The sequence below is a fragment of the Tachypleus tridentatus genome, chromosome 6 (genome assembly GCF_004210375.1).
Source record: "Tachypleus tridentatus isolate NWPU-2018 chromosome 6, ASM421037v1, whole genome shotgun sequence".
NCBI lineage: Eukaryota > Metazoa > Arthropoda > Merostomata > Xiphosura > Limulidae > Tachypleus > Tachypleus tridentatus.
In genome coordinates, this window is record NC_134830.1 from 137,745,930 (window position 1) to 137,818,018 (window position 72,089).

A 72,089-nucleotide genomic window follows, 5' to 3' on the forward strand; every position below is an offset into this window, starting at 1 on the left:
TCTTGGCGTAGTTTAGCTAGGATGCACTGGCTCGGGAATATTTAGTCACAATATCCAGTACTGGATCTGAAGATATGTGATTTAATACTAAAAAGTTCCCATCATCTGCATGACTGACATATTTGATGTACACCCCACCGGGCAAAGAAATATCACGCACCGAAACAGTGTGAAACAGATTGGAGAGCAGGCACTCTATCACCAGCGTGTACAAAGGTTGTGTTAGTGGATGTCCTTAACGAACATCATAATTTATGTGAAAGTGAAGCCGTCAAAAATCTATTCATTTAAAGCCTGTTAGAAGACGTATAGAAGGTTGTTAAATAACGCACAAAGACTGGAGGAAAACCATACCTCTCCAAAACATATCGCAAGAACTTGTGATGAACCCGGTCAAAAACCTTACTCTAATCGAGTGATACAAAAATCGCCGGGATGTCTGTCTGTGATACACTAGAACAGGAAACGCAGAAGCATCAAATGTTGTTGGATACTTTTACCCAGTACTCCACACGTCCGAGTGCTTTGAACAAGATTAGGCAAAACAGCACTCAAACGCGTACAAAAGTTTGAACACAATTTTCGCACCTACGTTTAGGGGAAATATGGAACGCAAGTGGTATTTCTGTTCTGGAACCCACGAGTGCATTCATCACATTACTCTGAAGAACAGAAACGAAACGAAACCTTGGCAGGGGTTTAGTTTAGAGAGAGAAAAGTCTGAGGAATTATCTCCCCAACACGGAAACATTGTAGTTCCTCTTCATCCCTGCTCGTGGAAGATTATTTATCTGTACTTGGGAGTTTTCCTTATTTTAATTTGGCTTGTTTGAGCCTTTAAAGTGAGGTGGTTAATATGAAAATGTCGAGTGACAATGCTGAGCGAGACCAAGGCGGCAAAAATGAAGTGGGCAAATCCGGAGTCTGCCGGCATAAAAGAAACAAGTAGCAGACCAAGACCGCAATAATCAGAGAAACGTCCCGTGATCAGGGCCACGAAGTGCCTGGGATCTATAAATCCAAGAGCCTCAGAATTTTTTTATGGGGAGAAACGGTAGTGCCCCGAAAAAACCCACTGTCACAGGACAGGCGCCGAATATTTTACCTATCCTGTACCCAGAGCTGAAAAACAAACCCAACAAAACATAAACATACATACACCTTATTTATACTGAGAACAGTATGACTGCTTGTACTTTTATAGCCATTATTCTGGTGTGGTGCTGTCTGATGGGCATAATAACAGCCAATCACCGTCTACTCCTGTGCATATTACTTTCATGTTATTGAGGAAGCATTCTCTTTTTGATTATATTTTATACCCATTTTAGTCACTGCTTCCATTATTATTCCCACTAATCTACATAAAAATTAAAACGTTCCAGTGTAAAATACTTTCATGTGAATAAAAAAGTATCTCGTGACATTTTTGTTCAAAGATGAACATGACTTAATGGTTGTCGTATCGGGCTGCGTATCGTGAGGTGCATAACATGACAGTCAATCGCGGTATTTGGTTAAAATTCAGTAGGGTTGGGGGGGTGTTGCTGATTGATTGTGTCTCATTTTTTTCAGCAGTTCGAAATTATAGACAACTATATCTGAAACTTGGCAGATTAGTTCATATGTCGTACGAGGAGCTGGATACGTGTCCACTGTATCGGTACAAGTAATTAACACAGCAGCACGTTTTGTTTTGTTGTTTCGTTTGTTGTTAAGTGTAAAGTTACACGATGAGCTATCTTTACTCTACCTTCTCTCAGTAGGATAGCAGTTAAGACAACGCTAAAATCAGGGGTTCACCTGCCCATTGGAGGTATCAAAACCGAGTTTTGGCCCTCAGACTTATAGTTGGGGCATCGGGAAAGAGGGGAACAGAAATATGTGTTGTAAAAATGTAAATAGCCAGAATGTAGAGGTGTAATCCTTAAAAAAATGTAACGCTTAAATAATATCCACAAAACTGAAATAAACTATTATTATAACACTGAGTAAAGAATATTACAAACTCTGACAACTGTAATAATAATAATATACATTCACTATACACACTTTTCAGAGCATTTTACAAATTTGGCATAACCTCGCCAACAACGTTTGGTTTGAATTTCGCGCAAAGCTACACGATGACTATCTGCGCTAGCCGTCCCTAATTTAGTAGTGTAAGACTAGAGGGAAGGCAGCTAGTCATCATCACCCACCGCCATGTCACTAAGGTTCGTTTGTCGCTACACGATAGGTTTCAACTTAATCCTTAACTCTTCCCCATCTAGAGTTCTAAGGCGGTGATATTCGCTTAACCACGTGGCCATGCCAAGCTCCACCAACAACGTATTCTTTTAATGGGTAAAACTGACAACTCCGGTTTTTTGTTTGTTTTTCTGTCTTCCATCCGGAGCAAATGATCGTTGATTACAAAGTGATTAAATTATTTCACAACGTGATACGTCATCTGGGAAGGGGTGCGTCTCCGACGCAAAACGCGTTCTGCACGTTGGTGCTTTACTACTTCTAATAGTACGTTTAAATCCCACAGTTCGATCAGAGAAAACTAGCTTAACATTTGGCAATGGATGCTTTTCACCGGCTACCTTCCATCTTAACTATCAAATCAGAATTAGGGACATCTATACGCAAGTTGTTCTCTGTTTGTCTTTCTTCGTAAGAAATTCCGGAAAAACAAACAAACTGTAAGAAATAAATAAAAATGTTCCATAGATATATATTTGTTATTGTTCCATTAATCTTTATCTGTCTCTAGAGAGATCTGTAACCCCACACACACACACACACACATTGCGAAAAGAAATCCATCGTAAACAACTTCCTTTTTTTTTGTTAAATTTTTATGCGGCATGGAAAAAAGAAAATTCACATAAATAAACTATTTTATTCACGTGGTGCCGCGCGCTATACAATCGTAACTTCTCTCGAGCTTTTTCATCGTGTCTAATAAAAACGTAAAAACGTTCTTAGAAACCGTGTTTGGATAACTTTCAATCACTTGCCTCTAATGTCAAACTGAAATATAAACAAATAACACAGTGACAATTGATACTGAAAAACCGTAGTTAAAGTTACAATAAGAAATGATATTTTTGAATTAAAGCAAGTAGACAAACAAAAGTAACTTCACTGAACGAAGTAAACAATGTTAGATTCCTACGATAACCGACCAATAACAGTAATATTATCTAAGGATCTTTCGTAACGGTAGTTTACGAGAAGACAATTATCTTACTTTCGTAAGATGCGTATTAATGCCAAAGGGTTGTTTATCTTAGAGATATCAAGCACGTTCGTAAATAATTTGAAATAATCCGTTGTTTCTCGTTTTCATGCTGTGTAGATGTTATAAGAATGTTTCGTCTTGTTTTTTAATTTCGCGCAAAGCTACACAAAGACTATCTGCGCTAGCTGTCCCTAATTTTTCAGTGTAATACTAGAGGGAAGACAACTAGTCATCACCACCTACCGCCAACTTTTAGGCTACTCTTTTACCAACGAATAGTGGGATTGACCGTAACATTATAACGCCCCCACGCCTGAAAGAGCAAGCATATTTGGTGTAAAAGGGATTAGAACTCGCGACTCTCGGATTACGAGTCGAGGGCCTTAACCACCTGGCCATGCCGGGCCAGATGTTATAAGAGTGACAGTCAAATTTTACTATTTGGACTGACAAAGAAAAACTCAAAATTTGAGGGTGGGCGGTTTGCTTTGGTTTATTTTGGATTTCACGAAAAGCTACACGGGCTATCTATGCTAGCCGACCATAATTTAGCAGTGTAAGATTAGAGGAAGACAGCTAGAGTAAAGAGAAGATTAAATAAAACGTAAGTTATGACTTGCCCGTAATTAATAACTTTTTTTGGTAAACTTCATTTATTAAATTTGTCTAATCTAAATTTTGTTTGAATTTCGCGCAAAACTACACGAAGGCTATCTGCGCTAGCCGCCCCTAATTTCGCAGTATAATACTAGATAGAAGGAAAGCAGCTAGTCATCACCTCCCACTATCGCGGGTTCGAATCCCCGTCACACCAAACATGCTCACCCTTTCAGTCGTGAGGACGTTATAATGTGTCAATCAATTCCACTATTCGCTGATAAAAGAATAACCCAACAGCTCTCTGTGGGTGGTGATGACTAGCTGCCTTCCCTCTAGTCTTACACTGCGAAACTAGGGACGGCTAGCGCAGATAGCTCTCGAGTAGCTCTGCGCGAAATTCAAAACAAACCAAACTTGTGTAAGTTTTCTGTCTCAGACGGTTTAAGAATTAAATGTCGGATCGTTAAACATTGGGTTGAATTTTAAGACAAATTGATGATACCAGCGCAAAGATTTTACATACGAAGAAGATTTCTTGGAAAAAACAAGAACTATTATTTTGTAAATACAAAAAGAGCGCCGTCTTTCGTCCGCAAATTGCTACCCCGATTCCTGCACCAGACGTCAGATATAAAACAAATGTTGGTCGTAATATTTCTAAAGGGTCATCTCGCAGTAACAGATGAGCAATCAGGTTCGTTGTTGCTATGGTAACACAAAATGGAATGTGCACAGGATTTGCTTCCGCTGTGACTAATATTCTGTCAGTTGCATTCACTTTACTTTGGTCACAGTCTCGAAATAATAATAATAAAAAATAAAGAACACAATAGCGTTATAAGAGAGTTTCAAATAACGACGCTCATTCTTTAAGGCAAGTATAGGTTGTCAAATCTCAATTGCATCCATAACAAATCCATATTGGAGTGGCTCTCGGTATTATAGAATCGTAGTTTCGTTTTTATTCAATCAAAGCACCTTACAGATTAGACCCGCTTGCCATATTAACTTTTTATTTCGCTTTTAAAGTGCTGTCCTCTCCTAGAACATAAATGTCAAAAATATTAGTAAAACTTTAAAAAACGCTTCTCTCATGAGTATTTGGATTGGAGACTCTAACTATTTGCTAAAAGGACAGATGACGCTATCTTACAGTATGAGTTTCTTTTATGAAATTTATCGGAATGAACGTTTTTAACCAAATTTCTCTGCAATATGAACCTGTAAAAAGAAAAGAAAAAACGTGTGTGAAGTTAACCCTGAAAAACTATGAACTACTCCAATTAATAGTCCTTATATAAAACATTTAAATGACTTAATCGTGAAATCGCAGATGGGGCTGTTGCTTCCTAATAGAGGTCTGCCACTTCTCAAAACCATTCAGATGGACATAATAAATCTAACCTTCACAAAAGGGTTCACGTGTAACCGCGCTTTAAATATTGGACCCAAAGATTATTACCAAACTTAGGTTCTACTATTTGATAATTTGTAAAAAAAAGTTTGATAATCTAATATGCCAGAATTATTCGGATACAATAAATTTCGAGGCAATTTCTGATGTCACAATAAGTCACATATTGTAGTAATAATGTTGTTTTATTTGTAACAAAACGATGCTTTTCGGAACGTATGTGTGTCACCCTCAGAAATGTTTAAACAGTCTCGTAAAAAAAAAAGGCTAGATTCTTGCCCTAAGTGGATGGAGAAAAAAGAGGTACAACGTTTGAAGACTTTAAACAATATCTCCTATCCAGAGGCTCAGAAATGATTGTCCCCCACTCCATCTCGGATATATGCTGCTGCACTCCATTCTACTGTTACAGTGGGAGTGCAGACAGATCTCTCTGTGCCTCCAACAGCGTCATTTTTAAATCACCTAAAGAGTTTTTGCCCTCCATGATTAAGAGAGTTGATGAGTCAATGTCTACTCCCATATCTCTGCATCACTCTTTCCAGTGGCTCCCTGAACCCACTTCTTTTGGCTCCGAGTTCTCGCGCTTCCTCGGGTCCATCTTCTCTGGCCCCGAGATACCGAACGATTATTTGTTCTCGCTCTCAGTCGCTGGAATCTTCTTCCAACGATAAAGAGCTGACCACTCGACCCAGGACAAGATCCATGGAGGTTGACAGACCTCCTTCTAATAAAAAGAATGAAGAAAAAAAGACGTGATCGAAAACAGAAGAGCTTGTTTGTTTGTTTGTTTGTGTGTTGGTTTGTTTGTTTTGAATTTCGCACAAAGCTACTCGAGGGCTATCTGTGCTAGTCGTCTGTAATTTAGCAATGTAAGACTAGAGGGAAGGCAGCTAGTCATCACCACCCACCGCCAACTATTGGGCTACTCTTTTACCAACGAATAGTGGGATTGACCGTAACATTATAACGCTCCCACAGCTGAAAGGGCGAGCATGTTTGGCGCGACGGGGATGCAAACCCGTGACCCTCAGATTACGAGTCGCACGCCTTAACACGCTTGGCCATGCCGGGCCCAACAGAAGAGCTTTCCACGCAATTTGCCTATACATAAATAAAAATGGCCACTTTGATAAAGTGGAACTGTCGAGGTTTGTGTTATAATCTGGATGGCATCAAAGCGCTGGTTGATTCTTGCCATCCTGTGTGTCTTTCCTTACAAGAAACATTTCTGAATCCTGCCAATACAGGTACCTTTCAGCAGTTTTCTTTGTACAGAAATTACAGGTTGTGTGATGGACAAATGCGGGAATTCACGTAACATCAAACATGCTTGCCTTTTTAGCGGTGGGGCGTTACAAGTTACGGTCAATCCCATTATTTTTTGGTGCTATGACTCGCTGCTAAATTAGGGACGGTTAGTGCAGATAACTCTTGTGTAGGTTTGTGGGAAATTCAAAAGAAACCAAACCAATTATAACTTAAGAGAAACCTGTTGGTCATATTTCACCTCCTAAAGTTTTGCACTAGGATCTATCAAATGTGATTTAATAAATTAGGAATAATTGGGGATGTGTCAGGAAAAAGTAATTTTTATTTTATAATGCATACATTTCACAGCTGACAATAATGTTGACCAGTCATGGGGGCACTAGTGATATTGATAGGAGTTTTTTTTTCCCTGTTTCATTACGTGTGTTGTGTATAATAATCTGTGAATATTTGTGGCACATAAATGCTGTTTTATTGTTTTGAAACTTTTTCTTTTATGATAAAAATTAAACAAATGGGTTGTACTAGCAGTGAAACAAAGAAAATGCTTGAAGTTTATCTATAAAAAATAAAAAGTATTTGAATAAAATATTCTAGCTTCTGGCCTTGTTTTAGGACTGCAAGTTATTTTCAAGTATATTTCCAGGATTTTTACGCACAGCGCTAAGATTTAAGGAAAATAAAAAATTGCCAATGGAAACAGAAAATAGTGCATTGAAGAATATTTTCGAATAGTGATACAATGAAGTTTGTAAGGGATAAGATAACGTGTATTTGAGTAACCGTTGGCTGAAAACAGCTAAAGTATAACAACAAAAAAGTAAAATATTGGCGGTTTTAATTTGAATAACGATAGCCAGTCGTATTCTATTTCTAGAATATCTTATAAATTAGTAAAAGTGTGTTAGAACAACCAATACTAAACTAGCCATAGTGTAATACATTACTAAAGCAACGTTTTTTTTTCCTTTCATTCTATTTAGTCGTCAACAGGTACTGTTTTAGTGTAATAATACTACGAATAAGTTTTTCCAGAATACGCTAAAAAAAGAACTCAGAGAAATTGATGATAGAGTCGTAATATAAACCTACTTTCAATTCTATTTCAAAATGCATGCTGATGTAGGCCTAACATTTTAAATTAGTGTTTGAATCTTAGAAAAGCGGTAAAGCTTTAACAAACCTATGGTACTTTTGTTACTGTTAATGCAGAAATTGCGTAACATGTTTAATATTATAGAGTCCCCGGGGTAAATTTAAAATAAAGAGGTTCTTCCCACAAAGGCGAAATTGCAACTAAGTACCACCTTATTGAATGCCAATTGTCAAAAAATTAAAAAATACATATTTAAGATTTTTGAGGACCGTATCTTACACCCACTGTCTCTTGCATTGTTATTAGCTTTCCTTGTTCCTGGTACCAGTGTAAAATAGTCACTGTTATTATTATTTTTGTACTATTACCTAGTAATTTTTAAAAAATTGTCTCATGTATTTTGATCTTATAATAATAACAACAAACATTTGCATAAACAGTAGTTATTAGTGCAAGTTTGAAATAAAAACAGTCGAGGTAGTTACTGTCTGCTTGTCCAAAATTGTGTATCACCACTCTTTGCTGTGTGTGGTTCATTAGAGATTTGAAGTTACAAAGTTGCTTTTGATCCAAGAGAACTGTTGGAACGTGCTTGCAAATATAAAGTGTCAATCATTATACATATTTATGCGAGTGTGTGATTTTAAATTGAAAACATTTGAGTGTGTATCTAGGTTTCATTTGTTTCAGATATTGTTTTGCAGAAATATGTATGAAAAAGTAAATTTTAAGAATCAATTTGGTGCAGAAGTACATATTCTTCTGTACATTTTTCTTCTACCCCCAATGAGGGCTTCTTTAATTCGCCTTTGATGTTTCACTTTGTCTTGTGCCATTAGCTTTAATGACAAAACCCAGTAACTAATATTTAATTTCTTTTATATTATTTTCTTTCATTCTCTTACATGATTTTTCATGTGAAAAATGAATGCTTTAAGAAGCTTCAAATCTTGCAGACAGTTATTCACGAGAATATTTACCCTTGGTATAGTGCAGGTTTTTAAATGTAATCACATTATGGGGATACTGAGTAATCAAACTGAATGTTATCATTATTCATATAAACTAAGTGACATTGTGGCTTACTTTAGGTGATGTTCTATATTTTAAGCACCTTCAAATGGTGAGTGTAAAAAAAGTTGTAAGTTTTTTTAAAAACATAAAATGCAAAGTGATGGAAGACCTTTAAGTCTATTAACATTAATTTGAAGTTTCTAATCCACAAAAAAATAAAAATAAATTTGACTATATACCTTCATATTTATAAAAATCGTACAAAATCTAAAAAATTCCAAAAAGCTGTACATATCGTATCATAAAGAAAACTGTTCTACAGATTTCTTAATACCCACAAAGTAAACAACAATGACTTAAAAAAAAACCTGTCTGCTTCCAAAGCTTACATTTATCATTTCTATGTTAATTATGTTTACTTTTTAATATAATTTGTAAATTATAGGACTTCAAATATACATGAAATTTAAAATCAAAAATATTTTAAGAGAACAAAGACAATAATTCTAAATAAAACAAAATAACAAAGTGGGTGTTTGTAACTGACAATTTACACTTGTTTTCTTAATAGTGGAAATAGGTGATATAGAAATGTGTTCAATAAAGAGTTAGTCACTTATAAAGCAAATTATACAAATCTGTATATGTGAAATTAATGATATTTGAACTTTGTCAAGACAAGAAACAAAGTAATAAATTATGTATTAGGAGCTATTAATTTCTTCAGATTCATGAAAAGTTGAAACTAAAAATCAGTATTGAGATGTGTTGTGGTAAGATGTAATTTATGGTTATGTAAAAATATAATATACATTACATTTTGGAATCCATGACAAATTTTTGTCAAAATAAAACGTTAACCTAGTGCATAATGAAATAAAAGATTTAATGACAATTTCATTTTTAAAATAGTTTAAATTTGGAACAGGTTCATGTCCCCATCAGCTGCATCTCTTACACATTATCTAAGTATAGCCAAAGGTTATCTGACATTTCCAAATACAACTGCTTATTGTAGCTTGTACTGTTATGGCTTTGTTTATGTTCTGGCTATTCAGAAATATTTGGCTGTTAATCACCTGTAGTGTGCTTTACATTCTAAAATATTGTACTTATAAATGTTTTTATACAGTTAAAGGTTTTTCTACAACATTTGTTGTTTAAGATTGTTAGTTAGAGATGATGTAGAAATACTGTACTTTAAAACATTAACAAGGTGTCAGTTTTTTTCTTTTAAACTGTCTTAAGATAAATGCTTTCATAACCAGAATTTTTGCCTACCCAGCACTTTCCAGGCCCAAGAGATGCCAGATGGTAAAGTTGCTAATATGTTATATATATTTCCTCAGCACCTTGTTAAAATGACCATTTAAATTACATAACTACATGAATGGTGATGGTTTGGTTTTCCAGGGATGTGATATGTCAGTCTCAGATACTGAAGAGTAACCATTTTTGTACATGTGTGAGTGGGCAACTGTTCTTGTGAGGTTTCTCTGTGTGCTACAATCTTTAACAATGCTTAGAAAGTTCAGGTTAGTAAAATAAAAAAAACTACTGATATTTATTTATTTAAAATACTATTTTATTTATATATTAATCTTGAAGACTGAAAGTTAATATTAATCTGTAGTTCATAAGACTAGTTTCTGTCATTTGTATTTGTTGTCACCCCTTTATGAGTATCTAGCCTTTCCTATGATCATCATTTCCTTGCAATTAGGATAAAATAGCTAGAAATAAACTATTTTAATACTCCATATAATTATAAGAGAGAACTAATGTTTTGCCTTTGTGGTTTCTTTAACTGACAACTGACCTGCCTATAAAGAAACTCTAAAACAGTTTTAGTCGTATAGAAGTCACAAAGGCAAGACATCAGTTGAAAAAAAAAGTTCTCTTATATTTGTGAAGTATAAGGCAATTGTTTTCTAAATTTATTATAAAAATATCTCAATCTCTCCAGTATCTAGTCCAAATTTTGAAATGCAACAAATAAGTGAAGACCTTTCATGATAATGTAACATACTAACTATTTATAAATATAGCTATTGCTGAATTTAAGCTAGTAATTAACATTTCAAAAGTTATTGATTAAAAAGATGTTAAGACAGTGGTTCTCATATCTCTGTTTTTCTTGAGGGACCATTTTACAAATGTCTACATTGACTTCTGATCCTGTATGAGTTAATTAAATGTTTAAATTAAAGTAGTAGTGTCATTTGTTTTTCTTAAACTAGAATACAGAAGTGTGACTTATTGTTGTGGACCCTTTTAGATCTTCAGACAAAGATTGAGAACCATGGTTGTAAGAAAACTAAATTACACCTTCATCTTGTTCTCATTAATGTATCTGCCTTTATTGGCTGTTTTACAATTCCTGCTGTTTTGCTATTTTACTTTATAAATTCTCTATTTTATAACTGTTTCTGTTTGTTGTAGAGTTTATTTGTTAACATGGAATGTTGTTGGACGGCCTCCAATTGAAGACCTTCGGCCTGCACTAGGATTGTTGGATCCCGTTGATCCTTTAAAACTACCAGATTTGTATGCTATTGGGTTAGCAATTTTCTTATGTTTTTCTTGTATAATAACTGTGTGTGTGTGTGTGTGTGTGTGTGTGTGTGTGTGTGTGAATTACCTGCAAGTCAAATATAGTGGGTTTTAGTCTTTCCAAAATCTGGGACCATTCACCCTCCCATCAAAAATCAACAGTGAATTTTCCTGTAAAGGACTGATTATTTTCATTCAGCTGTCTTAAAACATGAAAAATTAGCTGTCTTTGGAGGATGTATTCATAAGCATTGAAAGTTTGGAATTGGTTTTGAATGTTGTTATGGTTAAAAGAACTATTATATAGGTATGTGATTATGCTATATATTTTTTTAAATCTAAAGGCAATGTGAATTTTATATTTCATGTTATGATTAGGTAAACTGTTCTTCAACCCTCAAATCTCAAAGATTATTTTTGGAATTTCTAAAATCTAAATGTATTTCAAACATTTGTTTTCAGCAAGACTTATGTTTTATTTTCTGTACCCTAACTGTGTAGGATTTATCACTTGACCAACCTTGTACCCATCATAAATAAATTAGTAAATAAATATAAGTTATGTTTCTTTTATGCTAGAATGACTACATATTATAACATGAAAATACAAATGTTTAGTCTAAGTAACTTAAGTTTTGTAATGCTATATATTTATTATTTTTTATTATATTAACCATTCAGTCATGCCAAGCTAACATTACAGAACTTCCATTGACACAGTGCACATGCACTCATGTTATGTATCCAATATTATAAAATTGACCTTTAGTGTTTTCTGTCTTGGCTGTGTTTTAGTGAACTAGTACTGTGTAACATACAGTCTCATATTAATTATTATACATTATATATGTATATATATTAGTATTTAGAAATAAATGATTAAACTTTTTTTTTTAAATATAGAACAATAAATCAAGAAATAAAGGAAAAAATTATCTCTTCTTGCTGCGACCTTTGTACTCAGTTGCTGCTGGACATAGGTTGCAAAAAAAAAGGTTTCAGGTCTTTATGTATACAGTTGAATAACCAAAAGATCATAAATAACTATACTGATACAATAGAATTCCATTATAATTTATTAATACTTAAGATCTATTTATATTTTAAAAAATATTGAGCAGACTAAGGACACAATCTACTTGATTGAAATCTTCCTTTGAAAGAATGAAATGGAGTTCTAACACACAAAAATGATTGAGAAAGCCACAAGGAAGAAATTTTGAATTACTGATTGGTTATTTGAATGTTATATACACAAGTAAGTGTATACAAGGGACCATTTCTAAAAATGGAAAGTGGTGAATGGGACCACTATGCTTTAGTATGTGAATGATATCTCAGCAGATAGAAAAGATGGGAGGTTTTATTTTACATTCTAGTTTGTTAATATTAATAATTTTAGTTACTAATTTGTACATAATTGTAGACTTTGTATTTTGACATCATAAACACCTAACTTAAACTAGTGTTGCATTCAACATACCATGTGATACACATATTTTAAATTAAAAAGTTGAATAATGTATACAATTTGAATTATAATTTACAGTTTGATACCAAACATACTGTCATAAATTTATAAAATAGTAGTTCAATAAAAGTTTGAATGCGAGTCAACAAACACAATGATGTGACCTTTGACCCTGAACTCATACCAATAGGGTCTAGCTTTTAAGTTTAAAAAGTTGTCTACCTTGTATTTCTCCTATCCTTGAGGGCCAATACTTGTATTAAATAACTGAATAACATGTACTGTTCCAAGCAGATAATACCCATTTTGATCATTATAACAAATAAAATTAGTATTCCAAAAATTGTTTAATTTCGAGGTCTAATTTCAAAAATGTAAAGTTTAATCCACCTTTGATAAGTATGTGTTATTAAGTTATACTAGTTTTGAAGAATTCCATTTCTTATCGGTAACCTTGAATACTTTATCAATCATTACATAATGGTACCTTCTTATTGTGTAAATTTCACCTTCTCGTATCACAAGAGTTACATACAAATATTTAGTCTAGAGCAACTACATATTAATAGGTTGAGATATTACTGTTGTCTTTCTATTGTATTGATTTCAGTTGCTTGAAGTTTAACCAAGAAAAATATGAATTAAGTGGTTTAAAAGTTAATGTTTCTGTTGGTTTAACAGAATATCTCTCTGTTTACTCATTTAACTAAAGATAATGTATATTTCTGTTGGTTTAACAGAATATTTCTCTGTTTACTCATCTGACTAAAAATAATGTATATTCTTTTCATTCATTTATGCTTGAATGGGAAGCACATCTTGATTTGTTTGGACATGTAATTTCAGTCAGGGTTTGTTGTTCTTGTTGATCCAGTTTCAGTTGTATTTTATCACGTGATATAGCAGCCTGTCAGTGTACATGTTGTTCAGAGGAATTTCTTAACGATAGCCAAAAACAAGAGGAACTAAAATTGCATCAAAGTTGATCACATGTGTAACTGAAAAAGGGAAAAGTGTCAATGCAACTAACCATATCACTGCTGTTCTCTTGTGTGTATTTAGCACAAAATTTACATTCACAATTATTTGTGTAGATGATAAGTGTAATTTAAATTTATGACTTGTTGTGAAGGTTTGGCGAGTATTTATTGGGTATTTTTTTACATCCACATCCTTTATACCATAAAATGACACATTGTTAAAATGTTTGTTGCAGTCTTCAAGAAGTGAGTGCCAAACCACAAGATCGTCTCCTGGACATCTTGTTTGATGACCCTTGGATAAATGCAGCAAAACAGGTTCTCAGTAGATGGGACTATGTAAAGGTAACACATTACTGCAAGAATCTTAATGTATTCTATTTACAGTATCATTACTTGAGTTTCAAGAAGTGTAAGTGAGCTCAGTGTTATTAAATTACAAAATTAAACAACAACAAAAAAAAAACAATTCTGAGTAAATCTAGAATTACTTCACCCTCAAAGTAATTAGAACTTTTAGAACACAGTAAAATATAGAAGTTCAGTGATAAGGCTTAATTGTTTACTTTTAAATATTGAGAATGACTGAAGATGTGTGTTATCACTCTTTATACATTTCTGAATTGTGCATTTTGAAAAGTAGCTGGATGAATGAATCTGCATCTTAAAATGACAGATAATCTACAGGTCTTTCTCTTCACTTTCTAATACATGTGTAAATTAGTACTTGGCCTTCTAAAATTGGGTATATTTCTTAGTTGTGTGGGTCAAATTTTCTAAAAACTTTGAGACAGGTACCTGAGGATTAAATCTTGTCAAAATGTCATACAGTTCTAATAAAGTTTTTTCATAACTCAGTCAAACCATCTCAAAGCTTCTATTTTCTTAAAAATGGATTCCTTGTTATCAATGTCAACGTATTGTATATTATACGTTTTTGTTTTCTTGGTATATCTTTGCCTACAAAATACCGTGAGATTCCTCTTCTTTTTTTCCTTGTACACATGTAGATTATAACTTTACGCTTATGTATGGCATTCATATAATTCTGTCACTTCCATATAATTATCCATTTTAATCTCCTTAATCCCTTAAATGCAGCAACAGTGTTTATTCCATATGAAAATTTTTGGGGTGGGAGATAATTTTGTTATACTGTTGCAGTTTTGTTCTCTACATAGTTTCAAAACAACTTATTCTTTTAAGCATGCCTGTCATCACAGAGCAATCACATAATCAGTTTGAATTTCCTACTAGCAATGAGAATCAAGAATATAAAATCAATAGGCAAAACTTAACCTGCACATATAATGGTCTTAGCTGCTGATTAATATCAAACATGGTATATCTTGTTATTTGAAGCATCAATAACCTTTGCATTTGAAAACTGTTTAATTTTTATCAAAACCAGACCCAAAATGACATCATATTTCTTCCCTTGAATTTTTGCAAGCTGTCATTGATTTTTACTTGGACCCTGAATTAGCTAATGATGATTTTGAGCATGATATGATTAAAATAAATTAATACCTATAGAGTTAAGTAAATTGTTTTTGCTTTCACAGTTGAATCTTTTGTCTCTTAACAATTAAAAGTTTTGTGAAAAATAACCTTTAACCCTGACAAAGTTGCAAAAGTGAAACGTTGGTTCATATTAAAAGTTATTTTATAATTATCTAGATTTTAATCAAAATGAGTGTAAATTCCTCCAATGGGCACTATAACTTTTATTTGTTTAAAACTCATACCATAGGTGAATTATACATGGTCTTTTCTCTCCATTAAAATTCTTTTACTTGCAGGCTTAACTGAGAGAAAAGTACAGGTACAAATTGGCATTCAACTTTTTTTCTTGATGTCTTTCATTCATTCATCTTTTAGTACAATTCAAAAATCACTTCTTTAACCATGACATTTTTAAACTTAATGTTCTCATGTAAATAATTAGATTTATTCATCTTGGTAGACACGCACATAGTCCAGACTTCAACAAACTTCCAGTATTCAAAATTTATTAGAATAATTCTTTGGGGCTTCTCTGACAATCATTACGTTGGTTTTACTGGGCTGGGAGAAAAGGAAGCCTTTCATGTGAGTCAAAGCATAGTTGATCCTATTTGTTTTACCACTTTCAGGTTTATAGTTGCTGAACAGTAATCAAGAATCACAAAAGCAAAACAGTGAAAGTCAGAGAAGCCTCAGAATGTATTACAACATTTCTGTGAAAATATCTTGATAGTAAAATAACTTTTTTCGTGTGATATACATAACACATAAACATTATGAAACATGGGGATTTGCCTTGTGTGCATTAGGTGTATAGCCAAGACAACTATGTATTTACAGAGATACAAGGAATAAAACTTGATATATGTTCTGTATGTTTTGCAGTACAACTTACTCACATATTGCACACTGCATTTGGTCATTTGAGGTAAATAATACACCACTTTCAGCTTAATTGTCAGGATGTAAGTCCCTTCTTTATGTCTGATCTGTTAAAATTTACAAATCCATTCTATTTGTTTTATATATTGTGCAAGTTAACAAAGTGTCTGATGTTCTGCCTTCTACTCTTGAATGTAAACAAAATATCTGTTGTGTTTTTCCTTTGCTCTGTTGTTGCATGTTAACAAAACCTTCACAATTTTCTGCCTGTTCTCTAATGTTATTACAGCCACCATGCTTTTCCTGTCATCTTTTTCTTCTGCTACATGTTAACAAAATAATTTTCTACTTGTTCTCTACCACTGAACATTATCACATTCTCTGTGATTTTTTTTACATTTTTTCCATTTGTTCTGTGTTCACTTGGTTCATAGATGAAAGTGCATTCACAAACTTTTAAGATTTTCATTTTTGAAAACTAAAATTGATGTTGTTATAAAAATTATTTTTATCAGTATCCAGTAAGTTAATTTGAATGAGTAGTTTTGATTCTATTAAGAAACTAAGACTAATTATGACAACAGAGATAAAAACAAAAGACAAGCAAACTAAGGTCAGAGGTTGGTAAGGTAAATAATACACCAGAAATAGAAACCTGGTCTGTGTACTAAATACACTTATTGTGGTTAAAGTAGTAAGTACTGCTATTAGGGCTATTGCACTAATTTCTCTCAAGCTTTAAACTATAAATTCAGGTCAGAGTTTGGTCATTTAAGGTAAATAATACACTAGAAATAAAAACCTAGCCAGTGTACTAAATAAACTTATTGTAATTAATGTGGTAAGTACTACTATCAAACATGTCAGCATTCAAAATTATTCTTTTTATTTTTAGCTTAAAAACTTTCTTTTATTTTACTCATGTTTTGTCAGCTCAAGCAAGTTCGTCTTCAAGGAATCATTTCAGTTATTTTCTGCAAACGAACTCACCTCATTCACATAAGGGGGATCCAAACAAGGTACACTAGAACAGGACTTGGAGGAATATGGGTAAGATTTAAGGAACATTTTAAAGTAAGTTTTGTAGCCTGAGAGTATGTATTATTTTAGAAGGGCAGGGATATAAAAATACACTAGCCTGACATCTAGAGGCTACCAAATATGGAGTTTAGACTACTTCAGATTTCACATGTACATACTGACCTAGATTTAGTGAGATTCTGCTTGTATGAAATATGTACGTGTTTGGAGAATCCAGCAATATCCAAATATTAAAATATACGTAAATGCTACATGTTGTAATATTTTCTTGCACTTTGTTAAATATCTACTGTTATGTTAACAATAGACTAATTCATTTGTAAGTTTAATAAATAATCTTGTATGAGTGACTCAGTTACTGCCTTTTAAATTAAAATATACAACTGTTTGGTTTCATATTTATAACACTTTCTAATCCACTTGATTCTTTATCTCTAGGCTTAGAATAGTTATTTTAATGCAACATTTTATTGACACACGATGAAACAGTACAACAGTACATGTTGAACAGTGGTATAGATATTTTGATTCTTATATACACGTAGTCCTGATAACTTACCAGGAAATTATACACTTGTGTATATTCTGTATTAAATCGTTATTTTAAATACATTGATTTACCTACTCATATATTTTCATCTCCATCATGTGAATTGTAAAAAATGGCATAGTTTTTAATTTTGTAATAATCTGGCTCTTATACTGGGGTAAAAAGATGCTCAGACTGAGTCATTTATTGTGCCCACTTTCTGGGGCTAGTTAATCAAAGTAAGGAGAATAGGATTAAAACTATTGCAGGCCTGTGGTATTTATTTATTGTCTCAATTTTTACATGTCCTAGAGTAGTTCCTGTATGCTGAATTTGAAAATATCCATTTTTCTCCATCATGTACAGATTTATCACAAAACATCATGTATACTTTTACTTAAGTGAACCATTTACATTGCAATTGGGTCAAATTTTTGTATGCTTAAAAACACTGACAGCCGTTGGCTGTAGATTTTTCTAGACCAATCACAATGTGGAGTTTTATCAATCTTTCTAGAACCCACGAGAAATGACGTATATATGTTTAACAGACTTCGTGTTTTATCATTTCTTGATATTGTTTGTTTGTGTGTGCACTTTGACATAAAAGATGTTCTCCTTTGTAACATATATTCATATGTTCTTGTTGTTCATTTGGCTCACTGAAAATAATTGTACGAAAATCTTAAACTTCTTTTTTAATAAGGTCATATATAAAGAACATGATTGGCTACTTTGTGGAGATTTAAAAGTCCTTTGTATGTTGTTGGGTCAACAATCTGGTTATACAAAGTTTTAATGTTTTTTGTGTGAATGGGACAGTAGAGCAGTAAATCAGCACTGGATGAAAAAGCAATGGCTGTACACAGTTAGCCTGGTACCAGGATTGAAAAACATTGAACATTAAAGTTTGGTTGACACAAAGAATGTTGTATTACTTCCACTTCACATAAAACTGACACAGATGGTGACTGTTTCAAGTATCTATGTGGACAATTCCAAGCTATTTCAGAAGTAAAACTTGAAGGGTTTTTGTTGGGCTCCAGGTTAGGAAGTTGACTTCAGATGAACAGTTTGTAAGGACAATGAAGAAAGGTGAAAAAGAAGAGTGGATTACTTTTAATGATGCTATTGAAATTATTAGGAAACAACAAGGACTCAAATTATGAAAATATAGTCAGTAACGTGCGAGATAAATTCAAAGAGTTGGGTTGTAATATGAGTTTGAAAGTTCATTTCTCACACACTGACCACTTCCTTGAAAATTGTGGTGCCATCAGGAAAGAACAAGAGGAAAGATTTCATTAAGACATCAGAGGAATGGAGATGAGGTGTCAGGGAACATTGAACATTAGCATGATGGGTGACTACTGCTGGCCATTAAAATTAGATGCTTCAGACATAATACATAAAAGAAAAACCGTGACACAGTTTAGAGACTAAAAGGTACATGTTTCACAAAAAATCAGGATGTATGGAGATGGATAATCTTTTTGGCATCAGTGTTCTTCCCTTTTCTTCAGTTTGTTTGTATTTTTGATAACAAACATAACAATAAAAAATGTTCATTGTGGTAAACATAATAATAATTTGATCCAAGTAAGAGTTTTCTTCCCAAGTTGTAAACAAATTCTTACGTGATTGAAAAAAAAAATTATTTTCAAAACCTGTGTGGCTAAAATCTGGGAAATCTGTTATTAAAACCTAAACAATTTTTTTGAAATTTAAATTTGCAGGTCTGTGTACTTCATGCTACAATTAATATTAGGACACTAACTTAGTTTTCATATTAACTTTGAGAGAATTAACCTGTAATCAGTAATATACTTCACTTCTAAAACTATATATCTAGTGAAATAACAAGAATGACACATATAACAAGGTGAGTTTTTGGTTTTTAGCTTTTATTTTATATATTTATGTTGAAAAATTATATTATTATAATTTGTTCTTTAGACTTAACAGTTTACATAAAAATTTGATTCTCTACTGTATATCTCTTAATTGTTATTTTTATAACATTTTGTATTTTTTAGGTTCATAACATGTAGAATTAAACTTTTATTTTCGTAGGGTAATAAAGGTGGGGTGAGCGTACGATTTAATGCATACGGTTGCTCCTTGTGCATCGTCAACAGTCATCTTGCAGCTCATGATGAAGACCTTGACCAAAGAATCTATGTAAGTTCGTTTTATTGTTGCAACTTGAGGTACTCAAAGGGAAGAAATAAGAAGACCAGATCCAAACATCTCTGTAGTAATTGTTGCAAAGATAGGGGCTGAGAGTACACAGTCATATATGAATTATCTGAAGTTTATTAGGAATATAATAGCTAGAAATTTTGAAACTATAAAATAACACTATTAATGAAATGTGATAAAATTAATAATTTCAGAAATTTGCTGTCAAAACAGAGGTGTGAGCTCAAACTTCTATGGTTGCATTGTTGAAATGCCAGTGGTGTAGGATCTTCCATTGGAACATATTATTTTGTACACTTGGTGCAGGAACAAATTAAAAAATAATCTTCTTATATGTTTAGATTTTGTGTACATCTTTCTATATGATACTGCTATTGCATGGTAATATTTTAGAAATAAAAACAAGTGGTTTTAAATGTGTTATACTTTTATATCTTTTTCATAATGTTGAGTATATTTTACCAAAACATTAATACCTCACATTTGTACAAAATAAAAGCAGATTATATTTCTAACATATTTAAAAAGAAAAAGATTAAATCATTTATATTTAAAATCGATATTTTTATTTAACATTTTGTAAACAAAAAACCAGAAAGGAATTAATTTAACAACCATGTTTAAGTGTCAAAGTGATAGTTACATCATTTGTTAATCTTATTATGGTTATATCTTTTATTACTGTCCTCACAGTTACTTCTCTTGAGCAGTCAGGTTGTAATATTTTTTCTAATAAAGCTGGATACTTTTGAATACATATGCTGTGTTGTCAGGTTAGATAGTAATAACAGAAGTGATATGTGTGATCCACCCTCGGTTCTAGCTTGTATCTGATACAGCTACAATATCAGAAATTATGGTATTCAGTTAATATTAGGTTTCTTAGTTTCAAAAGTAATTAGAGATAGAAAAAATAATGTAAATGCACACACATAAACCTTAATAATTACCCATGTTAATGTCATAAAATTATTGCAAAATCATGTAAAAAGTCATGGGATCCATTTATAATGGATAATAAAATACAGTTTCAAGGTAATAGGCATGTGAAAGCAACAATCAATCAGTTGTTGTAGGCACTTTGTTAGGTTTTGATAAATTAATTGAAAGAAATGACTTTTTTTTTCCTGGTTTAATATTATGTGTATGTGTATTATACTAAGAGGAAAAACCAGATCACTGTAGCAAGGAGTTTGGAAAGACTAGCATGATTTAAGTAACAAAAGTAAAAAATAAATCATTATTTATATGTAAAGCTGCAAACTTCAAAGAACACTGCACATACTTACATTGAATGATAAACAGCTTGTTAAACCATTAAGTTGAACCTGCTGAACTACGATCACGCAGTATTTAAAGAATGAATGTTATGAATATTTATTTTTCTAATACAAATGTTGAATTTTTTAATTGTAAGACCAACATCTGCATGTTATTACCTGAATACTCTTTTAAGATCAGTAAGATTGTTGTGTATGTAAGTATTTTCATGAAAAGTTTATTTATTTGCATGTTCGTGTGCAGTATGCCATGGCTTGTTTGGTTAATATCCTATTTGTTATGGTAGGCACTTGTGCTGTTATTATTTGTATGAGTGCTATTCTCCTACGTAGTATTCATTAAAGTCTTGTGTATAAATATGTTGAAAACAAGTTTTTCTTTGCAGGAATACAACAATATTGTCGACACTCAAAATTTTGTGGATTCCCAGAGTAAGAACATCTTAACACATGAGTAAGTTTTTCTTGTTCTTTCTTCAGAAAAATGGGTAGATAAATAAATACGTATCTCAGAATGGCTAGTATAGGTATTAACACTTTTACTAATAAAGCAGACAACAACGTTTCAACCTTCTTAGGTCAAAATGTTGTTCTCCACTTTATTAGTAAAAGTGTTAATACCCATACCAACTCTCTTGAGATACATTTTTACTTCGAGTGAGTTTCTTATCATCATGAGATAAATAAATAGTCCCAAGCATCAATTGGAAGATCTGATAAAGAATTCTAAGTTTGTTCTATCATTCACACAAACAGCAGTATCTCAAGTGTATAACATGGAATACAGAAAATAAAAGTTACAATTTTATTATCTTTTTTATATTTTTTATTTCAGCTATGTTTTCTGGATGGGAGATTTAAACTTTCGGATCAATGATTTCTCAAATGAAGAAGTGAAGTTATTAATTGAAAAGGAAAATTATACACCCTTGCTAGCCAAAGATCAGGTGAGTAGATACTGTTTGCCACCTGAGTCATGGCAAAACTTTATAAATTAGGTTGAAAGCATAACAAAATATGTTAGGAACAGCTACTAGAATAGAAACGACTATTCAGTATTTCTGTTATTGTTCCATTTCCACATTTTAAAGTTGTCAGCATTGTTTGTTGCAAAGTAAAAAGTTATGCAATTCACCTATCTGTTTGTCTACCACAGGTATCAAAATCCAATTTATAATGATACAAGTCTTCAGAGTTGCTACTGAGTCAATCACCATTTGAAGTAATGAACTCCAAATTCTCCCAGCAATAAGGTTTAAAGATGTAACATTAAGCACTTTAAGAAAGTGTCATAAAAGATTTGTCCTACTTTGTATTATTTATAGTAACAGAAAATGCTTGTAGCTGTCAGTCGATTGGGTGACAGAAAATTCACGTACTGCTATCATAATATTTGTAAGTTCTGTCCTTCATGTAATTTTTAAAAATCGTGTTTGTGTTTTGATAACTGTCTTCTTTTAGAATAATAGATTTGGATGTCATTAAACTTGCAAGAACAAGTAATAATGGTCCTGCTGCAAGATTTAGAAGCATTATGGTAAAGTTTTGAATCCTCCTGGTTGTTAACTGTGCACTTAATCATAGTAAAATGTTCAAGCATTACCTGGTAAAATCTGTGTTTGAACCGAACATCAACTTGTAATGTCTTATTTCAAGTTATAAATCTGTTATTTGGATTTGAATGATGATGTTGTTCTTTTCATAGTAAAGTGTTAAACAATACAACAGTTCAACAGTGATGTTATTGAAATATTACTCCTGTTGCCTCAGATTTTTATCATTCCTTCTTATTTGGTTTTCATGCACATCTCTGATTAAGACTGAAGGTGGACGGCCGCTATCGTTTATTCAACGTTTTGTAATTACTTTAGTGCATGTACACATGTACCATGCCCATTTTTTTTCAGATCATTCTTTTGTATAAGTTATCATGTTGTTGTAATGAAAACTCTCCTCTGGACTCGGTAAATATGCAACTTTATATTATAACTACCATTTTTGTAGATGTACATGTTTGTCACAAGGATTCTGCTTTGACATCTTAAATTTGAACCAGATATGATTTTGATTAATATAAATCCTTCTTCTGTTAATGGTATCAACTTGGCTATTTTGTTTCAACATTCTTTTATATCGAAGTTATTTTAGAGAAGTGGTAATCCTCAAGTGAAATCATAACAGATTTTTTAAAATAAGAAATCTGTATTTTCTATAATGTTAAGAATTGTATGATAACAAAGTTCATAATACAATTAATAATAAAAAGAAAACAAGGTAAAGATAATCTATGTTAGTAAAGCTTCTCAGAGAATATATATAACACACTGCTGAACAAAGAAATGTACAGACCGGCCTTTTATTGTACAAACGATCTAGACAAAATGTTGAGTAACAGTACAAATAAAATTAATGTTTCAATACTGCAATAGTGTACACACAAGCCAAACAGGATGTCCCATAGAAATAAGAATTAAAGAACATTCTAGAAGCTGGAAATTAAGAAAATTGTATTCAACCTTCCCATCCCACCTTATTGAAATTAAACACAGATTTGATCATGGGAAAAAAAGAAAAATGCAGAGTTTTATATACCTGTGAAAACTAAATAGTGTGGAAATTTTAGAAACAAACAGATCTAGAAAAAAAATGTAAACAACCAAAACAACTTGAGCTCCACTGGCCTGAAGGTAATGTCAAGGCTACTTCAGTTTTTTTTGTTTGAACTGTCTATAAACCTGTTTACAAATGATTTCAGTTAGTATATGATGATGAATGTACTGGTCAAAACCATAGTGGCCATAAATAAGTGAGGTTTTTGTGTAATGTACAGTTGTCTTTTTTTGCTTTTTTCTTCAAATCTATAATAAGGTAGAAACATAATTTGAATTTGCACAGCTACTTCAGGTAATGAAGACAGGAGAGGCCTTCAGTGAATTCACAGAAAAGTCTCCAACATTTGCACCCACGTACCGATTTGTTATTGACTCTGAAAATTACGACTATTTGTAAGTGTCGCTCATAAATATTTCTAAATTCTTAATTATAAAAATTGATTTATCTGGTGGTTACTTTAATGGTACAGATTGGACTGTTGGAATAAGCTATTTCAGCACTACTGGGACAAGTGCTTAGTGTCTAAGAAAGTTCAGTATCTCAAAAATTGCATGTTATATCTTAATTTTGATAATCATAGGTGAATTATTAAGAACACTGATACCTTATCTCCCTTGCTATAAAAAACATTATTTGTTGAGGTTGTAATTTGATGGAATATTAAGGATATTTTGTTTTAATGTTTATTTTATCTTACAATAATAAGATAATTGTCATCTCTATGAAAACTAGTATTTAAAATAATTAAACTTTTTTTTTGGCATTAAAACTTAAATATGTACAAAGAAACATTATTTTTATGATGTGCCAGAAATCGGAAACCGGCATGGACAGACAGAATTTTGTATCGCTTCACTCAAAATGCCTACGAACAGGTCTTGTTAAACTTAAAACAGCATCATTACAAGACGCACCCTCTTTACCTTCAGAGTGATCACAAACCCGTGTCATCTATGTTTTCTGTAAAGGTAACAAGTTGCTGGTGTTTATTTACTTATTAGCTATGTATAATAATGGTTAGGAAGTAATGTGTTTACTGATATTTGATATTTACCAACAAGGTATGTTATTCAAATCTTTATAATTCTGTGTATTTTTATCATTATCATCATTAAGGTTTTGTGTTTGATCCATGTTTCAGATTTGTTTAAGTTTTCATTATTTCATTTATTTATTTATGATCTTTTAATATTAAAAGTCAATGCAATCTTTTTTATCATTGTAAGAGTATTTGATCATGAACCTTAGAGCAAATCTCTAAAACCGTTTATTATCAAAGATTCGTACAAACACCACATAGTTAGAAACTACTTATGATTTCAGGTGTTTGCTGAACCTCAGGAAGATCTGGTTACTTTTCTTCCACTTCGAAACTGGAAAACAAACTCGGATGGAACTGCTTACTATAGAACAGCTGCTGGGACACAGCTGAAATCTTGGGACTGGATTGGATTGTATCGAGTAATTTATAAACATTTTCTCTTTCAAGTTTCAGTTTTGACCACTGATAGATGATAAAGAACACTAATAAAGTAATTTTACACTTCTGTGATTTGAAAGTTGTGGTGGACGAGTTAATAGGAATAGGAAGAATGCCAGATTTTGTACTGAGGTCACTACTGAGGTCATCAAACTCTAAAACTGTAGAAACAGGGCAGTTAGTTAACTTACAAAACTCTATAAACAGACACAGCAGCTAATTCAAAATTCTATAAATAGACAGGGCATTTCATTAAATCCTGAACTTTATAAACAGACAAAGTAGTTCATTAAAGCCAAAACTCTAATATAGTTTGACAGTTTTTAGAATTGATTCATCTATCATGATGGATTAAAGATTTAGCCATAATGTAATAAAATCCAAAATTTGTAATAATCTGTTTGCTTCACATTAAAGTCTGATCAACTGTACGTTGCCATAACTTCTACAACTACTTAGCTTAAATATAGGTGGCGCCACTTGTGATCGTGGCTAATCAACTTGAATTGGTAAAAGTATAAAAGTTATTAAATCACTGTTAGATTTAGAGTTAAAAGAACAACATGTATCTGGAACAAGCATCTACTGATGCCCAACTAAGTTCAGGATTATTGTGGGTTATCTGAGATATAGGGCTGAGAATTACAGTAGCTTTAACATGCCTTATTTTGTCAAATGATTTTTATTTATTTATTTAAATGGTCTTCATGATGCATGAACTCCAATATGTTTTATGTATTTATGCACTTAAAGCTATGCCAGACGTAATGAATACATAACATAAAATAGTTACAATGAGTAAAAGAGGTGGGTGCAGGAATAATAACTGTTTTACAATATTAAAACCTTAATATTTTATAACTGCTGTTCAAAAACAAAGTAATATGTTACAGGGCACACAAGTAGTAATACCAGAATTGTTTGTAAATTCATCTTGCACATACAGATGACAGTCCATTTTATATGTTAAACTTGCTTTGTTGTACCCAGTAAAAGGCCCAGCATGGCCAGGTGGTTAAGGCACTCAACTTGTAATCTGAGGGTCATGGGTTCGAATCCCCATCACACCAAACATGCTCACCCTTTCAGCTGTGGGGGCATTCTAATGTGATGGTCAATCCTACTATTTGTTGGCAAAAGAGTAGCCCAAGAGCTGGTAGTGGGTGGTGATGACTAGCTGCCTTCCCTTTAGTCTTGTACTGCTAAATTAGGGACGGCTAGTGCAAATAACCCTTGAGTAGCTTTGCACGAAATTCAAAACAAACCAAACCCATCAAAATAATGTCAGGCTAGAGTACAAATGTGCAGACTTAAATTTTGTATATCTTTTGGTGATGCATTAACATTTGTTAAAAATCAAAAATCTCTAGTTATAAATAATGATATCATTAAAATATTTGCCTTGCAAATAAAGTAATGAGCCATTAATATATTAAATAAGCAAAGAATAACAATAGTTAAGACAACAATACTAGGTCAAAGTTTTGTTGCTAAGCGACATAGAGGAACTATGTGATACCAATGGAAATATAGTTGCATGTATATACATATATACAAGATTATTGTATATTGTATTTGGTTTTCAGATCTTTTACTTATTATGCTTAGACTCTTCTAGTAAATAGAATATTGGAATGGTGTTTTATTATTCTAGAACTATTTGTTCCCCTTTGACTAATGCAGGAAAAGTTTGGTAGCATTGATGAGTATCTTTGCTACGTGTGGGCATCTACCAGGCCACAAGAAACCCAACAGTCAATAGATAATGTATTTCCAGCATCAGTGTCTCGGGTTGGACAGGGGCAAGGTAACAAGGCCCGGTCAGACTGGTTACGATATCAAGTCACATTTGCTGACCAAACCCTCCTTGTTCCTGGTGTTTACCAGCTGATATACATCAGTAGCAGCTTCGATGATGTACTAGGAATGAGTGACCTTTTTGAGGTAAGAAAATTATAGCTTTAAAATTCTTCATAAAACTAAAGTTATGTGTTAGTAAATCTGTATTGCTACACTAAGTCTCTGTTGAATGTTATTTGAGAATATGTATTTGTTTGTGTGTGTCTGTGGACTGCAATGTATACACTGTTTGAAGAAATAAGGAAAGCAGTGAATAAAAGGGTTGTAAAATGCCAATTGTTTTTTGGATTGTTCACCCCTGTTGTGTGAAAATTAATCACAGCAGAGTACAGACATGTACTAGTAGTTTACATTGTGAGTACAGATTGTTATCAAACCAGTCACAGCAGTATCACCTGCATAATACCTATTAAAATATAGGCAGTCATACTGTCCCAGCAGTAGTATGGTGAATGAACTCGTGGCTCCCAGGACCGAAATTTCACATGACAAGCATGTAGATATAAAAATATTTGGCTAGTGAAAGTTATTCTGTGCAGTAACTTTGGACATAATTTCATGTTTCAGTAGGAGCTATAAGAAATTTTGAAAGAGAATATGTGAAACTAGTTGGTAATGAAAGCAGTCAAAGTAGAAAGTAACTAGTTGGTAATGAAAGCAGTCAAAGTAGAAAGTAACTAGTTGGTAATGAAAGCAGTCAAAGTAGAAAGTAACTAGTTGGTAATGAAAGCAGTCAAAGTAGAAAGTAACTAGTTGGTAGTGAAAGCAGTCAAAGTAGAAAGTAACTAGTTGGTAGTGAAAGCAGTCAAAGTAGAAAGTCCAAACTTTTCAAATTTGATTTGAAGTAAATCTGGATATACTGTTCATGTGATATATGACAAGACAGCAGAAATCTTACCAATAACCTAGGTATAAGTAAAGACGTGAAATAATAAAATACATATCAACGGTAAGTGGTCACACCAGACGTACAACTGCTTTAAAATGCTGTTTAGGAGAGATAGTCAAACCGAAAGGCAGTTAAGCTCCAAACAATGAAATGAGCAAAGCTGGACAAAGATGCACATTACATATGAATTTACTTCTCCTGTGTGTGAACAGTGAAGATTTGTTTGTTTAGTAGCAGAGAGGAGAACAGACCATGATCAGCTTACATCTATAGTAAAGCATGCTGGAGAACCAGTATATTGATGGCACTCTGACTGCTGCTAGGTAAAAGTACATTCTTATTCATCATGTTGAGTAGGGATTTTTCATCCTCCAAGATGTTGACCACAAACATAAATGAGATTTAAGTGAAACAGTATCTGATAGAACACTCAGCACTTACAAAATCCTGATATGAATATTATTAAAACTATATGGATATACCAGAAACTTAAAAGGTCAAAGGCCACAAAATAACTGAATTGTGGGAAGCAATTTAAGACACTTAGGATGATATTCAACAATTACAGGTGAATAAACTTGTAGTATCTTAGAGAGACAAGATGTACTCTTGTATTTAGAACAATACAAGGTACTAATTGATCAAACTAAGGTTATATTCAAGGCTGGATTATTTATTAGGCACAGTGCCTTGGTCCTGTGAAAACTATGCATTCATGAAATTTTTCCTTAAAAGTTAATATTTGGTTTAACTTATGTGGTTGGTAGGGCCTACAAACAGAAAGTACATAGGATCTACAATTGTCTTGATCTGGTATTACTTATATTGACCATTTAGTTGGTATTACTCACTGTTTCTGACATTTTTATATCTGTCATGTGTATATTTCAAATACCACATGCTCTTAGTAATGGATTTCATGATCTACCAAATTCAGCCAGAAGCTTTTGATTTTAAAACAGCTAAATGTTGTGCTTCATTTCATTTATGTAGCAGTAATGGTTAAATTTTAACTAATATAGAAATATTTGTATCTACTGTGAATTTGTTGTTGTAATTGTTTGGTGAGTAAACTAATTTTGAAAAGGAATATAAATCATTTCAAATTACGTAACTGACAGCACTAGTTATTAGTTGGGTATGTTATTTTTTTTCGGTTGGTATGTTTATCTAGAAACATGTTGACTTCTAAACCTCTCGAAACAGAAGGGTGTGTTAATGTTTCAGTCAATGTGTTTATGCAGTAACACAGTGTCTTCTAAACCTCTTGGAACAGAAGGTTGTGTTAATGTTTCAGTCCATGTTAACTTATGTAATGAAATGGACATTGAGTAGTATCATGTGTAATCAGAAGCAGCACAATTAGCACACTGATTTAAGAAATACAGAAGAGTAAGATTGTGGATAGTTTATTTTTAGTATATGTTTACCCTGAATCATGGACAGCATTAGTTAACTTGGAGCCCCATAAAAAGTCCTATTTTGAGTACCCAGAGCTTGAGATTTTCTTTATATTTTTTGTGATTGGGCCTACCCTCTGCTGAAATCCCTGTACATTTAAATTCTTTAGGCCCCTGATTTGTGTCTGAAATTATGGTGGTACTTGTAAGAGAAACCACTGTAATATATGGATTTGTACAGAAAGAAATTCTTTTTTTATAGACTGATTTTTGTTTATGATAAAAAATGATGTTTTTAACATTTCATAACTTGTTTCTTACTTAGATTCAAAGAGGATGAGAAATGAACCTTGAAGTACTCCAATGTTAGATGAAGAAAATCATCTACATATAGCCTATATTTATATAGTATAGGTGGAGAGTTTATATATACATTTTTTTTAATTATTTAATGTGAGAGAGATACCTAATTTGTGAGCAATAACAGTTCAGCAATTCCTTAGAATTATAAATAATTTTCAAGAACTTATGAAAGGTTATTCATTGTTGTTTGAATGTACACATTACAAGTCTGTGCATGTGTGTATTATATAATATATGCAATTTGATTAATGTGGGAAAAATATTTCTTATAGTTAAGATAAATGGAGCAGTAACAAAAACATATATCAGTTTTATGACATAAAGATCTTTAGATAGTGTGATTAAGCTGTTTATATCCATGTTTCAAGTAGCCTTATGACAAGTGTGTGTCTATACTGGAAAATGTATTTTTACATTTCTCCAAAAATACTTTTTGTATAATCATTACATGCTTACATTATTTAAAGGTACTGAAATGTACAGTTAGTTGCAGTCTTGTATTATTCTACTGTAAATTATCAAACCTGAATGTTTTACTCTCATGTCGGCATGGTGTAGACTTGTCAATGCTGTCACTGTGAACCGGTGCTAAGTTAGGTATACTTGGGAAGACAATGATGAAATAGCTTCTTGTTTTTATGACTGTTCTTTCACTGTGTATCTTTGAAAAAAACTAACTTTATTTACACAAAGAAATTAATAGGAAATAAAATTGGAAACATAGTAGTTTTTCTAACAGATTAATAATAAGTAATAAAACTAGTAAAGGACATTTTGTGGAAAGTTTGAAAAATAAACTGGTAGGAGAAGTAAAGTTCAGGTTTTACAGCTAGTAATATATTTTAGTTATGCAGGAGATTATGGAAGGTGGCTTCACTACAACACCTGGTGATGAACATAAAACTGCTAGTTTTGCTTCTAACTCCAAATGTTTTTTTGTTTTACTAAGGACGTGTGGTCTATTGTGTTTTTCTGTTATTGCAGTAGATTTGTATGCAGTACTCATGGGCATAATATTGCTTTTATTTTGTATGAATATGCCTAAAGAGAAAAATATTTTTCCATTTTAAGTTTTTTTTTATATAGGTATCTTTAAGTATATTAGTTAGAAAACATGTTATAAGTTTCGATATAAAGATAATTTGTTGTTCAACATGTCTGTAATTCTTTTTAGTGTTAGATAAATAAGGTTAGCACAAGTGCAACATAAAACAGAACAACAGAAGTCAACAACTAAACCATGGTTTTATTACAATATGGTAAATGGATAAATTCATCTTGTGGCGATAAAATGGGTGTGTCTGTACCTTCTGTATGTATACACGTTCTCTGTATTGTTTTAGAAAAGGAAGCACATAGCTTCACATGCAAATATCTGTGATTTTGATGCACCTTAAAGCTTAAAAAGAAACAGAAAATAATAATTATTTTTGTGTAAACGTATATATGTATCAGAAAAATAGCCTGCTTGGTAGTAATAGTCGGAACTTAACTATGTTATTAAATAGTTAGAATATCTCACACTACATATTCTTTAGATTTGAAATAATTTAAATTTATATGGATGTAATTACTGCTTAAGAAGCAAGCTATAAAACCAATATAGGCATTTACTAAAGCACCAGTGTCTGTAGGATAGATAGAAGTTTTAGTGACCAGGAACATAACTAAGATAAAAAGTTTTGTCTTGTTGATACCCTTTAGGAATTCCTAAATTGTAAATCTTGGTCATGAGTAGTTATTAAATGAGGGACCAAATATTAATCTAGATTGTAACAGATACTTCTTAAAACTTTTTTGAAATAATTTTGTGAAAGATTATTTGTGTAAGGATGTGCATTGTGTGAATTAATTTGAATTTGAAATGGATTGAATCAAAATTAATGTTTGAAGTGAAACATCTTAGCATAGGTTGTATATTGTTTTAATCAAACCTCTCAAACTCATTCAAAATTTTAAATCAGATTTCTCCTACTTGATGCTACTGACAGGTACAATAGTATTTTGAGTGTAATCATAGAGATTAGATAGTAGTCGTCCATGAAATAAATGTATCTTAGCTTTTTATTTGAGTTTACTGAATAATACAGTAACAGGTAATGAATGCTAAGCCTAAAGGACAAAAGCATTAAAAGTAATCTCTGTCTTTTACTTATTTTTGCCTGGTTGTTGGTGGGTCAGTAATAATTACCTTGCAGGCCACCACCTGAACAACATGATGTTACATCAAAGATTTCACTTGTTAAGTTAATTAAACTTTTGTGACTATGGTTTTAATTATGAAACTATTTACTTCTTCAAAATCAGTTAGATTGGCCATGTATGTTATAAAATATAGACATTTCTAATGAAGACAGTTAGGAGCTATTAATATGAAGTAACTTAGTTCTTCAAAACTAGGCTGGAGGTGGTATTGTTTGTAATACAATGCAACTGTTTCTAGCAGAGACAGCTTGGACCTATGAATGTCAAGGAATTTAGTTTTTCGAAACTAGGCTAGTGTTGATACTGTACGTAATGAAGTACAGCTACAGAACAAAGACAGTTAAGAGCTACTAATGTCAAGGAGTTAAGAGAGGGTATGTGTTAAACAAAACTCATTAGTTCACTATTTGCTGCTGCAGTTACATGAAACATGCACTGAAGGCTGAAGCTTCTCAGACTTAACCACTTTAAACTTATTATAAATGTACCAAGTAATATAAAATAAACTAGCCAGTTATTATTCTGGCTAAGGTATTTTTATAATTGTCATTTAGGTGTAATTAAAGTAATGTTATCAAAAGCAATTAGATAAATAGTATATCATTTAAGCTTGTGCCTTAGAATGAATAACCAGTGTTGTAAAATAGTGCCAAACTCTGAGATATGATTATTTCTTTACATTAAAGTGATACTTAAATTATTTTGAGATAAAATAATTAAAAACTTAGTTCTGCCCAGTATAGATTCAGTGTGTTATTTGTTAGATCACATGGTTTATTAGAGATATCAAAACTATATTTCAGTTGCAATTAATTTAGTTTAAGACCACATTAACAGTAATCTTGAAAGAAAGTCAACATTGGTTTCCACATTTATTTTCAGTGGCAACATCCTAACTCACTGGTCTTCCTTAGCATGACAACCCTAATTGCAGTATTTTTTGTAGATGTTTTATGTTCTTAATTAACCTTTGATGAATCTCTTGCACTACCCCTAATAAGTTGCTGCAATGCTCAGTTTGGAAACCACACATTTTCAGTACTGCCCACTCTTACACCTTTTGTTTATCATAAGTAATTAGTCCTTAAGGATCACTTGAAACACATCAGCAAACAAGCTCTAAAATGAGAAATTTGGTACTGTTTCCATGGAAGTATTGAGGTAAAAAACATGCTTTATTAGCACATTATGTTTAGTACAGTGGTTGGTACTGTTTCCATAGAAGTATTCAGGTAAAAAATAGGTTAACATTATTTTTAATGTGTTAATGTAAATGGCAAACATAACATTAGTCAGCAACAGTGACTAAAATTTCTCGTTTTTAGCAGAACCTTGTTGAAAATCATTTGTAAGATTTTCAAAATATGCTTAGAAGAAAAAAAATGTATTTTAAATCCACCAGGTTTGTGGTTGTGCTTGAAAAAGTTGTGTAAACACAAACATTTTACCCCTTAACATGTGGGTTTATAATGAGTGCACTTGTGTATAGAGTTAAAAACAACAAGGATGTAAGGTTTGTGGTTGTATTTAGAGTATTTCAACCCCATAAATTGCAGGTGTTGTGATAAGGAAGGGGGCTGTAAAATATATTTATGTATTAATGACAATAACTGTTCTATTATATAGATTATTTCATAAAATCTATTTGAAATTTCAGCATACCTGTCAATTTTAGTGTTAAAAAGATGAAGTGTGGTGTTCTCCATTCCTCATTTTATATTTCTGTCAATGTTTACTAACAAGGGTTAGTGATTGTTTTTAGTCTTAACTGTCACTTCAAGGTGATTCAATATTCTGCCTTGTATTATTTTCTGACACCATGTGTCAAGTTTTTTAAAATCTGTACAGAGATGTAAAAAGCTGTAATACTGTATGTGTAGAGTTAGGTGTGTTTACACTTCCAAGTAAGTGTTATATGCTTTGTAAAATTTTCAACATCCCAGTACTTAGATTAGAAATACAAATATCTTCAGTGTAGCTATATTAATGTCAAATATTCTTCAAGTCTTTAGCTTTTCTTAAGGTATTATTTGCTGTCAGTGTTTAGTTAGGTGTGGTTCATTGCAAAATATTTTCAAACTAAAGAGAATGAAACCATTTTGAAAGTTGCCTAAAGTACCAGCTCATTTTTTCTGTATAGAAGGATCTGTTTGTTAAAAATATCATAACAGTTCCTATTAAATGATACAGGCATCTTGAGTACATCATTATTTTAGTGATGCTAGATGTGCACAGGGTCTTAAGATAACTGACCATTGTACACAACATTGTGGAATTCTCTGCATCTAGTTACTTCCTTACAGTAATCAACTTCTCAGTATCAGCCACACACTGGGAATTTGCTCTTACTGTTCACATGTTCTTTGAAAAATAACTGTTAGATTATTGTAATCTTAACATAGTTTTGCATAATATTAAATTAAATATGGTTTCATTCTTCCTACATAAAAATGTTTTATGAGCAAACTATTTTACTGACTGGAGATCTCTAAGGAGGAATAATTGATATGTTAGCCTGACATGTTGAAACATGGTTGTCTGTGTTTGTTTTCCTTACATATCTTGTATATGATTGTTATGCTTGTGTATATGTGGTGTTTTATTAATTATATAATGTAAAAAAGATATTGACTTTCACCTCTTGACTCACTGCACCAACAACATGAGGTGTACAATAAATTCCTTCTAGTTTTTTTAAGCTATTTCAAACTTGACATTTATGGAGTTCTAACTCATTACTTTCTTTGTGGTAGTCGGTCATCTATTGTGCACTATTCAACCAAGGATGTAAATAACGTTCTTGCTCTGTAGGGTTGTTGTGGCAGTCAGCATAATACGGTTAATTTACATTGATTTATGCTGTAGTTATTTTGAAACTAAGAACTATATTTTGTTGTTGTAGTATCTTAGATGTAAGTACTTTCATATTGTGTATATATGCATTCTCTGGTTGTTAGGTACAGATAGCCTAGTTGCTTTGTACCCTAAAATACCAAACACATCCACCCACACGTCCACTCTGGTTGCTAATTGTAATATACTTTTTGTTCTTATTTTTGATTATCAGCTGTTTAAACTTGTGAGAAAACAAAAAAGGTACAGGCTTACAAAAGAAGGTAAATATTAAATTTTGTGTGACTTTATAGAACTTTAATTTCACTGTCTAATTCATAAAATATTAATGATCCATAGGAATGGATGACCTCTGTTCTCAATCCTTGGCTGTAATATTAATTTATTTCAACTTGTTTGTATCCAAGACCTGATTCTAAAGAAACTAAGTAATTAAGTAGAATATTTACTGTTCAAAACCTGTTATAACTTGAAATTTGATGTTTGTAAGTAATCAGTGGATACTAAAGGTTTAGTCAGAAATGAATTTTCTGCAATCAGAAAAAGCAACAGTTAACAGTAAAGTATTTTATTAGAAGACTCTATTTGCAATGCCTGCCTTAGCAGGGAAACATATGTTGGGATTAAACGTATTTTGTTGAAGTCGTGAATATATTTTGTTAATTTTTAGGGGTAAATGTGTGGCCCAGACCTTGTGTTGTAACCTGGCACAAAGTGCTTCATAACATTTACTGATGACAACAGCTCTATAGTATGAAGAATCACCTTAGAGCCTGTGTAACAGACTCACTGCCCATTCATTTATGTAAAGTTTAGTAATGGAAATTTAACTTCCATTGAAGTCTAGTCAGTTGCTCTTTTATTAAACAGTTTGTAATGTGAAAGTAGACTTCCAAACACACAAAGTGACTGAATTATTTCCCACAGTGAGAAATTGCAAGTTTATATTCACCAGGAAAAGCTTGTGGACAACATTCTTAATTGACAGGTCCAAGCATTTATAGTGACAAATGGATGAAGAGATCGCAAGTTTTCTAGTGTTAGTTCTCTGTGATGTAACAGGAATGATGTTTCCTTGCAATACATCAGGTCTGGATTGTTTAGTTATAAAGAACTGCTATTACATTCAGTTGTTAACTATGGGGATGTGGCCGTTTGTAATGTCTGGTAAAGTTCACCAGATGTGTTCTTACTGGTGCTAAACCAGATCAGTCAGCAATGTCAGACATGGATCCTCGGCCTGGGGTTATAAACTTCAAGATTTATTTAATATTATTTTGTGTAGACATAATTTAACATAACTGTAGCAAATCAGATTAGGCTTGACAGTATAAAATGGAATCAATTATATTTTTTTTTTGTTTTAGAAATGATATCCAGTATTTGCTAAACACCAGAGTCAGTCATATAATACAAGATTATGACGTTTAAAGATAGAATCATTGGCTTCCACTTAACTAGAAAAAATTAAGGTGATTTTCATTCCCTTCCATAAAATGAAACAAACGTTTTGTACAGTGGTGGATTTAGGAAAGTTTAGTGGATTAAACTTTGTAATCCATAAACATAATCCCTACTTTTCATACAATCATAGATAATACAAGGTTGTTTTTTAATTAAATATTTTATAATTTTCTTGTGGAAGTTACAAAATATTCATTTTTCAGAATTAGCAGCCAAGTTCTATATAGATTGAGATGTAATAGTTATAGGTCACAAGGTTGTGAAAGGGGAAAAGTGAACAGTTCACGACAAAGTTACGTCTTTGTGATCTGTTATTCCATACACGGGGTACTGGTTTTCACAAATTCATGTTTAAGTTGTTATTGTCAATTATTATTGAGTGTTTTAAAATATTTTGATTGTAATATAGCTTTACACTCATTACTAATTATTTTCAATATCCGATAACATGAATTGTCTTTAATTTATTATTTCATTTTACTGTATTATTTTATATGTACTCTCTAAAATGATCATAAAAGTTGTACAATATGTTATTGCTATTAAAACTTTAACCTTTATGAGAGAATGTTTGTTTCTTCTTATCCAAAAACATAACACGGGAAGTTATAATTTAGAAGAATCTACAAAAGTAACAGAAACAAAAGCCATGAAAATATTGCTTGCTTTTTCGTAATTCTTCCGACACATATAATCAAATGTTTTACCATGATTCACATAGTTTGATAATACGGTTCAAAACCTACATTGATTTAAATTATATGTGTATTTTCTCGAGATAATCATTGCGCTATTCTAATACTAAAACTAAGTGGTAACACAAATTACCAGTCAGATCACTTGCCATCGATAAGGCTTCATTTCGATAATTAACCTGATCTCGAGACTTAAGTCGTAAAATTCCACCTGTATCCGATTTTAGATTCCTGATGAAACAAAGGGTGCTGAATTTATTAAAAATTGTCTATATCACTGGTCTTACCTGGAACAATAAAGACGATGGCTATAGCGTAGGATTCAGTTAGATTTAGTCTAAGTTATCGATTAGATCAGTGTTCTCCGTTTTTCGGTTAAAAGGATTATTTACATTGGTTAGTCTAGACCATGGTGTCTTAGTTAAGGCTCTCGACTTGTGCTTTGAAGGTCCGCAATTCGAATCTTCGTCGCTGAACATGGTCGTCCAATACCATTGACGACTGGGACAGACAACCGCGTGTACACATTTTTGGCTTACAGAAATACCATTCGAACTCAAACTTTGAGCTTAAGGTTGTAACGGGTTAGTGGGAGAATTTAAAAAATAAAGAAAAAAGATCTAGATCATTAGGCTTACGTTAGCGTAGGATTCACTTTCAATTGAACCCTCAAATAACGACATTTGTGCTTCATACTGTTCGCTACTAGAGAGACATGCATATTAAGTAATTTTATGTTTTTGCCTATATAAACGGCATTCAATAAATAATTGACTAAAAATTGTGAGAGAAATCTTTCATTTTATTATTGTGGGGCAGCTGGACCAGAAGCCCCTCAAAATTGGAGTTTGGAATTGAGGGAAAATATTCAAAAACAAGGAAAACGTTTTCCTCGCGGCCGTTTGTGCCCACCGATTTCACATTTACAGAACACTAGACTCCAGTGATAATGAGGTTAGGGTAGGGTTATGTAGGCCTGACGTCTGTTGTTGCGTTCGTTAGTTGCGTAATCTATACAAATCACCTAACTGGATATAAACGAGTAACTTATTAATTAAATTCTAATTACAAACTAATCTCCCACGTAGACTGATGTTTTTAGAGAGTTCTTACGGTCTTTTCTGTGTTGTCAATAGCCAGGGTTGGATTCTATTTTTTCTTGTTTTATAGAAGTATGACAACTTTTCCAGAACAGTCAAGTAAAAACCAAAAACTAGTTAGTAATTAGAATATAATTACGAAAAATTTCTACTTAAATAATTAGATTGTACATAATACTAACCACAACAACCAATGGAATTGACTATCATACTGACAGTAGTTTTGTTAATATACAAGTCGCACATAAAATGTAATTAGAAACTCCGTAAACAATCGTGGACTCACACGAAATAATGGTGTATAAATATTTCACAAAAACTTTTAAAATGTCGAGGAACAATAGGGTCCCCCATCACTAAATGGGAAATTAATATAGACTGCTAATTTACACGTGTGAACCACTATGTCGTAATAGGAAAATAATATCGATTGAACAGTTGTTCAAATTCTCCATCAGGTTTGCAGACCGGAAAAGTCCCAGCATGGCCAGGTGTTCAGGACGCTCAATTCGAAATCCGAGGGTTATGGGTTCGAATCTCCGTCATACCAAACACGTCCCCCCTTTTCAGCCGTGGGGGCATTATAATTTAATGGTCAATCTAACTATTCGTTAGTAAAAGAGTAGCCAGAGAGATGGCGCTGGGTGACGATGACTAACTAGCTACCTTCCTCTAGTCTTAAACTGCTAAATTAAGAACTGCTAGCGCAGATAGCTCTCATGTAGCTTTGCCCGAAATTCAAAAAAACAAATGAGACCGTAAAAATAAAAATAAAAAATCCTAAGACGATATTTACAGAACGAAAATACTAACTACTGTAACTAAACTACAATCTAAAAGAGGGTACGACCAATCAAAGAATGAATTAAATTTCTACGTTACAGATTACCTCTTGAATTTCACCTCTGGTGGAAAAGAAAACGATTATGTATGTTAAATATTTCTTCAACAGGTAACTGATTTGTTCATTTACAAACCATAGACTAGCAAGTTTAAAGGTTATCGATGAATGGTTTAAAGTTTAGGAAACGTAAGTGGATTTCCAACGGTATAAATACAATTTATCTATTAAAGATTTGCGGTGTATAGTTGAGTTGTGTATTGGAAGGTTCAAGGCTTGCGCTGCAATTGTCCACTGAGCTGGTGCCACATTTTCGGTTGTACATGTGTTGTAATTCCAAGAGTCGATCACATTATTTGATTTGTTTTGAATTTCGCACAAAACTACTCGAGAACTATCTACGCTAGCCGTCCCTAATTTAGTAGTGCGAAACTAGAGGAAAGGCAGCTAATCATCACCATTCACCGCCAACTCTTGGGCTACTCTTACCAACGAATAGTGGGATTGAATGTTACATTATAACGCCCCCACGGTTGAAAGGGTGAGCATGTTTGGTGTGACGGGGATTCGAACTCGTAACCCTCGGATAAAGATTCGAGTGTCTTAACCACCTGGCCATGCCGGACCCATTATTTGGTACAAAATTGAAGAACCAACAATTCATTTGAACCACATACTGACACAGATCCACTGCCTTTATTTGATTGGACCTCGTCCTAATAAAGTACGATCGACAATGAATGCAGTATTATTACCAAGGGCAGCAAGGAACAACGTGCATTGTTATTAAAGGGCCACATTAACTCAAGTGGTATAGCGTACTTGCAACGCTAAAGACCAGAGTTTGATACCTGGGGTAGACAGAGTACACGTACCCTATTATGTAGCTTTGCGCTTAACAAAAACTAAACCAACGGTTCTAGCGCTTTTTTTTTTTTTTGAGGTATTCATACATGCAACAGCCCAATTATAATTTTACAAGTTTGAGAATTTACAAAAACAAGCCAAGATACCAGCATCAACAAATCCTCAAAATCGGGTTAGTTGTGAAATCTGAACGTGATGAAACTTTCGTTTATCGGAAAACAGTTGTACTTTAAATTTTCAAAATAAAGTATAAATTGTATTAAAAAAATAGCGTAATTTCAGTTTCATGTCATTACGTAATCAATTATACATGTGACTAAACTTTTACGTGCCGTTTAAAGTTATCAAACTGTTTGAAAGTTCTGACAGCATGATACTTTATACAAGTCACAGCTCGAGGAGGGCTGGAAATTTGAGTTTATTTTTCGTGAAAAATCTTGTGTCGCCACCTATCAGCTTTATATATTTATTTATTAAATCAAGCAGCCTTTTTATGCATGAGACATCCTACCATTAATCATGGTCTTTCAAAGATGGTCTATTTAAAACGGCAACCACATTTTCATACAGTCTATATACATAAACCAGTAACAGAGAAACAACAAAAATAACATGGATTTTCGTACTTAATTTTCAAAAATCGAATTAAATATTAAAATTTTGACAGTCCATAGCCCAGTCACCCTTTGTACAGTATACACGAAACGGGAAAAAGTGTTTAATGAGGTACAGATACAGCGATTCCTTAACCATTCCATAGTCTCCAATTTAGATGTAGTCTTGTACACCATACAAACTGAAAAATAATAAACTTAAAGTGATAAACTCAAAAAACGTATTGCATTAAAAAAACAAAATCATTCTTTGTTTCCAAATGTGACAAAAAATGGCAGTCGTTTCCTTTTAATATCGTAACTTTTCAGCCACTGTTTACATACGTATTTATTATGTATGTAAGTAAAGCATTGTCTTTCAGGATCGAACTAGCATTTCTTACTTCACTGCTGTTTTGTTAACCATTATAATATTAAATTGGGGTTTTATTATTTTGCTTTCAGACTGGACTAGGAAGGAGGAAATGAACAAATTTACAAATATATTTTTGTTATGCTCAGAAAAAACAAGCAGATTAAAAACTTTCATTAGAGAGGTTTTCCTTTCTTGAAAATACTCCATTTTCTATATCTGAATAAAATACGTTTGGGGTTTGAATACCTAAGCAAAATTCTTATTAACGTTATGATGCTATCGTTCGACCATATATAACGAAAGATATTTTTTACCAGTACCATACATAGTTAAAGACTGGAAAATTTGTACAAACAGGAATATTTATCGATAGATGGCGGTAAATGAGCACGATATATACATTGCGTATCGATGATAACAGTGTCTGATCTCATTGCTATCAATGTTTACAAGGTGATATCGATGCTGTCTGTACGCATAACCTGCAAAAAAAGAATAAAGTACATTTATAGTTGAGAAACTTCGAGTTTAATTATTAATCATTTTAACACACTTTCGATATAGATATAATAATTTGTCTAAATAATAAATGAGGCACATATGGCATTAATGCTAATGATTTATTATTTTAAACTATTCAGCAGATAAGGTGTTTATAATACAAGAAAACAAATATTAAACCGAATCAATTATTCGATTCATTATTTGTCATTGATTTATAGCGGTTTCGGGAAGACTTCACCCCTCATGGGTGGAACCAACCCATGGACAAGAGTAAATCGAAATAATTATGTAAGGCACATAAATGACAGGGTTACTGATAGTGACAAGCGGCAAATCGAATAATAGATTGGACTTTATATTTTATTTCAGTGCAATATACGTTGTTTTTCACATGGAACAATTTTTGCGCTACTATACCTGAAAAAGAACACAATTGGCTGAAATAAAAAAATATATATATATTTTTATTGCCGAAGCAAAAAACATATTGCATCTGTTCTTCATTAACACATATAAATATATCGGGTAAATGGTTCATTTTACAGTTATGAACGTGTAAAAAAATTGTACAGATTTCGAACGACTTTTTTAAACATTGCGCAACGATTTTCTGTCGTGTTAATGAGTCGAATTCGTTTTCAAGATATCTCGTAATTTAAGAATAAATTCTACATCAAACTCAACCCAATGAATTATTTTACCATACATCAGTATTTATAATCGGACAAACCAAAATACGTCACTTGTTTGCTACTCAATTTTGTTTTACTGTTTTTCTAAGTCTTATTTCACTATGAAGTTTCACTAATAACAAATTTAAACGTCTCCCTGTACGAAATATTGTCAAAATTCTTATTTTTATCCCTAAAATTAAAAATAAAGAAAAAACAAGCCAATAATGGTCTAACACACCGAATGAAAGATCAGTAAAATGGCGGCCTCCAAAATGTTACATTAGGGTTAAATGATGCCTTATTTCTCTCCCCTGGGTAGAAGTAGATGTTCTCTGGTGGTGGAACTGGTAAGTGTGGAATGGCAGGAAAATTATACCTCCAAACACGCCCAAGTGGTGGTGGAGGTGGATAGAAAATTCGATCTTTGAAAATAAAAATACAGAAAAATCTAAAGTTATCTCCATATATCTAATCACAGTGGCAACAATAATAGAAAACTTTAAATTTATTATATTTCAAAAACTCGTTACTTACTCGACCATGAATAATTTGGGTCACCAAAAGACACTCCAGAATAGTTTGCTGCAAAAGCGCAAAGCTATTCAATGGGCTATGTGTTATGCTCCTCGCGATTATCGAAATCATTTTTTTTGTGTGTGTTATAAGGCTCATTGCTAAACATTCAGAACAGTTGTGTTGTAAATAAGTTTCACGTGGTTGTTTAAGAAAAAAATGATGAAAGGTAAATTACATAAAAGAGTCAGAAATTGTAAATAATTGTTCGTGTATTAGTATATAGATAGATACAGATACCAACGAAGTTCTGGTCTTACCCTAATTAGAATAGGTAAACACTTCGCAGGTTACTTGATCTTAAGACGTGAAAGAATGTTTTCATAGCTACTATTACACAAGTAAAAAAAAAACCTGTCAAAACAGTGTAGCTGCTCCACCTTGTGGTCATTCAAGGTTTAATTATAGAATAAGATAACAGAGAGAGTGTCGGTGGATGATCGTAAATGATCCTTTTAACCAATCGTAGAAGAAACAATAAATACTAACAAATAATAGTTATAACCTAGCAACTTTTTTTTTTTTTCACATACACAGAAAGTGTAATTGGGCAACTACTGTCTAATCGCAGAAAACGCCATTTTCATAACGAAATTTTGGTTAAAAGTGGCCATTTTAAACCCATAGTTTTATCATAGATTTAACACAGAATTGAAATCAGACTAAATACTTCATTTCTTTTCTTTAAAAAAAAAATCCCACTCGTTGGTAATTTACATATTCGTGCACGTAAAAACACGTGTACATACGTATACACGTTTAATATAAATATGCAGAAAACTGGTATATTTTCACACAAAAGTAAGGTTTACAAGTCTAACGTGGTGAAAGGGTACCTCTATAATTGTAGATCCCCAACAGAAAATGGGTTTACACTGTTTAAGTAGATTTAACATCTAGATGCACTAAATTCATAATTAAAATCAGAAGTACGTCCGGCATGAAAAGCCATTCCTGAAATACAAATTAAGTAATTTATTAAAAACCTACTATGAAGATTTTAAAGCAAGGTTCTGTAACGAATAACACTTTGGTTGTTCAGTGTATATCTAAAAGTAAACTGGTGGTTTAAAAATACGATTTTTTAACATGTAATATTCTTATCAAACACTTCTCAAAAATGGCTGTAAAGAAAAACGCGCTCATGATAAATGTTTTCTAGGCCTAATGAAGTAACAATCAGACACTAATTAAGTCATTTTACGCATGAAGGATAAAATTGAAAACGAAATTTAAAGTCAAAGGAAGAACAGTTTTTTCAGTAAAGATCCTAAAACAATAAAAACCACACAATACAACTGTAAGCAACTGATAGTGTTAGCGGTCGTTGGGCGAGATGTAATCGCCTACACGTCAAGGTATAGAGGACGTTATACACAAACAGTTGGTTTTAAGACGTACAATTTACATATATCCTTGACCTGTGCGCCATCTACGATGAGGAGGAGTTAAATCAAAAAATAATCTTGATTCCTCTCAACGTGAATTTCCTTGATTATTTGCTAAGGGCTACGAGAAAAAAGTCGTCTGCTTCTCAAACAGCAGATAAATGTGTTATAACAGCACGATCACTTTTCTTGATTCACGTGCACCCACGCCTGCAGGCCTATCGGGGTGTTCAAATCACAAAAGGTATAAAGCATAGTCACTTACCCTGGTGTTCTTGCACTTGCGGCGTTTGAAAGCAAAATACCTTCCCTCCCCCCTTCCATTTACTGCCTCGATGAATAGACCCACGTTTCTCGGAATGTCATTACAGGTTTTGTGCTGCCTTTTTGCTTTGAAGAAATGTTTTCGTCGTTAAGCCTTGTTAGGTTTAACAGAAAAGGTGGGAATAACATAGACAGAATACAAAGCAACGCCTTTAAAGCAAGTTTTGAAAACAAAGGAAGGATAAAAACGTAAAAAAAAATATATTTACAAGTTATACCATTTAGGCAGTTCGAATGTATTTCATTCAAATAGTTTGTTTTGGGCGAATAACAGCGTTTTTAATATACTAAACCTGGCGTTGAATTATTAAATTTTTGTTTTCGTCCTAAAGCATTGCAATTAACAGTGATGCGCACGTAAACAAAGTAAGAATAGAAAATATCCTAATTTGTACATAACACCCATAAATACGAAAGTTGAATTGAAAAAACAAACAAAACAGTGATGTCGAGAAAACATTTTACGTAAAACATTTTCTCAACCAAACGAGCTGTTTTTACATATAAAAAAAAACACCTTCACACGTATTTGAACACTGCAAATCAAATAAACACAACACAACCATAGAAAACATCCTGATACTAAGTAGGGAAACAAATATAAACAAACGCAAAATAAAAAAGCCCTATTTATACAGCAAATTAAACCAATATAAAGGAACACCTTTATACCTAAACTAATAACCTAACATCAACCTGCAACGTCCCCTACAATCTGGTACCCGTTTATACTCTCGTCCCTAAGACATGTGTCCATCAACGGTCACATTCAAACACTCTTTCTTAACCTGAAGATGACCTAGGAAGGTCGAAACGTTGTTCTCTGCTTATCAACAAGTGTTAATACCCATACCAGCCGTTCTGAGATATATTTTTATTTCAAGTGGGTTTCTCGTCATCAAGAAACTTGAATCTTTAACATTATATGCTAGCCGTCCCTAATTTAGCAGTGCAAGATTAGAGGGAAAAGCTAGCCATCACCACATACCGCCCACTGTTGGGCTACTCTTTTATCAACGAATAGTGGGATTGACCGTAACATTACAACGTCCCCACGGCTGAAAGGGTGAGCATGTTTGGTGAAACGGGGATTCGAGCCAGCGACCCTCAGATTACGAGTCGTATAACTTAACCACCTGGCTATGCCAGGTCCCTACTGTTATGAAGACTGTATTTAGAGCAAAGACACATTGGTTGTGTCTACAGCAGAGAATCGAGCTCCAGATTTTAACGTTCTACGTCCCTAAACACCACTGTTTTACCACCAAAGGGCATTGTTACGTAGAAGGAAAAATTTTAAATGTCAATTTTTTTACACTACGGTACAATTCGGGCACTATTTTTGGGCACAAATACGGAGATTTCCGAATCGACCGCACGTAATTTTATAGCTAACGTTCAATGAGATCAGTCTTTGTTTCCACCTAGTGCAAAATAAACTGTTAATTTTAATTCTCATATACTCTTTGCCCTGAAAGAATACTGTTTTATTCAAGAGTCCTAGAAATCTCCCTCCCTTGATGACTAATGCAAAACCATTATTCCACTGTTTGTAGTTTAAAAAAACAAACTCTATCGTTAATCTTCGTAACTAAAGTGTGTCATAGCGTTTACTCTTCGTGATTAATAAGAGAATAAACGTAACGGTTTTCGTTATAGACTTAGAAAATCAGTTACTGTACTTACGTTTTAAAAGTAACAATTAAATAACAACTAAAAGATAAAAATAATAAAATTATGCCCCTAACAGTTACTTCATTTGTCAAGTTTCATTTTAATTTTATTTCAAGTTGTGAACTGATTGTTTATATTTTGAAGAATCTTGCTCTTTCTTTTAGGTAGAAAAAATTAAGTTTTCACATTTTCAAAGTGAACCTAATCAATATCTAATGCGGCGCATAGGCTAAGCTAGAGAATCCTAAGCTTCAGAAATATCTAGGTGGTTAAGGCACTCGACTCATATTCTGAGGGTCGCAGGTTCGAATTCCCGTCCTGCCAAACATGCTCACTCTTTTCAGCCGTTAGGGCGTTATAATGTGACGGTCATTTTCACTATTTGTTGGAATAAAGAGTAGCCCAAGATTTGGCGGTGGGTGGTGATGACTAGTTGCATTCCCTATAGTCTTACGTACACTGCTAAATCAGGAGCGGCTAGCGCAGACAGCCCTCGTGTAGCTTCGCGTGAAGTTCAAACAAAACATAAACCTAAACCTTGGAAATAGCCAATGTTTGATTTTGAACTACTGACCAGAGAGAGGGCAAAAAGTAAGCAGCACCCGCTGTTTATACGATTACTTCTAACCAAATTATATTGGCCTCACAATCAAAAGTACGGAGGGTGTTCGGCGGCACATCGCAGCTAGAACCTTAGACCTTTTGATCCGTAGCATGGAGGATAACCACTATATTACGTCCTGTCCTCTTTTAATTTAATATTGTCCCTTCGTAGTTAAGCCTTATTTCATTCTCCAATAATCTTTACTCTCCGGGATCAATACTCATTCATAACAAAATTGGGTGAGGGTTAAACAGATAATTTCATTGCTACCGAAACACCATGACATTCAAACACAAACAGTCGCCATTTTCATTTAGGTATTTTAAGTCATGGCGTAACTCGAGGTCTACAAAAGCATTTAATAAAAACTCAAGAAAGAATATTATATATATAATAGCACGTCACGTTATTTCAGTTATTTCCAGTACAAAAGAGGCTTTACTTTCATTACCGACGCTCTTTAGGCTTAGAGGGCTGCGAAAGACATAACAGTTGAGACATTCTAGCATTTACAAACGTTAACAACTCGTTTGGTGTGACGTAGATTAAGTTGGTAGAATTTAATTGTTACTAATGTTATTTGTGCCATAAAGTATAACAGTCATTTTTTAAATAGTGTTATTTATTTATCACCATATACTTTTTTAAACTGGGCTTACTTAAGTAAGAAATTAAGAATTAAACATAAGGCACGACGTGTTTGCGAAAATTGAAATAAACATTGAGGGAGCCAAGTTTCCACAAAATCCACTAATTTAGAAAGTACACATTTTATTGAAGAAGAAGAAAATTCTCATAAGGAAGATTTTAATGTAACGAAAGTGCTCCAAAAGGAAGGAGAGAGAGGCTTGGTGGAATTCTGAATTTTGTAGCTGGTGAATCGGATCAATGTTAAGTCGCGAATGCGTGATAGTAATTACAGTCAACCCCATTAACGTGAAAAATAGTGCGATAGCGATTAGTTGTCTTCAGATAATAATTTAAATTAGGGTTAACATTCACACCTCTGCTATAGCTACAAACAGTTTTGTGGGTTTCGTTTTGTAACTAACAGCAACATGTTTTTTGTTGTTTTCTAGGACGACCACAGGTAAAATAAATTGAAATAGTTTTATATTAGTAACGTATGACGTTGAGAAAAGGGGTTAGTTGCTTTAAAAACTGATGTTGCCTTATATCTAGCATAACAAACACACATATTAACCTGTCGTTGTAGGATTAAAAATCACACCCTGTTTGTTTTGCGACATCAAGGGCGGTTTGATATGGCGGATAGATGAAGCACAGCTGGAATTGTCAGATGAAGATAACTCATCAAGATCTCCAGGGTACAGACCTTCTCGTCCCATTGCTGCTAATTGACGCCCTTTTGGCAAGAACATCACCAAGAAGATGATGGCGGCGTTCATAACAATTCCGAACGCCATTGCGGCGTCATGATAACGTGGTTCTGTTGTTATGGCAACCAGTATCCAGGTAAACCACACGGGAATCGTAAAACCAATAGCAACTCCAATGAACATGGCTTCCCGGTGGTTTTCGCGGTTTCCTTTGGCTTTAATACTCAGTACAGTCACGCAGAGGATTAAGAACATGGGATAAATAAGAATCATCAACATGCCGGCAACACTGGTGTTACAGGTGAGAGTTTCAGTTGTACTGATAACGACCGCTGGAGGGCGCTGGATAACCCATTGCACGCCAATCACTACTTGCACGACAGCGACGAAGAAGAGTAAAAGCCCCTGGTAAGAAGCAGGAAGATAGACACCAGCGTGAAGACTTAGGAGAAAGACACTTTTAACCAATAATGCTGCGAATACTAAAGTGTAAGCAACACCTAATCCAATCCGAAGCACTGCGCAGGTAACCCAGTGGGCTTTCGGTACGAAAACGAAGCCCATCACTGAGCACAGAAACAATCCCAGAAGCAACATTTGCCCTAAAAACAAGTGTCTCCGGCTTGGCGACGTCCCATGGGCTTTGTAAAGCACAAACGCTTCGAAGCAGGCTATAATGATAGTATTCAACGACGACAATACGATCAGTGGAACTGTCCATAACTCTTCTCTTAGCCGCATAGGGTCGCTGGATGACGAGTTTGCGCGTTCACAATGTTCTGTTAGACACAAGTAACTGCTGTCTTTCAGGGACGATCTCGGTGCCCGAGTATCAACATCTGGCACAGTAAAATCTGAAGGAGATGACTGAGATAAAGATGATTTAACGGTGATCATGAAATTAACAAGATGCAGTAGAGTCTCGTTTTGTGGCCGCATCGTTTTATCTGTAGCTTGTAGTTTCCAAGGTGATTAAGCCCTATCATGAAAAAACAAAAATAAATTTACTTGTAGAAAAATTTCCAACTGCATATCTAAAGACGTATATAAGTTATAAATTAACAATAATTAAATCTTAACAGTTTTCCAAACGAAAAATAAAAGACCATTTATTATATCTCGCTTTAAAAAAATCACATGATATAAGATATTACCAATCAGTAACTTAAACTTTTCAATGCCTTTCTATTAACTTTCGCGCAAAGCTACACTAAGGCTATCTGCACTAGGTGCCCAATTATAAATTGGAAATCAATAGAGAAGAGAAAAGGCAGACAGTCAAAAACACCTTCCGTAATCTCTCAGGCTACTCTTGTGAGACAGAATAGTATAATTTGAAACTTGACCAAAGTGAAAATGGCAGTTTTTATTGTTAGCAGCAACGGTACATGAATCACATAACCTCAGATCCATAGTCCAGCGGGCTTACTAATGGGCTGTGCTCGGCCTAACTTTTCAAATTTTTGAATGACTTGGCCTTAAAAGAAGAAAAGAAAAGGCGGTACAAGACGAAAAGAAAAAAAACGTGGCTTAAATCGTAAATCAGATAAATCTACTGATGGTAAATTTCACCCTTGAATGATGAAATGGTAGGTTTGGGACGAATCACGTGCTTTGATGCACCTGATGTTCTAGCAATTCCTCGTGTCTCTACTACGTGCCAAGCAGTCTATTGACCTTGGCTGCACAGCGATCCTGGGGAAACAGGGTGTGTTCAGTTATGAATCAGACACTGATTATCCTGTGGTGTTTTTAACGTTGCTCAGACCACTGATCGAACAGACAGACGGAAAGTTAAAACAACTATGTGTATCAAAATCCAGAAAAAGTGTACACGCCAAACTAGAAACCTTTCGTTACGAACGTGTCTCTATACGATCTACACTGAATCAACGGAATGAAACAAGCTCGTGATGTAACAGACCTTGTTTTCACGACCCCCCCCCTGCATTACTTTGTTTATTTCTTTCTATATTGCTGCTATTGATCTTGAATCAAGACTTCTCCCACTAAACCCCAAGAAAAAACATAGCAAAATTGGAAAATATTTCATTTTAGTTCATACTAAAGCCAGTCAATGTTTTCCATTGAAGCAACGATCTTAAAACGTCAGAATAAGAACAAACCCGATTTTTTTTACACTCCAGTTCACGTTTACTTTTTTTACTCATCTTTAATATCCAAAAATGCAGATTGTTAGCACGCTTAAAAACCTTAAAATTTATTTTCATTCATTCGCAGTACGTCCAGAGAAACAGACGTTTTCTTTCAAAACACAATTTATTTCAAAGAACTTATCTCTGCAGAATAATCCAGAAGAATAAATTAGTGACATCAATGCTTCCCTTTCTTCAGACGATATATAATTACAGGTTTGTCGAGGTGAGTAAAGACAACTTAAAAACATTTTGCATAAAAAAGGTTTTTCTCTCCAAACTTTCCACTTGTACACAAACGGTCATCAACTAGCCACAAGTTAAACTTATCAATGTTGGGCGTGCCTAAGTATTTAGATTCAAATTTAATACATGAGACTTATTTGAAATGAGGCAGCACGAACCGTTTCTCCGTTTCATTTATCACTTCACGAAGGAAGAACAAAAAAAAAAAAAAAAGAGACCGTAATAAATTTTGTTGATTTGTAGCGTCATCTGTTGAATGTAATAAAAACAACAAATGCGACAGTACAAACTGTCCTCAGTAAAAGTGTAAGCCAGACTTCTATCGCTACCGTCTCCAGTTTAACCAGATAGGAGAGACTCAAGAAGGTTTATTTATACACTTCGAACTTTTCTTATATTGAGTAACACGCTTGGCCTCCCACCACCTAACAACTACACGTTCAAAGTGCTTGGTTTAGTAACGGATAGTTTCCATAGGAACAAACGTGGTCTCGTAGAACCGCACACCTTACTTTGGATCGATTTACGATACAACCCAAGTTACAGTGGCATTTATCTGAAAAATTAAATGAAAGGGTCGTCTACAAATTATCCAGATAGTTACTTACGAAACAGTGGTGTAGCTACAGGGTGGCAGGGGAAGGCCTTCCCCTAAGAGAGTTGTGGGGATAAAAAAGTCGGAGCTAAAAACATCTCAATAAAATTATCGTCCCTTAAAGTAAGCTGTAAACATGTTGATACATGCATGATTGTTGATAAAAGAAAATTAAGAGACGCGTCCCTAATATATCTGTGATTTGGAAAATTGTTTTGCCCCAAGCTCCTGGTAAATTTTCTAGCCACGCTAAACGTTGTTTCGAAAAGTTTTAGAATCAACCTATTTCTAAACATCACGACCCGGCATGGTCAGGTGGTTAAGGCACTCACCTTGTAATATGAGGGTCGCGGGTTCGAATTTCCGTCACACCAAACATGTTCGCTCTTTCAGCCGTGGAAACGTTATTATGTGACGATCAATCCCATTATTCATTGGTAAAAGAGTAGCCCAACAGTTGGCGGTGGGTGGTGATCACTAGCTGCCTTCCCTCTAGTCTTACACTGCCAAATTCGGGACGGCTAGCGCAGATAGCCCTCGTGTAGCTTTGACGAAATTCAAAACAAACCTTTTAAACATCACCGATTGCACGGATTTCAAACTATAATTATATAGTTTTGTGGAGTATAGTGAATGGCTGTTCGCAACGTTACTATGTCGTTCAAAAGTAACAATTTCGTAACAATGTTACACTTCTATGGTTATAAATACTTCTCCCCAAAAAAAAAGAAGTTTAAGAGAAGATGTTACGAGAGAAGTTATCTGAAGTGTTTTATTTCCCAAGAGATGTTTGAGCATGATTTATCTATGTTTTACAGTAGTCATATTGGATATCCATCGAGAGAAATCGATCCACGGAGTTTAGCGTCGGAAGTCTGTAACATTACACTTTCCCACCAGGAGTTGCACCATCTGTCATGACGTCAGGTCAAAGGAATCTCGAGTCAGTTTTAACCTAATTATTTTGTCATATTTTAACTCGTTAATTACTCTCGCCGCAAAAATTCACAAATTCTAGGGTGATGGAAAATGAAATAAATCATTAACTTTTACCTTCTTATTTATCTTGCAAAACCTGGTGTTGAAATTTCATAACCTAATTAATGGCCTTAAGCCTCGTTATGTACAACAATGTGAAGTGTAAGTTTAGTAGATATAATAAAAAACAGAGCGAAACAGACGAAAATTAGGGTTAAAATATACTGCAACATGTCTTTGTATCGTTAGCGAAGATTAACCGAAGTTAAGTACAATTACGAGTTGTTTACTTCCCTAATCTGTCAGACACCGTCTGGTGAATTTATCTTAAGATTAGGGCGACATCTGTGTAAGTTTTCGCATACATCTGTTAATGAAATAAAGCCAATTTTAATACTACACAATAAATACTTAAAACTAGGCTGTCCCAAGCCTCAAAATACAATATAATTATTTTGTTTAATACTTTTTAATGTACACAGATAAAATACTATTAGGCTTGGGAACAGTCTCGTACGTGGGGTCCTCGTCAGAAGAACGATGTTTTGTGAACTATATACAATAAAAACAAATGAGATAAAATTTGCATACAGTTCTGCTTAAGGGAATTCACGCCCTGTATTAAACTTTATCTATAGTCCTTCGTCTATATTTAATACTTTAAAATTATTATTATTATCTTACTATATTCATGGATATTATTTCCATTTGATATTTGTAGGCTGTGATAAAATAAGTTTTTTTTAAACCCCATTGAATTAAAGGCTTAGAATCAGTTTTATCTTCAGTTATATTATGAAGCTGGATATCCTTTGTCTATACATAAGAAAAATGTTGTTGTTTGAACTGTTGCCTCATTTCAAAAGATAAACTAGCCATAAATGATAATTAAATTTTTTAAATTTCTTTTTCAGCAAATGGTTTTAATGGAATATTTCTAACTCCGTATTTTTTAAATTTCTTCATAACTCTATCAACGATATCAGATTAAAACCTTCTTCTTCCGCTCATTGATATTTTTGAGAATTAGACATGCATGATTTTTTATGTTGAAACAGATTACTAAAAACGGTTTTCGATAACTAGTAGTTTCAAATTTTCCCTTATTTTAACTAAAACGTCCAGAAAAGGTAAACAGAATTTTCCTCAACTTCATATGTAAAATTGATAGACCTGTCAACGTCATTAAGGTAATCAGGAGAAACAATTAAGTTCTCTTTATTACGCAGCCTTATCATATCAGAAACGTGTCGTCAACATACCTTAACCAACATTCCGGTTTCTTTTTTCGCTTATCTTAACGCTTCAGTTTCAAAACTCTCTTATGTAAAACGGCTCATGATAAGAGATGAAGGGGAACCAGTAGTAAAGCCTTTACTCTATGTAAAATTCACTTTTAATTCGAAAAAGAACACACAAAACAACGATGTTTCAAGAGAATTAATTATATCTATAACTTCTAAATTCTCGTTTTCTTTTAATTTATTCTTAAAACGTGCAGTGTCCTCCTACAGGTAATTAAGTGAACAACGAAACATCAACAAACACTAATATTTTCTTAGTGGTACATGTTTAGTTTCTCAAGACATTCCAACGAATTCTCAACCGCGTATTTATTTTTTTTCCTTTTAAAAAACAAGAGAACTGGTATATGAAATTTGCTACATTGTATGCAGAACTCTTAATATTTGATACAAATAAGTCAAAAACTGTTCCCAATGTTATGGACTTAGGATAAAACGTTTAACTTAAGTAACATACAGTTACTTGGAATTTGTTTTTGTTTTTTGAATTTCGCACAAAGCTACTCGAGGGCTATCTGTGCTAGCCGTCCCTAATTTAGCAATGTAAGACTAGAGGGAAGGCAGCTAGTCATCACCACCCACCGCCAACTCTTGGGCTAATCTTTTACCAACGAATAGTGGGATTGACCGTACCATTATAACGCCCCCACGGCTGGGAGAGCGAGTATAATTGGCGCGATGGGGATGCGAACCCGCGACCCTCAGATTACGAGTCGCACGCCTTAACACGCTTGGCCGTGCCGGGCCATATGCCGGGCCTAGTTGGAATTAAACTTCGCTTTTCTTGAGATGTTAAAGTCATAGTTTTTTAACCTTTTACTTTTACCTTTTATTTATTAGATCAATTTTGCACGTTCTTGAACGGACTCTCTTTCATCAGCTCTTCAATTTTTAAATCATAATCTCTGCTATTATTAAGGTTTAACTTCTTTTGTTGACTTATAACAATAACTTCGTTCTTAAGCTAATTATAATTTCAATAGCTTTCTTTTTATTATCTGTAGCTTTAAAATTCATAACTACATTACAACATCCATTTCTTATACTCTGAGCTTTATCAACATTTTTAAAAATTAGTTTTAATTTCTCCTACGTCTTTTCTAACTTTCTTTAGACCAAGTGAGAAATTGAGCCATCTGGTTGCTTATTCTTTGATTTAGATTTATTCACAATTGTAGTTTGTTTTTTGATTCTACCTCTGGTAATGGATAAAGTCTGTAGTGTTTTGGGTTCTCTCTCTCTCTCTATTTTCTAATGAAAATGTTAATTTTTTGTCCAACTTAATCCCACATGTATCAGTTATTGCCGGCATAACCAGGTAGTTAAGACACTCGACTCGTAATACGAGGGTCGCGGGTTCAAATACCCGTCACACCAAACAGGCTCGCCCCTTTTAGCCGTTATAATGTGACGGTCAATCTCACTATTCGTTGGTAAAAGAGTAGCCCAAAAGTTGGCGGTGGGTGGTGACGACTAGTTGCCTTCCCTCTAGTCTTACACTGCTAAATTAGGCGCGAAATTCAAAACAAACCAAAGTCAGTTATTGTGTGTACTTTAGAATGATCGCACCAGTGATGGAAACGTGGTAGCTCTACAAAAAATATTCTTCTTTACTATAAAAAACAAAACAAAATTGTAATAAAATAATACTTTTAATTAGTAATTATATTCAGAAAGAAACTATTACATCTGCCAGTGTTTTCCTTTGTTCTTATCCTAGAATTTCTCACATTCTATCAAATGTTCCTTCATTTCTCTCGATAAGTTATATATGGCTGGTAACACTTCATTTTTTTATTAGCTGTGAATTTTTTCAATGTTGATAAGTAATATTTTTAATTCCCTTCAGGTTATATTCCACTTTCTTACTTTTGATGTAGAAATAAACTTTTATGAACTTATATTTCACTGAAACAAAAAATGGCTGTTGTAACTATTTCTTCAAGCCGAGTGTATTTCTTAAAAAAAGTGTTTCGTCATATATTCCATTCTTAACCTGTTGACTGCCAAGTATTTCAGCTGCTACAATACAACTGAAATGCTTCTTCATTTTGAAACTTTTTTCGTGACCATTTTGGATCGAAAGTGAAACAATTTGTAAGTAGGTCAAATGCATGTATGATGCTGACATCTGGCGTTGAAGTTAGGTATTATTAAGAACGAATTAACTCGTCTGTGACATTGTGTTACCGATCGGCTTGAACCAGTTATCTCGTCAACGGCACTGAACAGGTTAAACTCTCTTCAAGATTAACACGACACTTCTGTAAGTTTTCACATACACGAATTAAAGACAAAACCAAATTTAATACTACACAATAAACAGTTAAACCAATACCATTCAAAGTTTCAAAGTACAATAAAATATTGTTTTACTTAATGTTAACTGTACAATGATGAAAAATATTGTGCAAGTCCACGTGTTTTGACATGTTACTGCGTCATCATCAGAACTGTAGTATTTTCGAAGAATTATGACCTAAATACAGTTTCAAAGCTCACATGATCAAATATACTTGTGACGAATTTTAGCCAGATTCTTAATATAACGAAAGATACATTTTTTTATGGAAAAAACTGATAATTTACAATATAACATGTAAATGTCTAAATTATCTGGAGCAAACTAGAAGTAATTTTAAATAAAAGTTAAATGAACAAAAGTGTTAGAAATAATGTAAATATTTTGAATATACTAGTGAACTAGACGTTTGACTTATTTGGGGGGGGAGAGATATTCCTAATTTAGAAAACTTACAGATATGAATAGCGATATCTGTGAATTTATTAAGGTAATTAAACCTAAGAAAAATAATTTTAAGGTATTAAATAAAGATGAAAGACTAGAGGGAAGGTGTTGTTAATAGATGACGTAGAATGTGTTTAATTGAACTGTATTTAACTTTGATCATGTGATTTTTAAATAGTTATATGCAAGTTTTAACTCTCGCTAAATACACTGCTAGCCAAAATCTTAAGGCCAATGAACATAAAGAAAAAATATGCATTTTGCGTTGTTAGACTCAACCACTTATTTGAGTAGAGCTTCGAAAGAAGAAAATCAGAAAAGGGAAAATAAAAACAAAAACTTTGAAATTGGCCTAAATACTAGCTGGTCAAAAGTTTAAGACCATACTGAAATGAAGCGTTAATCGGCAAACACGTAACGAAACTTACTCATTTGTGTTCAAGCATAAGCGTTGTCCTGCAAAAGCAAGGTCTCTCTCAACGTGCCATCGCTGGTAAAATTGCGCGTAGTAAAACTGCTGTTGCAGATTTCTTAAAAGACCCTAAAAGAGGGATACGGAACGAGAATTTCAAGGGGTCGGGCCAAGAAAATGTCGCCGGCGTTGAGCAGGAGAATTCGACGGGCAAGACACCAGCTGATCGTCGAACCAGATTAAGGTCCTTACGGTGCAGAATGCAGCTCGAGAACAATAAGACGACATCTACGAGAGAAAGGCCTTAAAAACCGCAAACATCTTCAAAGGCCACGCCTCCTTCCACACCACGGAACAGCTCGGTTAAACTTTGCTGAGAAGCACCAAACATGAGACGTAGAAAAGTGGACGAAGGTTTTGTTTTCTGATGAGAAAAAATTTAACCTGGATGGTACAGATGGCTTCCAACGTTACAAGCACGATAAGGATATCCCACCGGAGACATTTTTTATACGGCACAGTGGAGGAGGTTCCACCATGATTTGGGGTGCTTTCTCCTTCCATGGAACAATGGAGCTTCAGGTTATACAGAGGCGTCAAACAGCGACTGGCTACATTGGCATGTTGGAGAGAGCATTCTTATTGACTGAAGGCCCTCGCTTGTGTGCAAGTGACTGGATCTTTCAGCAGGACAACGTTGCAATCCACAATGCCCGCAGGACAAAGGACTTTGTCATGTCGAATAATGTGATTCTTTTGGATTATCCAGAGTGTTCGCTCGAACTGAACCCTGTTGAAAATGTTTGGGGGTTGATGGCAAGGGAAGTCTATAGAAATGGACGTCAATTCCAAACAGTGCATGATCTTCATGAAGCCATCTTCACCACTTGGAATAACATTACAGCCGGCCTTCTGCAAACGCTTATATCAACCATGCAAAAGCGAATGTTTGAAGTTATTCGCAATGACAGCCGTGCAACTCACTACTGAGACCTCTTGTTGGGCATTTCCTACCCTGTTTAGGACTTCTTTTTGGTGTAGTCTTAAACATTTGACCAGCTGGTATTTAGGCTAATTTCACAGTGTTCACATTTTCCCTATTAAATGCTAAAAAGGTTTTTATTTTTATTTTCCCTTTTCTTATTTTCATCTTTCGAAGCTCTACTCAAATAAGTGGTTGATTCTAACAACGCAAAATGCATATTTTTTCTTTATGTTCATTGGCCTTAGGATTTTGGCCAGCAGTATATTACACTTACAACGTTGTAACTTAAGGAAAGTACGAAACTGGGAACAGTCTTATAGCATTTCAACTCTATACAGTAAAAACCATCGCGTGAAATAATTCTGTTGTATTTGTAGACTGAGGGCAGTACTATTAAAGTTGGCACAGAAAAGACTTAGGTGGTAAAATAATTTAGTTACCACACAATTACCTGATTTTAACAATAATAGGGGATCGAAGACCTACAGTGTTAAAGGACAGGTGTACAGATTTTAGTGATTAAATGAAAAAGGCAAGAAATGGTTAGAAGTTTAAAAAATAATGCGTTCTTGTTATGCACTAAAAAAATATACGTCAATTACTCAAAATCAGTGGCTCGGGATGGCCAAGCGTGTTCAGGCGTGCGACTCGTAATCTGAGGGTCGCGGGTTCGCATCTCCGTCGCGCCAAACATGCTTGCCCTTTCAGCCGTGGGGGCGTTATAATGTAACGGTCAATCCTACTATTCGTTGGTAAAAGAGTAGCCCAAGAGTTGGCGGTGGGTGGTGATGACTAACTGCCTTCCCTCTAGTCATACACTGCTAAATTAAGGACGGCTAGCTCAGATAGCCCTTGAGTAGCTTTGTGCGAAATTCTAAAACAAACAAACAAAATCAGTAGGTTTTGACGGAATCGGTAAAAAAAATCTTTACAGCAAATTTTGACACTCTTGAGATTAGTGTTATTGTTATTTTAATGCTGAGAACTGTCTCCGTAAATTACCAACCAGAAAATTGAATTTTAAGTATCCAGATGTTAAGTCGCTCTGTATTCACAAAATAAAATAAATTTTAAAACTTGCGAGTGAAAACAAAATCGGATATATTATATCGATCACACTGCAACTGTCATATCCTGTTCCAAACATTTCAAGACAGAAAACCAAATTTAATGTACGTGTACCGATTCTTTATGACAAAAAAACCACCAAAAAACACCTTCACACGTTTTTGAACACTGTAAATCAAATAAACACAGTATAACCATAGAAAACATTCAGATATTAAGCAGGGAAACAAATATAAGAAAACGCAAAATCAAAGATTCCCTACTTATACAACAACTAAAAAACAAATTTGAACCAATATGAAGGAACTCCTTTATACCTGATACTAATTAATGACTTAAATCCCACTGCAACGCCCCCTACAATCCTGTACCCCTTTTATACTCTCGTCCCTAAGATATGTGTCCGGTAATGGTCAATTGCAAACTCTCTCTTTGTTAACCTGAAGATGGCCGAGGAAGGTCGAAACGTCGTTCTCTGCTTTATTAGTAAAAGGGCCCGGCATGGCCAAGCGTGTTAAGGCGTGCGACTCGTAATCTGAGGGTCGCGGGTTCGCATCCCCGTCGCGCCAAACATGCTCGCCCTTTCAGCCGTGGGGGCGTTATAATGTGACGGTCAATCCCACTATTCGTTGGTAAAGAGTAGCCCAAGAGGTGGCGGTGGGTGGTGATGACTAGCTGCCTTCCCTCTAGTCTTACACTGCTAAATTAGGGACGGCTAGCACAGATAGCCCTCGAGTAGCTTTGTGCGAAATTCAAAACAAACAAACAAACAAATAAAAATATTAGTAAAAGTGTTAATACCCATACCACCCGTTCAGAAATACATTTGCACGTGCACTGAGTTTTCCATTTCTGCGCCTACAGTACCAAGGGTGACGAACAGGTTAACACTCCTACGAAAAGACGTTTCTAGTCCTGATTTCTCCAATCCCGTTCCCCCCTGGCTGTGGTTTCGCTAGATAGTAGATTGGGACAGTGGGAATCTCGTTAATCCATTCATTAATGGATTTAAATGGCAATTTCATTTAAATACAAAATTATTAGCCTAATATTAATAACCTTTCAAGTTGCTCTGGGGCCTAATAGGCCCCACTTTTCGTAGGAGTGTTAATTAGTAGGGTGGAAACTTTGATATGTCTGTACGAGGTAGAACGCGCAGAGTCTGTGAACGTTTCTTCCACGTTGCGATGAACAACGGAACTTTACACTCAATGTAAATTTCACAGGGATCTGGAGTTAACAAATGAGCGTTTAGCATACGATTACCAAACGCTCTCGTTTCGACATTTTATTTCATAGTCCTGAGTGAAAAGTGAAAATTAGAAAGGAAATCTCGATTTTTTGGGATCTTTCGTTTTAAAATTAAAAAAAGAATATATATATTTGCAAGCACAAAGTGGCTTTAATAATATATGAAGTCCAAGCGCGTTCCAGTGGTTGGCGAGTAGGGCTGAAAATTCGAGGTTTGCCCCCCTATTACAGCCACTTTGAGGCTTTGAGTGAGTTACAAGAGTAACTGTCAAATCATTTTATTTCATACCGTCATCAAACTATGCAGTTTTACATTGATTTTACGCTTAAACAAAATGCGCTATCCTCACAAGTGCTTACGGTGTTTCTCAAGACCCCCTTGTCGGATGCATGTACAGTTTTTTCTTGTTTAATTTTTCTCGTTGTTAACCAAATTTGGTGATAGCCAAATTGTTTATTTGTTTGTTGATAGGCACAAAACTACAAAAGGGGTTATCTGTGTTGAAACCTGGTCTTTACCGCTGAGCCACTGTGGGGCAAAAAATATCTTACAAACCAGTCACGGGTATCGAAACCCGATGTTAGTGTCATAAGCCCACAGACTTACCGCTAAGCTGTTGGGGTGGCCAAAATCTGGAAACACATTTAATGTCAGTTTCATAATGTTGGAAGTTTCGTTTTTCTACTTACATTTACTGAATTTCAAAATATATTGTACGTCTTTTTACTTGGCCTGGCATGGCCTAGCGCGTTAAGGCGTGCGCTTCGTAATCCGAGGGTCGCGGGTTCGCGCCCGCGTCGAGCTCAACATGCTCGCCCTCCCAGCCGTGGGGGCGTTATAATGTGACGGTCAATCCCACTTTTCGTTGGTAAAAGAGTAGCCCCAGAGTTGGCGGTGGGTGGTGATGACTAACTGCCTTCCCTCTAGTCTTACACTGCTAAATTGGGGACGGCTAGCACAGATAGCCCTCGAGTAGCTTTGTGCGAAATTCCAAAGAAACAAGAAACAAATCTTGTTACTTGCACATTACGCGAGCTTACGAGGGTTCTTCGTAGAACTTGGCAATGAAGAAAAAAGATCCATGTAAAAAAACACTAGAACTTTAAAAACACGTATCTCTTGAAATTCAGCTCAGACACGAAAGGCGGTTATTGTAGTTAACACAGTAATATAATAATCCAAATAAAAACAAAAGCATTCAGAGTTAAGTCTTAACTTATTCTGTGTTTACATATAGACATAAAACAAGAGCGTCTTATTAAAAACTCAAAGATGAAAGTTAATATGAAAGCTACAGTTAATGATTTTTAGTTATACTGTACATTATGATTATACTAAAACAGAATCTTAAATTCATTTGTTTTTCACAAGCACAAAGGCCCGGCATGGCCAGGTGGTTAAGGCACTCCACTCGTCATCCGAGGGTCGCGGGTTCGAATCCTTGTTACACCAAACATGGTCGCCCTTACAGCCGTGAGGGCGTTATAACGTTACGATCAATTCCACTATTCGTTGGTATAAATATAGTCCAAGAGTTGGCGGTGATGACTAGCTGCCTTCCCTCTAGTCTTACGTTGCTAAATTAGGGATGGCTAGCGCAGATAGCCTTCGCGCAAAAGATATTTAAGAACTATTTGTTTTTACGTTATTTGCACGTGCTAAAATACAAACGAACGTTAAAAAGGACTTCATATAAACTGGATTTTGTGTTTTGTGTAGTGAGTTTCAACTCGTTTGTTTGAGACTTACGTGAAGTCTTGCAATATAGTCTGTACGTTGTTTTTGAAACCCATGGCTACGTCGACACAACCAATTGTGGAAAAGGTGGTACAGCTAAGATAGGACTAAAGGGCATTTCACTCGAACAAACTACCTAAATAAACGATGTTGCTGGAGTACCAATGGGAATACAAGATAGATGAACTTTGATTCGAAATCTTCAGCGCGATTCCCTTAACGTGGCCAAAAGATTAGAGCCAGAGTGTTTAGGAAAAATACGTAACGTGGCCAAGAAATTAGGGCCAGAGTGTTCAGGAGAAGTACATTTTAAAGATAAGTAAAAACTGGAAAATACGTAATAGCTAGGCTCAAGTTTTTAATTTGTTAAAGTTTTATGGCTATATTTTTCTGTGCACGTGAATACTGCTATCCTCTCGTCCCATAAAACATATGTGCTTTAGGCGAATAACTGTTAAACTAAGTTTGACTGTTTTATATCAGGGCCATTTTATAACTTAAAACGAGGCAATTAACATAAAATTAGGTTATTCCGATCGCGGTATTAATTAATTCAATTTTTTATTTAAAAAAAAGAATGTCTACATTCTAATAGATAAAAAAACAGTAAAACGTTATACTCACTAAACGCTGTACGGTTTCGCAAGTCGTCCCTAGCCAGAGAAAGGTGACAGCGAAAAGAGAGACGAATGAGCCTATCCAAACCTCAGCAAGGTGACGTACTTCCCAGTCATCGAGGCGGGCCTACGTCGACTGACAGACCTTCCCGCGGCCGCACTGCTCTGCTGATCTTGTTTTGTCCCAGCAGGTGTCGCCCTGACGAGCAACACGCAATCATCTCCATCAGTCTGACACCCATGACAGGAGGATGAGGGGGTGAAGGGAAGTGTTTGTAACGGGAAGAGACGAACAGAACATTTATCATTCTCCTGAGCCACAAGTTCTGATTGATCAGAAGCACTGGTATAAAAGTATTTAAGAACACACTTGTTCACCAGATAACCTCGACCCAATACGTGCATCGATATCGACTGATGTTTCACGAGTTGCATTTTTTCTTTTGTCTTTATTGCTCGACGCTTAGCGCTAACACAGGTCATTAATTAATTAAGCCTGGCTTTCTTTAACTTACGTGAAGACCTGTAAACGAAAGCAGAGGTTCCACGGAGAATTAAAATAACTATGTCCGAAAACTTGATTACTTGTTTGTTTCCAAATTTCGATCATTTTTAACCGACACATCAGAAGAAAAGCAGTCAGTCACCCGACTCTTATCTGATCGAAAAGTGACACCTAACAGTCATTCCAGGCCTCAAAGTGTGGAGCGTGTTGTATGCGTGTTTTATTGTTTTTTGGCAGCAAGATACGAACCACGAACTTTGAATTCACAGACCTTGGTATGCCTAAAAATTTTGAAGAGGACAGTTCACAAAAGCGTGACAATTATTTTATCTTTCTGTTTATGTTGGTGATACTGCAAAAGTGTGTGTGTTTTCTTATAACAAAGCCACATTGGGTTATCTGCTGAGTCCACCGAGGAGAACCGAGCCTCTGATTTTAGCGTTGTAAATCCGTAGACTTACCGCTGTACCAGCAGGGGACCTGCAGAAGTGAAACATAGCATTATCTAGAATTGAAGTAATCCTGTTACATACAGATCGTAAAGATCGCAAATGATGAATATCTCTGCATGTAGGTAAAATAATAAAGACGCCATTAAAATTCCAGGTTATATTAATGCTAACTTATTATATTATTATGACGTTATTTTTTCGTTACGCAGGTTGTTTTGAATTACCTGGTGAAAATAATTTAAACTCTAGTCCACGTAATCATAAAAAATTATTTTAATTTTTCTACTTAACGTTTCTACAAGCTTTCTTTATTTATTGTAGCTCGTTAGCCTCGTTCACAAGCATCTAAACTGCACTACTCTAGTGAAAAAATAAACTTACTTGTACGACTTCACAGCTGATCGACGAAGTAACTGAAAATGAAATACGGACCAACTCACCGTTAGCTGAAACAAAAACACTCTATGATTCACTTCACTGACTAGAAACAACTCTATGCCTCACCACCTCTTATGCTTATAATCTACCACTTGAACTTCCTATAAAATCTGACAACAGAGGCGTAGCAGCTGCCCTCGTTGACTCAGCGATGCAGGAAAGAGCACGCTAAATAGCGCCATAATAAATTGGATATGTTTGTTTTGAACTTCGCGAAAAGCTATCTGCGCTAGCTGTCATTAATTTAGCAGTGTAGGATGAGGGAAAAGGCAGCTAGTCATCGCTACCCACCACCAACTCTTGAGCTACTCTTTTACCAACGAATAATGGGATTAACCATAACATTATAACGTCCCTATGACCTCTTTGTATTACGTACAGTTTTTTGTATTTTAAACATTTTCATCAGCCTACTCTTGGTTAATGAATATCCCATGTTCTAACATTCACTTGTTTGTTTGTTTGTTTTAACATTTTAAGCCGCACTGAAATAACTGTGTTCATAATTTGCACAACTTTACGAAACGCCTATTTTTACAGACTACCTCCCCCCCTCCACATTTTTTGTGGGAAGGGTGAAGTCAAAGATTACTTTTCACTGATGAAGAAAGAAAAACCCCTGTGTTCCCCAGTGACACAGCGGTATGCCTGCGGACTTACATTGTTAGAAACCGGGTTCTGATACCTGTGACAGGCAGAGAATAGCCTCTCATATAATTCTATGTTTAATTACACACTAACAAAAAAAACAAAAAAACATAGCTCGCGACGATGTAGTCCGTACATTTACAAGGTCTGTCCGTAAACTGATATTAAATAAAACAGGATCGTTTCGTAAAAGGAAAAAATAGTGTTACATTTACAGTCTTATTTCAACATATTATTTTACTTACAAACAGGACTAGAGCGGCACTAAGTAGAGGCCACGTGGTTAGAGCGCTTGACTTATAATCTGAGGGTCGCGAGTTCGAATTCCCATCACACCAACCACGTCCCCCCTTTCAGCCGTAGGGGCATTATACTTTAATGGTCAACTAACTATTCGTTGATAAAAAAGTGGCCCAAGAGTTGAGGTTGGGTGGTGATGACTAGTTACCTTCCTTCTAATCTTTCACTGCTAAATTAAGTACGGCTAGCGCAGAAAACCTTTATGTAATTCTTGACAAACCGCACCACTCAGTGGAACGCATACCTCCGCCACGCAGCGCTGATCATATGTGCCCCTCAAAAATAGGAAAATATTTCCGTAGTTATCAACTGATGCAGACGATATTTGGCAGAACAACTAGGAATAATGTTCTGCATACGTCCTCCAAGTTTAATCAAAATCTAATCTTGTTTGACTGATTTATAGAGAAAAAATACTGTGAGAAAAACATTCCTCATGTTAATAAATACGGTTTTTTTTTTAATTCTTTGATAGACAAAAGGCGGAAGACTTTCGAAACGTCGTCCTTTACACTCGTGTCTCCACAACAGACAGTTGCCGTCCATTTTATAAAGTTTCATCATGGATTTTTTTTTTCATGGTCTTGCTCTGACCCTGTCCTTTTTGGTTGACCTTCCCAAACCTGATCACTTCTGAGTTCGGTCATAATCCAAATGGATACAAACTTTTTTTCCAAATCTATTTAACCGTTTTCGAGAAATACTGCTGACAAACACCTAAACAGGGGTGAAAATATAACCTCCGTCCACCCCTGGTGGCGGAGGTAAGAATTATATCAAAAGCTTAACGAATAGCACGTGCCGTGTAGACAGACTCTTATGAGCAGTTTCCAATTAAGGACAAACAGTTGAAAAATGTTTTATGGTCAGCAAAATTAAGAGAAACACTTCCACGCTAAACACCAAAATTCTTTCATTTAGGGTTAGAAAAACACGGAGGCCAAAAAACAACAACAACAATAATGGAAAACAAAAATACGAAATCTTACAACTCAGAAGGTGTCTGCACTTTTCTCCTCATCGGGAAGATAGGTCCACCTTCCGAATGTGCTCGAGTTATTCTATTTCTTATTTTTGTCTGTCATTCGATGAATTATTTATTGGCTTCTTTTCTAATAAAATTCAAAATCAAAAGAAAAAAAAGACGTATTTACCTAAAAAAAATTACATAAAACTTCGACTTACCCTCTTCTCAGTATACGTATTGTATCCCTGCGGAAATTATGACAATTATAAACGACCCCTAAGTAATAGTTAATACCAGGTTTTAATTTATATCTAATTCTGACAAAAATTCAATATTCATGAGAATTTAACGACTGCTCTTGTCATTTAGAAACCGCATTCGACACACGGGGTCACTACAAAAAGCGTTAAGGCCACTGTTCTATAGGCAATCGCTATTAATGTGTCAAGGAATTAAAAACACGAAAGGTAATTTGCCCCAACGTTTGTTTTTGAATTTCGCGCAAAGCTATACGAGGATTATATGCGCTAGCTGTCCCTACTTTAGCAGTGTAAGTCTAGATGGAAGGCAACTAGTCATCACCATCCACCGCCAATTCTTGGGCTCCTCTTTTATCAACGAATAGTAGGATTGATCAAACATTATAACGCCCCCATGGCTGAAAGGGTGAGCATGTTTGGTGTGACAGGGATTTGAACCCGCGACCTTAAGATTACGAGTCAAGCGCTTTAACCACCTGCCATGCCGGGCCTTTGCCCCAACGTCACTTAGCAGTAGACTTGAGGGTTAACAACGTATAATTTCTTCGTTCGATCTCTCCCGTGGGCACATCACAGCTAGCTGACTGTTTAGCTTTACGTTTAAAACTAAGTAACGTAAAGAAGAATAATACACTTTAAAACTGCAATCCGTGAAATCATTTTCGGCGAGATGCGTCCTCTGACGGAATGAGTTAGAGAAAGTTAGTGAAGCAGCAAACGAGAAAGGCGCGTTATTATTATTAGCAGCAAAATAACTAATTGCGTCATTATACGGAAGACTTATTTTAAACCAACAAGAAAGACCTTAAGTCTTGGGAATCCCCCTGGCGTCAACTCTGTTTGTCGAAAATATAATGAAGAACAGACAGAAATAACAAGAATTGTAGAAATAGAAAAAAAAAAAAAAAGACGTTTCGTGCCTGAAGGAAAACAAAAACAAGTTTTACAATAAATTTTAAATAAATTAATATGTTATTTATAAAGCAGATGTGACCGAACCACAATTTTTTTTTGTTAAAAAATAACAATAATAAAACAAAATCTCACTCATTAAGCATGTAACTCGCTCTGACTATGAGATAGCTAACAGAGATCGTAGCCATGACAACTGCTGTTATCATTCACAACGTAGTCAGTGATTTACTGTGGTATGTTCGAGATACTAGATGGAAAATATGTTAATTCAAGTTGAGACCCATAATGGAGAAAGAACAACTACAGAACGAGAACGGAGTTGAAAGAGCTATAATTTTTTTCTGTGCTAATTTCACCTATTAACGCATTCTCCGCAGAGGTCGCCACCCTCTAGCGGTGATGTCTGCTATTATTTGCAGACGAGCTGCGGAAGAACAAAAAACGAAATAACTACATATATCAAGATTTAGAGAAAGAAAAAGCAAATCTGTCCTAACAGAGAACAAGCGAAAAAACAAACAAATTTGCTATTCGTCCTCAAAAATGCGGTTAAACTACTATGTAAATATTTCAACATTTCTTTATTATTTTACTCTAACCTACGATCAAAGCTTCCAAATTTAAGGTATTTCTAGTGAGACAGCGGTATGTCTGTGGACTCACACCGCTAAAATTCGAGTTTCGATACCCGTGGTGTGCAGAACACAGATGGTCCATTGTGCTTAATTCTAAACAAACAAACATATTCAATTTATAATCTATTGAAAGTTGCTTTTTTATGTATGGGGAGGTTACAGATACTAATATTATTAAGTGAAACACGTAACCAAATGGATCAACTTTCATATGATTAAATTCTTTGGTAGGAATTTATATCCTCAAATTGCAATCCTAATTTTTTCTTAATAATAACATCAACAAAACAAGTCACGAAGTCGTAAATCGTTGAATAATAAATATGGCTCTTTTTTCCTTTAGATATTTGCGGAAAACAACTGGATGGCTGAATTAACCACCATATATTTGAACTGATAGAGTAAAGGAAAGGTGCTAGTTAACCGTCGCCAAATCTTGGGCTAATCTAATCATAATAGAATTTCACTCTCGCTCTTATAATGCAACCTTGAATATTTGGCAGTAACTCGCGAACCATGGACCCTAAGATTCGTAGAACGCACGTTAAATATTAGGCTAAGCACAACACCAGATTATTTATCTAAATAAACTAATACTCGTGTTAATATTAGAATTGGGAATATTGTGTAAACGTCCAACAATATTAATGTTGAATCTTTTCTAAGAAATCTGACGACACTGGAGCAAATTTGCACAAGGTTTGCTACAACAAAACACCTTATAACACTACTCTTTATTGACAACTTAGGTATATAAAAAAATAACAACACCCAGACAACTGTAGTTTTGACCCCTCTGCATTCCACGACTTTAAATTTGTCTAAATATAAGAAAAACATTTTGACGCATTATCGCCCTCCAGTGGCAAAACGGTAAGTCTGCGAACTCTAACGTTATAAACTGGATTTCGCTATCTTTATGAGGTCACTGCACGGATAGCTAATTGTGTAGTTTTATGCTTAACTGAAAAGAAATAAGCAAATAATAATTTTAAACAGGATTTCAAAACATTTACATACACGATGAATAAAGACGCTAATGTGGAAAATATTTTACTTTATGCAACTACACACGTTATTTTAACAATAAATAAAAAAGCTGGTGTGGAAAATATTTTACTTATGTAACCACACACGTTATTTTAACAATAAATAAAGAAGCTGGTATGGAAAATATTTTACTTTATGTAACTACAAACGTTATTTTAACAATAAATAAAGAAGCTGGTGTGGAAAATATTTTACTTTATGTAACTACAAACGTTATTTTAACAATAAATAAAGAAGCTGGTGTGGAAAATATTTTATTTTATGTAACTACAAACGTTATTTTAACAATAAATAAAGAAGCTGGTGTGGAAAATATCTTACTTTATGTAAGTACAAACGTTATTTTAACAATCAATAAAGAAGCTAGCGTGGAAAATATTTTACACTATGTAACTACAAACGTTATTTTAACAATAAATAAAGAAGCTGGTGTGGAAACTATTTTACTTATGTAACCACACACGTTATTTTAACAATAAATAAAGAAGCTGGTGTGGAAAATATTTTACTTTATGTAACTACAAACGTTATTTTAACAATAAATAAAGAAGCTGGTGTGGAAAATATTTTACTTTATGTAACTACAAACGTTATTTTAACAATAAATAAAGAAGCTGGTGTGGAAAATATTTTATTTTATGTAACTACAAACGTTATTTTAACAATAAATAAAGAAGCTGGTGTGGAAAATATTTTACTTTATGTAAGTACAAACGTTATTTTAACAATCAATAAAGAAGCTAGCGTGGAAAATATTTTACACTATGTAACCACACACGTTACTTTAACAATAAATAAAGAAGCTGGTGTGGAAAATATTTTACTTTATGTAACTACAAACGTTATTTTAACAATAAATAAAGTAAAATTACAAACGTTATTTTAACAATAAATAAAGAAGCTAGCATGGAAAATGTTTTATTTTATGTAACTATACACGTTACGTTAACAATAAATAATGAAACTGGCGTGGAAAATATTTTACTCTATATATTGGAAGTATATGTGAACTAAACAGTTCCGAATTTGAGAAATTACAAAATTATTTGCAATCTTACTCGAAATTATAAACATTCTAAATTTCAAACTTAAACTGTATTTAAAATTGGAAATATGTTCAAAGAAGTTGTTGGACCTGTGAAATGACAAGAATCGCTTATACGTATGTTTCTCAACAATATAAACCACTTTTATGTTTATGTTTCTGAACTATAAAAATTTCCTACTGATATAAATATATTTATATGTTAAATCCACTTATTCGGGTACAACTCTCAACCATATTATTTGAAACCTCATCATAGCTGAGGAATAAAGAGAAAATAAAATAATAAATGTTTCAGAAGGTCAACTCAAGAGTCTTAACGTAATTCGGGAACAGTAAAAGAAACAATGCTAATGACCGCGAATCACGAGTGAAAGAAAATAACAAAATCCCACGAATCCCACCCCTCATAAGGCATTGACCAAATCCCGGAAATGTTGCCCCGTTATCTCTATTAGTTTGTCTAGAATGTTTCAATTTCATAAAGACATTGAATTAAACTTCTATACGCTTTACATTCTCAAATCTGCGAAGATTCGTGCAATCATGTGAAAGACCTTTGTGGTGGTCGTGAACTTGCTGTACGTGCCCTACCCAGCGAGAGTGACGCACACGATGCCACTCGGGAGAGAAATGAAAACTACTCTTGGACCAGGCATTCCTTGTTTTACTCTCGACCCAGATAGAATTTAAAATATTCTAAACTTACATTTCTCTAAATAAATTAAGCTTGCTTCTTGACTAGGAAACATCATTATTTATAAATAAAGGGGGGGAGAGAAATATTAATATTATTACAGACAGAAAAGGTCATAATTGTCCCACAATAACTATTGTCTTCCTTCACCAAGAAAAAAATTAGATTCAACAAGTAAAAAAAAAAGTTTTATCTTTCTCAGATGTTAATAGTAATATAACACTATTACCTAACATATATAGTAATATAACACTATTACCTAACATATATAGTAACATAACATTATTACCTAACAAATATAGTAATATAACACTATTGCCTAACAAATATAGTAATATAACACTATTACCTAACAAATATAGTAATATAACACTATTACCTAACATATATAGGAATATAACACTATTACCTAACAAATATAGTAATATAACTATTACCTAACAAATATGGTAATATAACACTATTACCTAACATATATGGTAATATAACACTATTACCTAACATATATGGTAATATAACTCTATTACCTATCATATATAGTAATATAACACTATTACCTAACAAATATAGTAATATAACACTATTACCTAACAAATATAGTAATATCGCAGTTACCTAACATATGTAGTAAAATAACACTATTAACTACCATACAGTCTAATACAACATTATTACCTAGCATACATTGTAAAATAACTATTACCTAGCACATATAGTGATATAAAACTATTTCCTAACATATATAGTAATATAACACTATTACCTAACATATATGTACTAAAGTAACACTATTACCTAACACATATATAGTAAAATAACACTATTACCAAGCACATATCATAGAGAGTAAAATAACACTTTTACCTAATATATACAGTAATATAACACTATTACCTAACAAATATAGTAATATCGCACTGTTACCTAACATATATAGTAATATAACACTATTACCTAACATATATACAGTAAAATAACACTATTACCTAAGATATATAGCAATATAACACCATTATGAACCACACATCATATATAGTAAAATAACACTATTACCTAGTATATATATGTACTACAATTACACTATTACCTTGTATATATATGTACTAAAATAACACTATTAGCATATATGTACTAAAATTACACTATTCCCTAACACACATAGTGGCATAACACTATTAACATATATGTACTAAAATTACACTGTTCCCTAACACACATAGTGGCATAACACTATTAACATATATGTACTAAAATTACACTATTCCCTAACACACAAAGTGGCATAACACTATTAACATATATATACTAAAATTACACTGTTCCCTAACACACATAGTGGCATAACACTATTAACATATATGTACTAAAATTACACTGTTCCCTAACACACATAGTGGCATAACACTATTAACATATATGTACTAAAATTACACTGTTCCCTAACACACATAGTGGCATAACACTATTAACATATATGTACTAAAATTACACTATTCCTAACACACATAGTGGCATAACACTATTAACATATATGTACTAAAATTACACTATTCCCTAACACACAAAGTGGCATAACACTATTAACATATATGTACTAAAATTACACTGTTCCCTAACACACATAGTGGCATAACACTATTAACATATATGTACTAAAATTACACTATTCCCTAACACACAAAGTGGCATAACACTATTAACATATATGTACTAAAATTACACCATTACCTAATATATACGGTAAAATAACACTGTTACTTAACATACATAGTAATATAACTATTATCAACCACACATCATATGTAGTAAAATAACATTGTATTACTAAAAGTATATCACAAATAGTAAAACAAAGCTGAATTACCCAATATCAAATATTCTCCTCACGTTTTTGAAATATAAATAAAATTTAATTATTAACGGACAACAGACAAAATCAAAAATAATTAAATGAGACGTTCGTGAAGTTCAACCAAATATATTGATGAATGAATTGGAAAGGTGAAAACCGGAGAATTACTAGATCAACTAAAGATAACGTAATTTAATTTAAATGGTTAAAAAGTTGTTTGGTTTTAAGAGCTAGCTTCTAGAAGAATCGTAAACCGATGAACTTGAATCATGTATGGTATAATTAACTTCAGTTACACGAAGTATGATTAATTTGAACGAAACATAAAAGTATAATTAACTTGAATTATAAAAAATGTAATTATTTGAATTATAGAAGGTTTTACTAATTTGAGTTATACAAAACATGATCGACTTGAAATGCACAAACATGATTTACTTGAGTTATACAAACATGGTCATGATTTATGTAGAT

At 33.8% G+C, this 72,089-nt stretch overlaps 2 protein-coding genes across 6 annotated transcripts; one reads left to right on the forward strand and one right to left on the reverse strand.

Moving 5' to 3' along the window:
- The first annotated feature begins 7,174 nt into the window (after window positions 1–7,174).
- Window positions 7,175–36,759, forward strand: LOC143253790 (phosphatidylinositol 4,5-bisphosphate 5-phosphatase A-like). 4 transcript variants are annotated; one of them, XM_076508169.1, is made up of 13 exons: window positions 7,175–7,275; window positions 10,041–10,163; window positions 11,071–11,187; window positions 13,869–13,977; window positions 16,954–17,070; window positions 19,664–19,771; window positions 21,459–21,526; window positions 21,908–22,019; window positions 23,968–24,077; window positions 24,497–24,653; window positions 25,009–25,146; window positions 26,849–27,109; window positions 29,640–36,759. In XM_076508169.1, the coding sequence occupies exons 2-13, from the start codon at window positions 10,090–10,092 to the stop codon at window positions 29,652–29,654; spliced, it is 1,386 nt and encodes a 461-aa protein (XP_076364284.1). In that variant the 5' UTR covers window positions 7,175–7,275; window positions 10,041–10,089; the 3' UTR covers window positions 29,655–36,759. The 4 variants fall into 4 exon arrangements, with proteins under 4 accessions (XP_076364284.1, XP_076364285.1, XP_076364283.1 ...); XM_076508170.1 differs by having other exon boundaries at window positions 7,221–7,338; window positions 10,042–10,163; XM_076508168.1 differs by lacking the exon at window positions 7,175–7,275 and adding an exon at window positions 7,366–7,511 and having other exon boundaries at window positions 10,042–10,163.
- Window positions 36,760–40,154: 3,395 nt separating this feature from the next.
- Window positions 40,155–63,341, reverse strand: LOC143253791 (metabotropic glutamate receptor 3-like). 2 transcript variants are annotated; one of them, XM_076508172.1, is made up of 5 exons: window positions 63,190–63,341; window positions 61,859–62,836; window positions 47,617–48,731; window positions 42,088–42,271; window positions 40,155–41,153 (listed from the first exon to the last, which is right to left on the reverse strand). In XM_076508172.1, the coding sequence occupies exons 3-4, from the start codon at window positions 48,689–48,691 to the stop codon at window positions 42,099–42,101; spliced, it is 1,248 nt and encodes a 415-aa protein (XP_076364287.1). In that variant the 5' UTR covers window positions 48,692–48,731; window positions 61,859–62,836; window positions 63,190–63,341; the 3' UTR covers window positions 40,155–41,153; window positions 42,088–42,098. The 2 variants fall into 2 exon arrangements, with proteins under 2 accessions (XP_076364287.1, XP_076364288.1); XM_076508173.1 differs by lacking the exons at window positions 61,859–62,836; window positions 63,190–63,341 and adding an exon at window positions 56,209–56,431.
- Window positions 63,342–72,089: the final 8,748 nt, after the last annotated feature.

What these genes read in the sequence shown, in the direction of transcription:
- LOC143253791 (XM_076508172.1), bottom strand. Translation starts at nt 48,691, where the DNA reads ATGCGGCCACAAAACGAGACTCTACTGCATCTTGTTAATTTCATGATC. An exon ending in TTTTAATCCTACAACGACAG is followed by an intron (nt 42,272 to 47,616) that starts GTTAATATGTGT and finishes TTATTTTCAAAG; the next exon opens with ATCGAATTTTCTATCCACCT.
- LOC143253790 (XM_076508169.1), top strand. Translation starts at nt 10,090, where the DNA reads ATGTGTGAGTGGGCAACTGTTCTTGTGAGGTTTCTCTGTGTGCTACAA. An exon ending in GTAGATGGGACTATGTAAAG is followed by an intron (nt 13,978 to 16,953) that starts GTAACACATTAC and finishes ATGTTTTGTCAG; the next exon opens with CTCAAGCAAGTTCGTCTTCA. An exon ending in AAGAACATCTTAACACATGA is followed by an intron (nt 21,527 to 21,907) that starts GTAAGTTTTTCT and finishes TTTTTATTTCAG; the next exon opens with CTATGTTTTCTGGATGGGAG.